The sequence below is a fragment of the Lontra canadensis genome, unplaced genomic scaffold (genome assembly GCF_010015895.1).
Source record: "Lontra canadensis isolate GAN:19392208 unplaced genomic scaffold, GSC_riverotter_1.0 scaffold2, whole genome shotgun sequence".
Taxonomy (NCBI): Eukaryota; Metazoa; Chordata; class Mammalia; order Carnivora; family Mustelidae; genus Lontra; species Lontra canadensis.
The window spans coordinates 7,712,514-7,777,346 of record NW_022630996.1 but is presented as its reverse complement, the minus strand read 5'-3'; the positions used below and the strand labels follow the sequence as shown (position 1 = coordinate 7,777,346).

General features: G+C 40.4%; 1 protein-coding gene across 4 annotated transcripts; it reads left to right on the top strand.

The window, feature by feature from the left end:
* The first annotated feature begins 19,013 nt into the window (after window positions 1-19,013).
* TTC26 (tetratricopeptide repeat domain 26) lies at window positions 19,014-64,316 on the top strand. 4 transcript variants are annotated; one of them, XM_032868196.1, is made up of 18 exons: window positions 19,014-19,103; window positions 19,597-19,734; window positions 23,113-23,205; window positions 25,623-25,737; window positions 27,603-27,652; window positions 33,843-33,988; window positions 34,929-35,100; window positions 39,848-39,922; window positions 44,389-44,491; window positions 45,747-45,802; window positions 46,930-46,983; window positions 47,932-47,995; window positions 49,473-49,561; window positions 50,186-50,269; window positions 51,534-51,603; window positions 52,425-52,531; window positions 59,773-59,906; window positions 63,012-64,316. In XM_032868196.1, exons 1-18 carry the CDS (start codon window positions 19,101-19,103, stop codon window positions 63,121-63,123), a joined length of 1,665 nt encoding a protein of 554 aa, XP_032724087.1. In that variant the 5' UTR covers window positions 19,014-19,100; the 3' UTR covers window positions 63,124-64,316. The 4 variants fall into 4 exon arrangements, with proteins under 4 accessions (XP_032724087.1, XP_032724105.1, XP_032724113.1 ...); XM_032868206.1 differs by lacking the exon at window positions 19,014-19,103 and adding an exon at window positions 19,434-19,490; XM_032868214.1 differs by lacking the exon at window positions 59,773-59,906.
* The last annotated feature ends 517 nt before the right edge of the window (window positions 64,317-64,833 follow it).

The window sequence follows — 64,833 nt, the reverse complement described above, 5'->3', positions numbered from 1 at the left end:
TTGGCTACGATCCTCGATCTGTACTTGGCTACGATCCTCGATCTGTATTTGGCTACGATCCTCGATCCTCGATCCTCGATCGTCGATCTGTACTTGGGGAAGTAACTTGAGCAAACACAGCCATCAGGGTGGAACCTGCAGGCTACCCGAGGTTCCCCATATCGGTCCCCCACACCCCAGATCATGGTCCACTCAGCCAGGACCGATGTGCTCTTTCTCCCCCAGCACCATGCCCTCTTAAAGAACAGCGACGAGTGCTCTTCCCCCCCACCTTTTTTTTTTTTTTTCCTTTTTAAAGGTTTTTTTTTTTTTAAAGACTTTTATTTATTTATTTGACAGAGAGTACAAGTAGGCAGAGAGACAGGCAGAGAGAGAGGAAGGGAAGCAGTCTCCCTGCTGAGCAGAGAGCCCGATGCAGGACTCAATCCCAAAACCCAGAGATCATGACCCGAGCGCAAGGCAGTGGTTTAACCCACTGAGCCACCCAGGCGCTCCTTCAAGGGCTTTTAGAAGAGACACTTCTTGATGTTTTCTTGCCTGCGGTCGATCGGTAACAGGGGTGCCGCAGGCACCGCTTAATTCCCAACAGCAAATGGTCACAGGCGTGCTTAGACGTACGCCAAGATCTCAGGTAGGTTCCTCTCTTCAGATATTTGGACAAGGCCTTATCCCTTGCGGAAACCTTCTTGGACCCCCAGGGTGGGTATAAAGATTATTTTAAAAAGAAAACATTCGAGCTACAGAAGACGCAAAAAGAAATTTTATCTGAAGTTCTCTTAATCTGAAAGCGGACCCTCCCGAAGATACAGCTACCATTAACCCCCTTCAAAGGGAGCTTCCTGCTAATTCAGCTACCCAGAAGAGACAGACTGACCCATTCCATTAGCATCAGAAAGCCCAATAGAACCTTCTATACTTTCCCATTGAAGCCCTAAAATAAACTCTTTTATTAAATTGAGGTATATAAACTTTGGCTATTCCAGGACTTTTCCATTACTGGGAGCTCCCCCCAGCTCCCAAAGTGAAAATAAACCTCGTCCTTTTCCTGTTGATCTATTGTTAGTTAATTTGCAGATCCCCAACCATGGTATCCAAGTTGGAAGAGGAAAAAGGTTTTCCTCCCAACACTCTCCCAGGTAAAATAAATGGGTCATTGATCAGGTAGTTGGTTTTTTTTTTTTTTAATGATACATTTGGTTGTCAACTTAGAAATTCTTCAAAATGTGAGTGCGGGGGCGCCTGGGTGGCTCAGTGGGTTACAGCCTCTGCCTTCGGCTCAGGTCATGATCCCAGGATCCTGGGATCGAGCCCCGCATCGGGCTCTCTGCTCCGCGGGGAGCCTGCTTCCTCCCGTCTCTCTCTCTGCTTGCCTCTCTGCCTACCTGTGATCTGTCTGTTAAATAAATAAATAAAATCTTTAAAAAAAAAAATGTGAGTGCGGGGCTGGCTCAGTTGGAGGAACATACGACTTTCTTTTCTTTTTTTCTTTTAAGATTTTATTTATTTATTTGAGACAGAGAGAGCACAAGTGGGGAGGAGGGTCAGAGGGAGACGGAAAAGCAGACTCCTCACTGAGTAGGGAGCCCAATGGGGCCTTGGATCTTGTCCTGGAATCATGACCCGAGCCAAAGACAGATGCTTAACCAACTGAGCCACCAAGGTACCCCAAGCATGCAATTCTTTTTTTTTTTTAAACATATAATGTATTATTTGCTTCAGGGGTACAGGTCTGTGACTCATCAGTCTTACACAATTCACAGCACTCACCATAGCAAATACCATCCCCAGTGTCCATAACCCAGTCCCCCTATCTCTCCCCGCCACCCCCAGCAATCCTCAGTTTGTTTCGTGAGATTAAGAGTCTCTTATGATTTGTCTCCCTCCTGATCCCATCTTGTTTCATTTTTCCATCCCTACCCCCACAACCTACCTGCTCTGCCTCTCAAATTCCTCATATGAGGGAGATCATATGATAATTGTTTTCTCTGATTGACTTATTTCACTTAGCATAACACCCTGTAGTTCCACCCATGTCATTGTAAATGGCAGGATTTCGGGTTTTTTATGGCTGCATAGTATTCCATTGTGTGATTGAGATAGATAGATAGATAGATAGATAGAATAAATATATATATATATATATATATATATATATCACCTCTTTATCCATTCATCTGTTGATGGACATCTAGGTTCTTTCCATAGTTTGGCTATTGTGGACACTGCTGCTATAAACATTCAGGTGCACATGCTCCTTGGGATCACCGCATTTTTATCTTTAGGATAAATACCCAGTAGTATGATTGCTGGGTCGTAGGGTAACTCTATTTTCAACTTTTTGAAGAACCTCCATACTGTTTTCCAGAGTGGCTGCACCAGCTTGCATTCCCACCAACAGTGTAGGAGGGTTCCTCTTTCTCCACATCCTTGCCAACAGCTGTCATTTCTTGACTTGTTAATTTTAGCCATTCTGACTGGTGTGAGGTGGTATCTCACTGTGGTTTTGATTTGTATTTCCCTGGTGCCAAGTGATGTGGAGGACTTTTTCATGTGTCTGTTGGCCATTTGGATGTCTTCTTTGCAGAAATGTCTGTTCATGTCTTCTGCCCATTTCTTGATTGGATTATTTGTTCTTTGGGTGTTGAGTTTGATAAGTTCTTTTTAGATTCTGGATACTAGCCTTTTATCTGATATGTCATTTGCAAATATCTTCTCCCATTCTGTCGGTTGTCTTTTGGTTTTGTTGACTGTTTCCTTTGATGTGAAAAGCTTTTGATCTTGATGAAGTCCCAACAGTTCATTTTTGCCCTTATTTCCCTTGCCTTTGGTGATGTTTCTAGGAAGAAGTTGCTGCACCTGAGGTCAAAGAGGTTGTGCTGCCTGTGTTCTCCTCAAGGATTTTGATGAATTCCTGTCTCACATTGAGGTCTTTCATCCATTTAGTGTCTATTTTTGTGTGTGATGTAAGGAAATGGTCCAGTTTCATTCTTCTGCAAAGGGCTGTCCAATTTTCCCAACACCATTTGTTGAAGAGACTGTCTTTTTTCCATTAGATATTCTTTCCAGCTTTGTCAAAGATTAGTTGACTGTAGAGTTGAGGGTCTATTTCTGGGCTCTCTACTCTGTTCCATTGATCCATGTGTCTGTTTTTGTGCCAGTACCACACTGTCTTGATGATTACAGCTTTGCAATAGAGCTTGAAGTCTGGAATTGTGATGCCGCCAACTTTGGTTTTCTTTTTCAACATTCCTCTGGCTATTCGGGGTCTTTTCTGGTTCCATATAAATTTTAGGATTATTTGTTGCATTTCTTTGAAAAAAATTGATGGTATTTTGATAGGGATTGCATTAAATGTGTAGATTGCTTAAGGTAGCATAGACATTTTCACAATATTTGTTCTTCCGATCCATGAGCATGGAACATTTTTCCATTTCTTTGTGACTTCCTCAATTTCTTTCATGAGTACTTTATAGTTTTCTGAGTACAGATTCTTTGCCTCTTTGGTTAGGTTTATTCCTAGGTATCTTATGGTTTTGGGTGCAACTGTAAATGAAACTGAAACTGTTCACTTCTCTTTCTTCTGTCTCGTTGTTGGTCTGTAGAAATGCAACTGATTTCTGTGCATTGATTTTATATCCTGACACTTTACTGAATTTCTATATGAGTTCTAGCAGTTTTGAAGTAGAGTCTTTTGGGTTTTCCACATAAACTCTCATATTATCTGCAAAGAGCCAAGCACACAACTCTTGATCTCTGGTGGTGAGTTTGATTCCCACAATGGGTATAAAGATTACATAAATAAATAAAGTCTTAAAAAGAAGAAATTCTTGAAAATGATCAACAGAAACTCCGCTTGGTAATTCATGGTAGATGAACAGTGTCTCTCAAGAATAGAATACTTTGACATGAAAGTCAGCCAAACATGGGGCCCTCACAGGATAATCTGACTTTTTGTTCCCTCTAGCTATTACTTCCATAATTGCCTTTAATCCACTTGGCCTTATTTGTGTTCTTTTTTTTTTAAGATTTTTATTTATTTATTTATTTGATAGAGAAATCACAAGTGGGCAGAGAAACAGGTAGAGAGAGAGGGAGAAGCAGGCTCCCTGATGAGCAGAGAGCCCAAATCAGGGCTCTATCCCAGGACCTGAGATCATGACTTGCGCTGAAGGCAGAGGCTTAGCCCACTGAGCCACCCAGGTGCCCCCCTTATTTGTGTTCTAACAGGTTCCCAGGCCTGGGCTTTCATTATCAAATAAGTTCAACATAGCATTTTCCATGCGGTCCCTACATTAGGTAGTCGCTCTGAACATGCAGAAGTTAAATTATATATATATATATATACATATATGTATATATGTATATATATATATAAACTTTTATTTGGGAAGATGTGAAAATAGTAAAACATAAGGGAATCAGTGGTTAAATGTTGCAGTGGGTATATAGGAGAATGGAGAAGGGAGATTTTGGAAGAATGGAGAAGGAAGGTTTGGCTCAAATGTTTGGGAAGAGAGGTCTAAAATTTTCCTGAATTTGAATCCATGAAAAACAATATAAGGAATCGTGGGAAGGGACAAGGGAGACTTCTGGGGAAATTTTAAAATGCGTGCTGTCACAGTTTGGGTTCCCCAGAAGCAAGATACTGATAAGAAATTAAGAGTACAGATGATCCCTGGGATGTAACACTGGAGAAAGTCAAGGGGAAAAGCAGAATTTGTCCCAGAGAGCGGTCAGCCAAGGATACGGACCTGACAAAGTTGGCCAGCCCGCCTGGGAGCAGGAGTCTAGCACTGGGCAGAGAAGCCTACAGCCTTGTACCACAACCCTGCTCAGTCATAGCCAGGGGCCACTGAAAAGTGCATGACTTGAGCTCAAACCCTGGAGCAGATCCTGAAGGAGCTAAAACTGGAGGCTTTCAGTTAAACACATCTTCTGGCAGTTGGGCAACAAGCCCTGACTTGACAGGGGCATTTGAGTGACACACCATGTCCACTCTAGTCTACCCTGTGCACTGCATGGATCTATTTCTCTGTCCGTATCAGGAAACATCTCTCTCAGGACTCTCAGAGGCCACCCTCCCTGTGAGGGAACTTAGAAGAGGGAATTTCATGGGATGAACTCTAGCCTCTGTCACTGCGGTTGGCTACAAGGCCACAACTCGTCCTCATCATAGCTCTCCACAACTATCCATTCTAATTCTCCTCATCCTTCGCTCCCACCTTAGATTCCCTGGGCGAGTACCCCAAGTCCCAGTGCCTAAGGGGTCCAAGCACCTTCTCAGGCCACAGTTATTATTTTTGTCCTCATTCACAGTCACGGGTGGGCCAACAAGTGCCAACTGACACCCAGAAAATTCATCAGAGTCCACACAAAGTCCTCTTTGTTCCCACTGTCTAATGGCTGCCCTAGCTCCTCCCTCATCATTGACCCCTGATGGGCTCAATGACTCTGATGAGGCAGGGATTCTTTGTCTGACCTGCTAGTCTCTGACCATTAGGAGGCCAAAGTGCTTGGTAGCAGCCATAACTTGTAGTCCAATAGGAACCTGCTGTGCCCCAGGTAAGAACGTGCCCCTTTTGGCGACCAAGTCCTCTAACTCTGCAGAACCCAGAGTTGTAGGGACAGAGAAGCCCTGTGTCATTGGAATGATGCTAACTGGGGCCACTCATGGATTCCATTTCTTGTTTCCCAACCTATGCATTCTTTCTGTTGAAGACACAGCAACATACTAAGTTGTCTGATGGCAGGCATACACCATGATGTCCTGGGGGAAACGTCATCATTGCAGCTGGATCTGCAACTACATCTTTAACTGGCCATTGCAATACTCTATCTATCCAGCAGCTTCTGGTTGGTAAGGCATGTAATATGACCAGTGGACCCCATGTACATGGGCCCACTCCCCAAACTCCTATGCCATGAAGAGTGTCCTCTGGTCAGATGCGAAGCTATGTGGGATTGCATGTGTGTAGATCAGGTGATATTTAAGCCCCCAGAGAATGTTGCCAGTGAGTGCCTGCAGCCAGGAAAGGCAACCACATACCTAGAATGAGTGTCTATTTCTGTGAGAGCTGGACCTTCCAGAAGAAAAGGGGCCCCATGTAGTCAGCCAGTCACCAACCACCCTCCTGGTCTCCTGAAAGAATACAGCTTTGCATTGGTTTTTACGCTGGCAGATTAAACATTCAATGGTAGCAGTAGCTATATTTTGGTAAATGACCATCCATCCTGTTAGGTTTTTGTATCATCTCCATCTCTGCCACCATGGTTTCTCTGTTCAGGGGCCAATATGCGACAGACAGTGGGGGTAGAGGGGCTCTGACAAAGGTGACCTAGATTAACTGGCCAAGTAATTTTGTCTAGTTGGCCCATCTTCTGTAATAGATACTTACCCGTGGGCCTCAACATGTGATACAAACAACTTCCCATTTGTGTCCACTCCTACATGTTCATCCACATACCTCTATCCCAGATTTTCTTGTCTCAGATTTTCCGATGTCTGGTTTTTTTTTAAGATTTTTTTTATTCATTTGACAGCAAGAGAGGAAACACAAGCAGGGGGAGTGGGAGAGGAAGAAGCAGACTGCCCGGGGAGCAGAGAGCCTGATGCGGGGCTCGATCCCAGGATCTTGAGATCATGACCCAAGCCGTACGCAGATGCTTAAGAACTGAGCCACCCAGGCACCCTTCCAACATCTTTCACTGTGATGTTCCACCTGCCAGCCAGGTCCCTGCTCATGACCACACACCTGTTCTAACCTTGGGCTATTTTCCTGCCACACAAAGTGAATGACTAGGCACACATCTCAAAGCTCCTCCCACTGGGGAGATTTTCCTTCACCGCTCTTTCTCAAGACTTCCCCCCAAGTGAGACTACACCACAGCCACCATTTCCAGCTTGTACTGAATCCTGAGATGATTCATTCATAACCCCCAACTTGGGCTTTTTCCCTCTTCCTTTAGCTGGTTATGTGGGACCTCCTCATGTAATCACAGGTGTAAGCTAGGAGTGGGGTGCCGGGACAGGCACAGTGAGCAACTGGACAGGAGGGCTATGAGGGCTATGGACTCATGCAGCTCGCCTGTGCCCTCTGGTCCTGCTTGAGCTCAGTCCCAGAGAGGCCAGCTTTCTCTGATGATGGCTTCAATGCTAGGCCTGCCTGACTTTATGACTCGTCGTGTCCATTAGGACCTAGCTGGTGACAATGCACTCTGAACCCATGATCATTTCTTATCTCTTCCAGGGCCCAGTGCCAAACTAGGAGCTGCTTTTCTGAAGGAGTGTAATTCTTCACCGCAGTTGGTATGAGCTTGTTCCATAACCTAAGGGCTCTACCTGGTGATTCTTCTACTGGGACTTACCTTAAATGCCACACTTACTCCATCATGGACCCCTCCAACATTACAGGCTATGCTAGATGATACAATTCAAATGGAAGAGATGTTTGTATCCCATCCTGGATCTACTGTGGGGCTTCTTCCTGCTCTGGGTCCACTCAAAGCCAATGGCTTTCCATGGAACCCAGCATGTGGGCGGCAAGAGTTTTCTTAGGTGTGGAATGTGTTTCCTCAAGAATTCAAACATTCCTAAGAGGCTTTGGGCTTCCTCCCTTCCAGGAAGGGATAGGAGAGGCAGAAACTTGTCTTTGACTTAGAAGGACATGTCCCAGCATGCTGCTGACCGTCAGGCTTCTAGAATCTTTGGGGAAGTGGCAGGTTACCAAATCTTGTAGGATCGTCCTGCCTGAGCAGCATGATATCATCCATGTAATCGGTCAACATGATGTTACATGGGAAGTCCAAATGCTCTAGTTCTCTTCAGACTGTATCACAACAGCAGACTGAAGAGTGAACGCAGCTCCATGGCAAACTGCAAATGCTTGTTAATCCATTCTGCGGGAACAGGAACTATTTTTTTTAAATATGTATATTATTTATTTATTTGAGTAAGAGAGAGAACGTACGTGAACAGGGGGACGGGCAGAAGGAGAGAGAATCTTCAAGCAGACTCCATGCAGAGTGCAGAGCCCCACAAGGGGCTCGATCTCACCACCCTGAGATCACAACCTGAGCCGAAACCAGGAGTTGGAAGCTTAACTGACTGAGCCACCCAAGGGTCCTGGGAACAGGAACTATTACTGATCCTCTCTCCTGAATGCGATGGAAAGAACACATTTGCCAATCAATGGCCACAAACCATGTACCTGAGGCTGCAAAGCTCTGCTCCAGTTAAGACCCCACACCTGGCACAGCTGGTATGGACTGGGATTTCTTCCTCCCAGTAGCCTGCAGTCATTCTCTGGGGTCCGTCTGGTTGCTGCAGGGTCAACACTGGGCAGCTAAACAGAGATAAGAGAGCAACAACATTTCTTCATCTTAGCAATATTTAAGAGTGGCCCTAATCTCTGCCACCCCCCACTCCTGGAATGCAGTGCTATTTTGCGGATACCATATTGGCCTGGTGTGGGAGAGGTGTTGAGCAAGGTGTGGTGTCAGCTGCTTCCTCTTCAACTTCCCTTCTGTGATAACTCTTAGGCTACGTGACAAGGAAGTAATGTGAGGGTTAGTCCAACTTCCAGGAATGTCAATCCCAACTACACATTTAGGGATGAGGGAAATGGCAACCAATGAGTCCAGGGGCCCAGAGGACTCATCATGAGTTGGTTCTTTTTAGGAATCCATTTGCTCCCATTCTAACAGGGGGGCCTTCACGTCTCCAGGTATCAGTCGACCTCTGATCTTGTACACAAAAGTCATCCTAGTGTCTGCTATGACCAGAGTGACTCTACCTTTGGCCTGTGATCTTAACTAGGCCAGTTCAATGGCCACTCCAGCACCCCTTGTTTCTGGCCCTCTACAGAATGATGTACATTATGTGATCACATCCTGCTGGAGAGCACTGGGAGATCTGTCACGGTCCCCAGCTCACTAACAGAGATACAAACTTCGATAACATAATTTCCCCCTCTTGAAGCACAGAAGATGCCAGGAGCATAATTACAGTGAGCAATTAATTGTATTCATGTATTCACTTTGATCTTACTGCTATGCTCTCCCTCACATCCTTTCTCTTTATAAAACCTGTGAATTAAATCTCAACTTTACAGAGAACAGCTGCTCAGCCTCGGATCCCCAGCAGCCCGACCCCTCGTCTGCAAGTTAGCCACATGCTACTCTGTGAACCATACAGGGGTTGCCTGCTTCATGTTTTGGTATTAAAGTTTGGAGGTCACTTCAGGGTTCCTCCATTCTTCACAGTCGCCCCCAGTGTTCTGTCACCCACATAAATGTTGAGATCTCTTTGGGGAAGGATTGGATTATAGTTCATTCTTGCCATAGTGTTTATAGGTGCTTCTCCCTGGGGATGGGGCCACGTCTTTAGTCACTGGCTCCTGTGAGTGAACACCATTCAGGGATGGAAACTGGGCAAGGAATTGTTACCTTTTATTGGGGTGACTGTCTTCCTCCCTGTCTTATTAATCCTTGTCATTTTTGGATTATACATGGGAAGCAGTATTTCACTGGCTACCCATCTAGTTTCCTCCTAGGGAAATTCCACTCTGTTCAAAGTCTCTGAATATCTCCACCAGTCAGGGCCACTGGCTGCCACTCTGAATTTATAAACCTTTGGCTTCTGCCACTAAAGGCCATCAAGTGGGGTATTTTACATCAAGGTCGTATCATCCCCATTACTATCAGTGAGCCAAGTCCTAGAACAGCCCCTCCTTCCAACACTCATGTCCTATGGGGAAAGCACCACTGAGCTTTTTAGTGACGTTAGTGTCCCTCTCACCAGTGCATTCCCAGTAGCCCTGATAAATGGGATTCCTCCACAATGTCCTCTGAGCCTAATCCTCTGCTGGGTCTTCTGCTGACCTAACACAATGGATCTATTCTGGCATGTCTATTTCTCTGAGTTTTTTTAAAGATTTTATTTAAAATAATCTTTACTTTTAAGTAATCTTTTATTTAACTAATCTTTACATCCAACGTGGGGCTCTAACTCACAACCCTGAGATCAAGAGTCGCATGGTTCACCAACCGAGCCAGCCAGGTGCCCCACTTTCCTGACTCTTTCAATCCTTTCATCTACTGTATGCCACAAAAATTTAGGCATGTCAACATCACTCTTCGTGGGCTATCACTTTCCTCCCCACAAGCTTGCAAGCGCATGCTTTCTCTCTCTAAAAAAAGAGAGACAAAGAGACAGAGACAGAGAGCTCATTTTATTAGTTGTTTAAAGATTTATTTATTTGCTTATTTATTTAGAGTGCAAGTGGGTGGAAGGGCAGAGGGAGAGAGAGAGAGAATCTCTGGCAGATCATGCTAAGTACAGAGCCCGTACAGGGCTTGATCCAACACCAGAGCAGAAACCAAGAGTTGGACGCTCTACCAACTGAGCCACCCAGGCACCCCTAGATAGCTCTTTTTAGAGGATTGACAGGAAAAGAAGAGAGAAGTTGTGAGGAGATGGGAGGTGGGGGGAAAAGGGGTGAGAAATCACTCAGGTAGCCAGAGAGAGAGATTTTTTGTCTGTTTACTTGTTTATTGCTGCTGTCTTCCTGGAAGATCTGGGTAGATGTGAACATTTCAAAGAACTAAATCTGGAGAGAGTGCAAATCTGCAGTTGCTGGGGCATATTAGCGTGATATCAGGCTACATGAAGCATTTGAACCACCAAGCAGAGAGGGAAGCAAAACATGCACCAGGCAGCGATGAGTCAGCTGTGCTAAGTCATAGAAATGAAAAGTGCATAAACATCAGAGGGCTGAGTCAGATGGAATGTCCAAAGTCCATGGCAAACAGATGTTCTCTAGGAGATGTAGGAAGTCAAGGGAGGCATTAGTCAGCCAGACAGGGGAGGGCAAAGGTATGGAGCAAGCAGAGGGGACTTCCCTAAACTGGGAAGGGATGGGGCTGTAGGTACAGGTGGACGGGTCAACCTGAGCTTGAGAAGGACCATTCTCCTCCATGAGGATCAATTTATAGAATTTACAGACTCTGCTTTGGTGGTATTCAAATGAAGATCTTCAGGCTGCAAACCTTCAGGCTGGCTGCAAACCAGAGTCAGACTGGTGATGCTAGTCTGAAAGCAGAGGCGACAGGCAGTGGTAATCCAGAGGTGGAGTGGATTTGGTCACAATGGCCTGCTGTGGTAGGCTGACTCCCAGTGAGTCTTGACTCCCGCATTTGCATCTGTATGTAGTCCCCTCCCACACTAAACAGGGCTGATCTGTGTAATCAAGATATTACAGAAATGACGGTCTGAGTTCCAAGGGTACACCATAAAAACATTATGACTTCCTCCTTGTTCACACTTCCCTCACTCCCTCTGGGGAAGCCAGTCGTGCTGTTGTGTGGACAATCAAGCAGCCCTTGGCAGAGGTCCATGTGGCGAGTAACAAGGCCTCCCACCAACAACCAAGCAGGAGGGTGAGCCACTTGGGATGGGACCTCTCGGCTCCTGTAAGGTGTCAGGTGACTACAGTCCCTGCTGACAGTCTAACTTCAACCTCAGGAAAAACTCTGAGCCACAACCACCCAGCTCAGCAGAAACCATGTGCGATAAGAATATTGATTATAGGTGGCTCAGTCCGCTGAGCATCTGATGCTTGGTTTTGGCTCAGGTCATGATCTCAGGGTCGTGAGATGGAGCCCCACATCAGGCTCTGCGCTCAGTGGGGAGTCTGCCTCTTTCCCTCTCCCTCTGCCCCTCCCCCTGCTCTCTCTCTCCCTCTCTAACATAAATAAATCAATCTTTAAAAAGAGAATAGTGATTGTAAAGCTGTTCAGTTTGGCAGTAAGTTGTTATGCAATAATGGATAATTAATATAATATACACAAACCCAGGCAGTAACAAAGATCTAAAACACAAAGTGATGTAGACTGCTTAAGGAAATCAGGTCCAGAGGAGGTCTGAAACAATGAAGTCACAAAAGAACAGATGAAAGGAACTGGGAACTAGAGCAGCTTACCAGGTTATGTGTGGCTGGAGAGAGAGAACAGGGAACCTGAGGTTTCTGAGACCCATGTACAGAAGTTCAAGGCAGGACTGTGCATGGCAGGCAAAGAGAGGCCCCGCACTAGGCTGTATGTGGGTACCTTTAATGGCCTGCCTTCTTCCTTGGGTACAAGTCCACCAGGGATGGAACATGATTGAGGCGGTGCCCTGAATCCCAAGGCACTGGGTGACAAGACCACCAGGTTCTAAGCCTTTACTATGTGTTATGTGCTTGAAATAATATGAAGGCTTAAACAAATGTGGCATGTCCATACAAAGGAATATTATTCAGCTGTCAGAAACAGTGAAGTACTACTACATGTTATAATATGGATGAGCCTTGAAAACATGCTACATGAAAGGGCGCCTGGCTGGCTCAGTTGCTAGAGCGTGCAGCTCTTGATCTTGGGGTCATGAGTTCAAGCCCCATGTTGGGTGCAGAGTTTAATTTAAAAGTTAAATTATTTATTAAAAAGTAAAAGGCGGGGGGCGCCTGGGTGGCTCAGTGGGTTGGGGCCTCTGCCTTCGGCTCAGGTCATGATCCCAGGGTTCTGGGATGGAGCCCCACATCGGGCTCTCTGCTCAGCGGGGAGCCTGCTTCCCTTCTTCTCTCTCTGCCTACTCGTGATCTCTGTCAAATAAATGAATAAAATCTTTAAAAAAATAAATTAAATTAAAAAAAAGTAAAAGGTAAAAACAGACTTTAAAAAAAAAGTGCTAAGTGAAAGAAGCTAAACAAAAAAACTCCGTGCTGCATGATTCCATTTATATGAAATGTCTAGAATAGGCAAATCCATAAAGACAGAAAATAGATTAATGGTTGCCAGGGGCTAGGGGGGAAAGGGGAATGGGGATTGACTGCTAATGGGTACAGGTTTCTTTTGGGGATGATGAGAATGTTCAAAAATTAGACAATGGTGACGCACAATTTTGTGAATATACTAAAAAAAACCCACTAAATTGTATACTTTAAAATAGTATCAGTGCACCCAAATTATACAATAAAAAAAAAGCAATATGAAGACTGAAGCACATATAATGGCATGGACAGTGCCCCTAGTACTAGCCTTTTTGTGGGGGAGGGGAGGGGCAGAGAGAGAATGCCAAGCAGGCTCCACACACTGGCACACCCAGAGTGGAGCCCGGTGTGGGGCTCAATCCCACAACCCTGAGATCATAACCTGAGCCCAAATGTCAGATGCTTTAACCAACTAAGCCACCCAGGTGCCCCCACCCAGCACTATTCTAAATGCTTTCACAACCAATGAACCTAGGAGGTAAGTATCACTATTATCATTTTCTTTTCACAAGTGAGAAATTGATGCCCAAAGACATTAAGTTACCTGCCCAGGTCACAAAGCTAAAGCAAGTGACAGAGCTAAAAACTGAACCCAGGCAGTCCGCAGCCTGAGGCTATGCACTTATCCACTAAATTCTACAGCGTTTTGCTTATTTTCTTTTACTTATTTGTTTGACAGAGAGATTGAGAGAGAGCACAAGTAGGCAGAGTGGCAAACAGAGGGAGAGGGAGGAAAGACTCCCTGCTGAGCAGGGAGCCCTATGTGGGCCTCGGACCTGAGTGGAAGGCAGAGGCTTAACCGACTGAGCCACCTAGGTGTCCCCTGCGTTTTGCTTATAAATTACCTCAAGTGAGTCTTAAGCAAATCCGTGAGGTGGATTTTATTTCTTTACAGAGGAACAAAAACACATAGCGGTTAAGTAACCTGCTCAAGGTCACAAAGACAGGAAGCAGGGGAGGCAGAGTTTATCACTAGGTTCTGCTGATTCAAAAGTGCACAATCCAAAAAAAAAAAAAAAAAGAAAAAGGAAAAGAAAAGAAAAAAAATCAAGCACACAATCCTATGTTACCTTCAACTCTTGTTTTTGGCTGCCTTTGGCACTGGCGGATGAACCGAAAGGGACCTTCCCAGGATCCCACACCTCAGGAACGGGTTGACACAGGGAGTCCCTTGTCTAGGGTTCACTAGATTGCAACCCCTGGTATTTTTCCCATTTACATTTTATTATGTTTATATTGTTCTCTAATTTACCAATTATCTCTCCACCAAATAAATAATTACACTAGCAATCAGAGGTTGAAAATTATTTTTCTCAGTATTCTCACATAGAAAACGGCACTTAGTTTTAGTGGGTATAAATGCACGTTACTTCGTATGTGGAAATAAATATGGACTCCCATATCTTTAACTCATACCAGTCAAAAATTTGGCCACCCAGAAGAATTCGGGAGTTTTCAAATAGATGTCTCTTAACATTTAGATCATGGGGGCACCTGGATGGCTCTGTCAGTTGTGTCTGAGCCCTGATGTTGGCTCAGGTCATGATTTCAAGGTTATGTGATGGAGCCCCACAGTGGGCTCTGCACTCAGTGCAGAGTCTACTTGCTCCTCTCCCTCGGCACCCCTTCCCCCACCTCCCCACGCACTCTCTCCCTCTCCTTCCCTCTCAAAATAAATAAAATCTTTTTTAAAAAATGAATAAAATTTAGATTATGGGAATTTTCTATATAAAAATGGAATGGTCAATGACATATACTCATCACTTAATTTCAACAATTATGATCCATAGATTTCCTATTACCTAGTTCTCCAATTTTTAGCAGTTCAGCCATGACTATAAAACCTGTTTGTGCTAGTTAAGTCACTTTTTTCTTTTTCTTTTTTTTGTAAGTAGGGTCTACCTCCAGCTCATGACCCCAAAATCAAGAGTCTCACATTCCACTGACTGAGCTAACCAAGCATCCCTACATCACTTTTTATTAAAAAGCAAAATGTTAAAAGGTGTCATTTCTTCGTTATGAGTATATAGATAATTTATTTTCTTAATTTTAATTCTCAATATGTTGCAAATTTTCCATGGTGAGTATGGAGTACTTTTGCAATAGGAAAAATGTTATTTTAAAATAATTGAAAAACTATTTCTTTAAAGACTGGATTTTCAAATGCATAATCCCAGAGTCCTCTTGCTCTTACTTAGAACAGTCAAAAAAGGTCCTTTCTCCATGAGCCCATCTAACCTAGGGGAAGGAGTGGAATAAAATTTGGGTTTCTTTTTTTTAAAGATTTTAAGTAATTTCTACACCCAACAGGTCACACTCACACTCACAACCCTGAGATCAAGAATCAGCATGCCCCGCTGACTGAGCCAGGCAGATGCCCCTAAAATTTGATTTTTTTTTAAAGATTTTTTATTTATTTGACAGACAGATCACAAGTGGGCAGAGAGGCAGGCAGAGAGAGGGGGGAGAAGCAGGCTCCCCGCTGAGCAGAGAGCCCGATGCGGGGCTCGATCCCAGGACCCTGGGATCATGACCTGAGCTGAAGGCAGAGGCTTTAACCCACTGAGCCACCCAGGCGCCCCTAAAATTTGATTTTTAAAATACACTTTTTGACGGTAAGGTAGACTATTTGTGAAACTGGTGAGCAGAAGAACAAAATTAATAGCACTCAGTAGAGCTGATGAATATTTAGAGTCTCTGCGGTTCTGTAACAAATGCTGAGGGTTCTTCTTTTTTACCATTTGATTTTTAATGATTTATCTCTTCAACTTTTTATTTTTTATTTATTTTTTTTTTTAAAGTGGGCTCCATGCCCAGTGTGGAGTCCAATGCAGGCCTCTCTCATTCTCTCTCCAAAATAAACTAATAAATCTTTTCTAAAAACCTATAGATCTAGCAAGGTGCAATTCACATATTATAAAATGCACCTGTTTTAAGTGTACAATTCATTGTTTTCTAGTAAATTTACATAGTCATACAACCATCACCGCAGTGTGGATTATTTTTTTATAGTCTCCAAAACTGCTGTTCTATTGCAACTGCAATAAAGTTGCCATTCCAATTCTGCCTCTTACCCGTGCAACCAGCTTTTGTGTGTTTATCTTATCTTAGGTTTCCTAACACCGATTCAATTGTAGTTGGGAATAGCTTCTTCTCAAGAACACTCAATATGCTATATTCTGCCCTTCGTAAATAGAGCTACGGTTCAAACAGCCTCCACGGGGATTTGGAGGTTTCAAGAAGTATCCCAAACTACTGGAAATCAGAGATCAATTCAATGGATTTAGCAATATCTACAAGTTTGTTTGCACCGTTACTGGCAATGCTGCCCTCAGCCCCTGGCGAGAGAAGTTCTGGGCTATGCGTTCTCTTTCCACACTGCCATCTCCAGCAAATCCATTGAGACAAAAAAATAGATTAGCGGTTGCCAGAGGCCAAAGGCAGGAGGGGGAAGATGAATGAGTGCTGATGGATGTGGGGTTTCTTTTATAGATGATGAATGTATTCCAGAATTTCACACTGGTGATGGACACTCAACTCTGAATACAGGTTCCACCACTATCTGAAAGCAGAGTGTTCCTAAGAAAACTTTCCTAAGCTAAAATGTCCTAAAGCAAAGAAGCAATTATCCTTGGGGCACCGGGGTGGTTTAGTCAGTTGAGCAACCAACTCTTGATTTTGGCTCAGGTCATGATCTCAGTGTCATAGGATCGAGCCCTGAATCAAGCTCCATGCTCAACACGGAATCTGCTTGTGTTCCCCTCCCTCTGCTCCTTCCCCTGCTTGTGCACTCTTTCTCTCCCTCTAAAATAAATAAATCTAAAAAATAAAAAAGCAATTACTATTAATTTATATGGGAAAATTATGAGTTCTGCCAGATCCAAATAATCACCTCTCTTAAGCTTTTCTGATATCTTGCTAACAGATGCACAGAATAAATCTAGATAAAGCACAGATGCTTAGAGACATAATTCAAAGCTCAGATGGCTTATTGCTGGGATGCTGAGTGTGGTTCCCAGGAAAGGAGCCTGACAGTGCCACTCTTCACTGCTCAAGTGTGAGCTGCCCCTCTAGATGCAAAATAAATGCTGCGTGCTATTTTCCCTTTTCTTTGTAAAAGTGAAAACCCTCTTCAGATTTCTTTCAGTTGGCAAAAGCAGGTACTAATGCAGCTTTTCCATAAAAGCAAAGGAGCCAAACTTCAACTTCCAAAAAGCAGGGGATACTTGTACTTAAAGTCAGGGAATTATGTGCTTTAAAAGGATGAGTTCAATATTTGAATGATAGTGGAATAAAGCAACTACAAAAATATGTAGACTTCTTTAAAGAAGAGCTTAAAAATAATTTTGCTTTAGGGGCACCTGGGTGGCTCAGTGAGTTAAAGCCTCTATCTTCCGCTCAGGTCATGATCCCAGGGTTCTAGGATCAAGCCCCACATCCGGCCCTCTGCTGGGCAGGGAGCCTGCTTCCCCCTCTCTCTCTGCCTGCCTCTCTGCCTATTTGTGATCTTTGTCTGTCAAATAAATAAATAAATTCTTTAAAAAAATAATTTAAAAAAATAATTTTGCTTTATATCAACCAAAAGTAGGCATATTTCTAACATTTGGAACCAAAAGAAATATAAGTATAGTGCTGGTGAATTTGTGCATTTCTTAAGTCTACGCATGTTCCTATCTCTGAATATAAGGATCTATACAAGAGTGTATGTATCAGTGAATTATGGCATGTAGTCATTTACTCATTCTCCAAGTGATGAGTGGTAGGAGACAAGGGCTGGAGCATGAGGAGGATGCAAAAAAATCTAGCAAACTCCATGTGACCTTCTAAAGCTTACAGTATACAGGAGTCTCTACAGGGCTAATTGTATAGAGTGGTCTGTGATGTAATTCAGCTATGCCACAACTACCTATACACTTGGGAGAATACTCCAGATGTTAGTTCCTTAGTCTGCTAATTCTCAGGGTGAAACTTGGGAGGCAAGCGCTGACAGACCCCACAGTTCAGACATATTGCTCCCAGCTGCCTCTGACTAGAGTCATATAGTCCTTAGTTACTGTTAAAGAAACCTGTAAAATTGCCTCAGGAAATAATGTAAAGTTGCCTCCCAAAAGGTCAGTGGGATACTGTTCTGCCTGAGATAACAAACATAATATGACATGTATGCACGAAGAAAAACAATAATTTGCAGCTTGGCCATGTTACGGGATGTAGAACTTGCGCCTTTGTACTCTAGAGATGACATCACCAATGCAATCTGCTCAGAATGTTTCGCAGTTCCAAGCCCCTGAAGCAGAACGACCACCTCGCTACAATCACACCGAAACCAGACTGGGAGACGCCAGAGGGATAAGATGATCAAGAAGGGAAATATTATAGCTGGCCTAACCCGTAATCAACCACCATGACCCAAGGCCCTGAGACCCTTACCCTGGATTCTCGCCCTTTAAAAAACCCCTGCTTGTAAGGCACTGTGGAGTTTGGGACTTCTGAGCATCAATTCCCTCCTTCTCCGGGGTGGCGCCCCATCAATACATTTCTTCACTTCTGCAGAAGCTCCGTGTCAGTTGTTACTGGCTTGCTGCCCGTCGGGTAGACGAGCTCTCGTTCGGTCGGGTTACAAGGTTTGGACTGCATGTCCTTTAAGATTCCTTCCAGCTCTAACATTCCACGATACGATGGTTTCAGCCTCCTGCAGCCTTATGAACTCGATTCAGGAATAAAGTCGATAAATTAAGTCGTCCAATCAACATATATTTACTACAGTTCCTTATTATGTTTACGTATGTAGATAAGGGATTGTATTTCGGTGAACTCCCGCCCATAAACGCCAACCCCTCGGTTCAGCGATTCTTTCTAAGCTTCCGGGAGTCCGTGGCCCAGGATCACTTGCCAGTCAGCGCCGGGTGTTGCTATGGAGCCCAACACGGTCCAAATCGGAAGTGGTCCTTCCAAAATGACTTTCCCCGGGAACTAGTATTTGAAAAAGAATGCCGATCGAATTCGTTTTTTCTTAATGTAAACCCGTAAGTAGAGAAACAAACTTTCACTCCCAGAACCCAGAACAACGCCTCTCCTCCTCAAAGAGAAGAACTTTCACTGCTTCAGCGACGGAGTCGAGCGGAACCAAATAGCCGCGTGCATCGGTTCTCCTGAGAGCGCTTCTCGTTGACGAACCAGACCCCACCCCCGCCGGGTTGCCGTGGAGACGAAGAGAGCTGTGTGCTTGCCAGGAGGCGTTGAGGCTGGGCCTCTCCTGTCTGTCGGTCCCGGAAAGGGGCTCACCGAACCAACGCCAAGATGGTTAGTGGCTCTGAACAGTGAGGGAGAACCTTGAGTGGAACCTAGGACCGGAGATCGGAGGTTCCCAGCACACTTCTGAGTGAAGTCTAGGAGTGTCAGCGGAGGATGCTTTCCCCGCCTTACCCCGGTTCTCACGGGAGACAGGGATGCAACTGTAAACACCTCGAAGCTTTCTTCCCTCTGCTTCTCCGTTTCTCCGCACGGGGGTGGCAGGCAGATCGAGGAAAGGCGGAGATGACAGAAGCTGCGCGAAAGCATCGCTTAGCCCGCTCGAATGAATTGATAAAGAAGATTAGGTGTGGTAGTCGTTGGGTTCAGCTCAAGTGCGGGGTGATGGCCCTTTCAGTAAAATACGTGATACCGAGAGCTTGAACGGGTTTCCCTGAGGTTCGTTGGTAAAAATTTGACTTGCAGATTCTGGAGCTGTGGCTCCACGTTTAAAACTGACAATCGGAGTTCGATGACACAGCTGTCTTTGTTGCTTCCTTCACAGATGCTATCAAGGGCCAAACCTGCTGTAGGCGGGGACCTACCGCACACCGACAAAAGAAAGAAGAAAGGTAGGAAGATTCCGAAACTAGAGGAGCTACTTTCGCAAAGAGATTTCACTGGAGCTATTACCCTACTGGAGGTAATGTGCAAAGAAGGTTGCTTCTTAAAGGGGATGAATGCAGGGGTGAACGCCGGCCGGTTGTTGTGCTCTTGGAACAGGTGGGCGCTTTGGCGGGGGGCGGGGGGCTTCCTGTGAATCTAGTCAGGCACAGACTGCTGATTCCGTGTTAACGATAGACCTGATTAAAGATGAGCTAAGAAGACAGACTTACTTCTTGAAGGACACTTTGGGTTACGTCTAGCCCCACTACGGTGAATTCAGCTAAAACTACGGAGGGACATTTAAAATAGCATCAGTTCACACAGTGTTTATCCCGAGCGCTGACCAATTTATGTTTATTCCTATTATATGTTATAAAGTCTGGATCATTTATATAATATCACCATGCTTCATGCTTATTGTGTAGCACACTGTATCTTCAGAAAATACTTCAAATCTCTATGGCAGTAGTTCTCAACTTCTGATACACATCAGGACCTTATTAATTATCAGGTGCTTATTAAAATGTATACTCCTGGACTCCTGCCTTAGGGATTCTGATTCTTTCCAAATCTGTCTGCGGTGGTGCTCAGGAACCTGCATTTTTGACAAGTGGCCCAAGTGCTTCTGATGTAGGTGGTCCAAGGATACTACGCTTTGAGAAGCTGCCTTGTGGGAATCACACGTAGGAGGATGAAGGGGCACACCAAACAATGAACAGAAGAAGAGTTTTGACAGCACAGTCTGGTTGTGTGGTGCCCATCATTTCTCCAAAGTACTACTCCGGCTATATGTAATCTATCAGTACTTATAATCTATCAATAATAATTGTTTTAATTAGTTTTATATATTTCCCAGTCTTCCATCTACAGTCTTCTGTTTCTCATTAGCTCTGCTATCAAGAACTTTGACTTTTTTGGTGTCAGCATTCTCATCTTCAAAGTGGGGACGTTGGGGGCGCCTGGGTGGCTCAGTCGGTTAAGTATCTGCCTTTGGCTCAGGTTATGATCTCAGGGTCATGCAATTGAGCCCCATGTCGGACTTCCTGCTTGACGGGGAGTCTTCTCCCTCTCCCTCTTTCCCCTCCTTTGCCCCCTCCCAACTCATGCTCACTCTCTCTCTCTCTCTCTCAAATAAATAAATAAAATCTTAAAGAAATAAATAAAGTGGGGAAGTTGACTTGGAAAGACCTTCTAGCTCTGTAAATCAGTGGACTAAGTGGTAGTTATATGTCTAATTTGTATCAGTCCCCTTTCTCTTCTCTCTTTTCTTTAAGACGATGATCACATTTTCCTTACTGTGTAATCCCACACTGCTTTTAAGTTATCAGGGAGGCTCTGTTCTATGCTTATTCTTAGGTGGGCGGTTAAAGTGCCATGGTGTATGGGAATAGGAATCGGTACTGCTGTGCTTTGGGGGAGGAGGGGCCTCATGAGCTTTCCTGTGGTTCCAGGCAATTCCTGAAGCAAATTCAGGGAGACTTCAAATAAGAATTTCTTCAGACTTAAGGCACTGTCCTCAGATCTACAGCATTTTGTGAAAGGAAGACTTGTAATGTTATGGTGTTAACTACAGGAGTAAGTTCTTATCCTAGACCAGGAAGTATTAATGGTTGTCTTCATCTTGTAACAGTCAAGGCACCAGTGTTCTGTAGGAATGATCTATAAATAGGTGTTCACTCCCTATTTAATTTTTTAAAAAGATTTTATTTATTTATTTGACAGAGAGAGACACAGCAAGAGAGGAATCACAAGCAGGGGGAGTGGGAGAGGGAGAAGCAGGCTTCCCACTGAGCAGGGAGCCCGATGTGGGGCTCGATCCCAGGACCCTGGGCTCATGACCTGAGCTGAAGGCAGATGCTTAACAACTGAGCCACCCAGGCACCCCCCCTACTTAAAACTGATACACAGTTTTTTGTGTATCAGCCTGTAGAATGGAAAACTCTCACCTTAATTCAAACTCCTCCTTCAAGACCTTATTGCTTTCCTCCAAAGCAGGACTTCTGTTGGCTGGGATATTTTTTCACAATGGACATAAATGAGGCCAGTCTTCTCAATATCCTTAATTCTTATAGGCTCTAGTAAGCCTATTTAAGAGTAACAGAATGATTTAATGGCTTATTCTCAGTGAAAGGTACCTATGAATAAATGTATGCATGCGCTAATGGGACAGGTTTGATGTGTGCGTTGGAAGGCAATAGAGCATGGAGGGTAAGAACACAGGTGATGGAGTCAGTGGACTGTGGTGGTACCTGCTACTGCCCTCCCTGGCTGTGGTGGTCTTGAGTTCATTGCTTAATCTCTCTAACCTTCAGGTGTTTGGCATCAGAAACTTTGTATGAATCTTGTGTTTCTTAATAGCCCCCGGAATTGTTATAGGGATAACTCTTAAATACTTTCTGGAATAAGATGTCCGTTAATCCAGGAAAACAAAGGTGAAATATTTGAAAATATATGTTTCTTTCAACTGGAAATATTAAGTGAACTAGATTTTTCATCTTGTGAATATCTAAGAAATAATCTGTCTGTGCTATAGTTTTCTTGAGTAATATATAAAGCAAATATTGAAATTCTTTTCATTCCTAACATTGGAAAGAATTGAGACCATCATACAGTTACACACATTGTTTCAACATAGCCTGTTTCAGTTGCTCTGCAGCATCCATTCTTCCAGCATTTGATGATGCTTCCTGGAATAAGTGGAATGTATATTCTGTTAGTTTTTGCAGCATTAAAAAAAAATAAACGTTTCTGTGACGATTAGAAGGAAATTGTGCTGGGGCGCCTGGATGGCTCAGTCAGTTAAGCGTCAGACTCGATCTCAGGCCAGGTCTTGATTGCAGGGTCATGAGTTCAAGCCCCATGAGTTCAAGTTGGGCTCCATACTGCGTATGGAGTCTACTGAAAAAAAAGTTGGGGGGGGGAGTAATTGTGCTGAGTTCCCTAGGTATAGGCTTAATTAAACAGTATTGTCTTACTTCTGTTACTTGCAATTTCCTTGCTGATTTGTTTATCGGTAGTTTAACATAGCAGTGTTGTTTGTTTTTAATTTTTTTAAAGATTTTATTTTTAAGTAATCTCTACACCCAGTGTGGGATGCAAACTCACAACTCCAAGATCAAGAGTCACACACTCCACTGACTGAGCCAACCAGGCGCCCCAACATAGCAGTTTTTTAAATAGATGATTTATTCAAAGTCTGTCTTTCTTTCCCTCCCTCCCTTCCTCCCTCCCTCCTTCTTTCTTTTATCCTTCCCTCCTTCTTTCTTTCTTTCTTCCTTTCCTCCCTCCCTCCCTCCCTTCCGCCCTCCCTTTCTACCTCTTCCTTCCTTTCTTTCTTTCTTTCTTTCTTTCTTTCTTTCTTTCTTTTATCCCCCCTCTCTCTCACTTTCTTTCTTTCTGAAATTTTAACCTGAAGTTCAAACGTCACGTTGGGGAACAAGAAGAGGATACTAATCTGTGGATTGGATACTGTGCTTTTCACCTGGGTGACTACAAGAGAGCTTTGGAGGTTAGTTTAAAAAAAAAAAATTGCAACACAAGGATTTTGAAAAAGTTATTAAGCTTTGTATTATAATAATATGTGCTCCTGGTAAAAATCAAACAATCCAGAAGGGAACAAAGTAAAAAGCAAAACATCACCTCTTTGCCTTCCACAATCCTATTTCTTTGTTAACAGAGGCAACCACTGGCTCTTGTTTGATGTATTGCTTCAGATATCTTCTATATAAGTTCAAATATATATATAGATATATACATATATATCTGTATCATATATATCTTGTTTACTCTTTGCTTTTAGATATATACTAATGAGATTGTCCAAAATATTAATATTAGCATTTCTTAGGGAAATTTTCAGAAATGAACCCTCTTGATAAAATTTCCATGATGCTTTTCTCAAAAGAAGTTCATTTTTATTTTGCTTGATTAATTTTAGGCATAGGAAATGTTATCTTTATATTTGTGCAAGTTGAGTTTTGAAAGTTGTTTTTCTTCATTGTTGTAAATAGCACCTAGGTAATGAGCAATCTATAGGAATATGAATCTAGATAAAATTATAGTTCACTTTTTTCAAACAGTTTTTAAAGCATAGATGAAGTTGTTTAAACATTTCCACATATCCTTACCCCCCCAACTGTATTCCAAGGATATTTATAGAACATGCATAACCAAAATGAAAGTGTCCAAGATCACGTAATGAGGAGGTATGACGAAGAACAAGAACAGCAAAATCAGTGAGGGCAAAGAGAAGATATGAGGACAGAATAGAAGCTGGTAGAATTTGTGAAAGATATAGAGGAGAGAGCCCCAATGTAGTAAGAAAAAGAAACAAAGCTATCTGGTATAGACTGGTAAATAATAAGAGTATATGGAAAACATAGTTGACAAAGGGAATCTCAGAAGGTGTTCTTGGCAGGAAGAAAATGTCTTTTTATTTTTATTTTATTTATTTTTTTAAGATTTTATTTATTTGTTTGACAGACAAAGATCACAAGTAGGCAGAGAGGCAGGCAGAGAGAGAGAGAGGAGGAAGCAAGCTCCCCACAGAGCAGAGAGCCCAATGTGGGGCTCGACCCCAGGACTCTGAGATCATGACCTGAGCCGAAGGCAGAGGCTTTAACCCACTGAGCCACTCAGGTGCCCCGAAAATGTCTTTTTAAAATGTAAAGCCAAATAAATAAAGCCAGAAAACAATTAGAATGAAGTGATATTTGTAGTATATTAAGGTTATTAGATTTTAAGTTAACTGAACCTATGCATTTCTTGTGAGGTATCTTGCTTTCCTTTTTTTCTTTAATTAAAAAAATTTTTTTTAAGATTTTGTTTATGGGGTGCCTGGGTGGCTCAGTCACTTAAGTGTCTGCCTTCAGCTCAGGTCATGGTCCCGGGGTCCTGGGATGGAGCCCTGCATGGGACTCCTGGCTCCATAGGGAGCCTGCTTCTCCCTCTTCCTCTACCTGCACACTCACTCTCTTTGTCAAATAAATAAATAAAATCTTTTAAAAACTTTAAGAAGTAAAGATTTTGTTTATTTATCTGAGAGAGAGAGAAATAGCGAGAGAGAGCACAAACAGGGAGGAAAGGGAGAAGGAAGCAGGCTCCCTGTGAGCAGGAAGCCCAACTTGGGGCTCGATCCTAGGATCCTGGGATCATGACCCCAGCCAAAGGCAGATGCTTAACGACTAAGCCACCAGGGCATCCCTCCCTTTTTTTTTTTTTTTAAGATTTTATTTATTTATTTGAGGGGATGGGGTGGAGAGGGAGAAGGAGAGAGAATCCAAAGCAGGCTCCATACTGAACTCAAAGCCAGATGCGGGGCTCCATCCCAAAACCAAAAATTGGAGGTTTAACTGGCTGAGCCACTCAGGCACCCCTTGCTTATCTTTTTAAGTTAGCAAAAATAAAATATTTCAGTTATTTTTCATTTCTGCAGTTTATTAGCCCATATCACTGTTAAAAGGAGGGGGTGGGGAACAAGTTTAACGTGGAAAACAGGTGCCTGGGTGGCGCAGTCAGTTAAGGGTCAGATTCTGTTTCAGGTCATGATCTCAGGGTTGGAGATCAAGCCCAGTGTCCAGCTCTGCACTCAGCTTGCTGTCTGCTTGATTCTCTTCTCCTTTTGCCCCTCCCCCTGGGTGTGCATTGCGCTCTCTCTCTCTCTCTTTCTCAAATAAATAAGTAAATCTTAAAAAAAAAAAAAAAAAAAAGGTTTTGTGGACAACAGCCCCACTCCCCCACCCACCATGAGTAGGATTGATTTGTAACTTTAGTATTTAACCTTGAAGGTACAGGATAGTGGAGCATATAGGATTCCCTAAATGTGAAGTTGCCCAATCTCAGTAAGAAATTCTGTTCCATTATAGAGGAATGGGTCATTGATTGCTTTACTGCTGAAGTGAGATCCCTGCTTAATATATATTTCAGGAATATGAAAATGCGACAAAGGAGGAAAATTGCAATCCTGAAGTCTGGGTGAACCTAGCCTGTACCTACTTTTTTCTTGGAATGTATAAACAAGCTGAAGCCGCTGGATTTAAAGGTAAAATGGCCTCTTTAATATCCAGTATTCATCACTAATGATATGAGTTATTTTGGAGATTTTAAAACATATTTAATTCCTTTTTTTTACTGAGGAAAAACCAAGTATAATTAGAAAACTAGAAAATAGGGACACCTGGCTGGCTCACTCGGTAGAGCATGTGACTATTGATCTTGGGGTTTGTAAGTTCAAGCCCCATGTTGGGTGTAGAAATTACTTTAAAATAAAATTAAAAAAAAAAACCTAAAAGATAGATTTAATCTTCAAAGAACATTGAATCTGAGCAATTTTATGTTTAAAGAGAGCGTTAATCTCTGTGCTGCTTTCTGTCCCCACCCCACCTTCCCAGAAGCTACAGCAGATAAGCAGAATGAAAGAAGCAAAAGAGCAAGTTCTCTTTCTTGGGCCCTCTCATGGTGTAGGATATTCATGCTGTTGTAGGAGTCGGAGGGAGCTGTCTAAGCCCTAGGGATGTGGATTTTATAGCTGTTTTCCCTGCTTCTGAATGAGAAACCAAGTAATTTCTGCTTGAAAAATCCAGACTAGTTGTCGTTTGGTTTACTTGTCCTGACAGCTGTCTAAGAACTGGACATCAACTTGCAAATAAGAACAGGGCAAAGAGAAACAGGGGAGGAAGGATTAAGAATAATGAGAGTATGCATCAAATTAAATTCAAAGAAATGTAGAGAAACTGGACAAGGGAATGTTTGTTAGGAAATTTGTTAGGGAAGAATATATTCCAGGATAGAATTCTTAGAGAATTAACAGATTCATACATATTTAGGAACTGTTCCAGTTCAAATTCAGGGATCACATGAAACTTGGACCCTTTCTTGATTTGTACCCAAACTGTGTCCTGTGTTCTGATATAGTTTTTCTTAATCTAGTTATATAGGCCTTAAGTTACTCATTTTTCTTATGTTTCTAGACTGTATCTGTGCCTAGAACAGTGTCAGACACACAGAAAGTGATCAGGGTAGCTACCTATCTTGCCATATAATTTTTTTTCTTTTTTATGCTTTGAAGTATGAGTTTTTTCTGTAAGAAAAAAGATAAATAAATGGGGGTGCCTGGGTGGCTCAGTGGGTTAATGCCTCTGCCTTCAGCTCAGGTCATGATCCCAGGGTCCTGGGATCAAGCCCCGTGTAGGGCTCTCTGCTCAGCGGGGGGGGCCTGTTTCCTCCTCTCTCTCTGCCTTCCTCTCTGCCTGCTTGTGATCTCTGTCTCTCAAATAAATAAATAAATAAATAAAATCTTTAGGAAAAAAATGTAGAGTTAGGCATCCAGAATTAGGAAAATTCTTCAGCAGTGCAAACGGGATTTGGAACTTGAAAAGTGTTAACCTTTTCACCTGGTTGAGTGTTTAAGTGTGGCCGATGATCATGCTCGAAGATCTGTGGAGTAGAGATTGAGCTAGTGTCTAAGGAAATATGGCTGTATAACTGTAGAAAAGGAGATTTCAGAAGGAGTTGACAAAGAATACTTGGAAGAACAGCTGAATGACAGGGATTTCTACATGAATTGGGATAAATATAACTTTATTTCCAGTGTTTGGTCAGTGTGTGAGCAGTGTGGTGGTGGGCCGCTATCAGAACTGTGTGTGTGGTGTCCTGTGCTGTGGGTCACCATGATAGAAGCTAGTAGAACAAGTGCTGGGGAAGAAGAGAACTTTTTTTTTTCCTGGTTCCTGATGCAGTTGTTGCTTCTGCAGGTAGAGACCAGATGAAAATAATATGTATTATAGTCGGGACATATCAGGGTAACATAGATAAGGATTTGGGAAGATTATCTGAGTCTCATGTTATTCTTGAGAAGGACTAAGTGCCATAGACAATTAATAAGCAGCTTGAACGTCTTTTTTACAGCTCCAAAAAGCCGACTTCAAAACCGCCTCCTTTTCCACTTGGCTCATAAGGTATTTATGTTCTCATATCACATTTTTTGTTTTAAAATATTTTTTCTTCTTATTAAAAACAATGGTGAAAGATAATGAACTAGAAATACTTATTAATGGTATTTCTAGAACAAGTAGAATATAGGTATTGATTTTATAGGATTTTCTTTTCTTAGTGTTCTTTACCAATAAGAGATGTTAGATTTTAGTTCTTTTTAAGTAGTAGTCATTTAAGATTAGTTTGTTTCAACTATCCTATTGTCTCTTGGAAGCAGACTCTAAGACACCTTATCTTAACTCCTAGAAACACACACTTTTCAGAATTGCCTTATAGCAGTAAGTTTTGTTTTGTTTTGTTTTTAAGAGAGAGAACACACTAGAGTAGGGTGGGGGAGTGAGAGAGAGCATCTCGAGCAGGCTCCATATCTAGTGTGGAGCCTGATGCGGGGCTCGATCTCACAATCTTGAGATCATGACCTGAGCTGAAATCAAGAGTCAGATGCTTAACTGACTGAGACACTCAGGTACCCCCTTTTTAAGTTTTTGTTTATTCATCTAAGTAAATCTCTATACCCAACAGGAGACTCGAATTCACAACCCTGAGATCAAGAGTCACAGGTTCTTCCAACTGAGTCAGTAAGGCACCCCAAATTTTCTTTTATTTTTTTATAGTAAGCTCTACACTCAATGGGGCTTGAACTCATGACCCCAAGATCAAAAGTCACATTCTGTACCTTCTGAACCAATCAGGCACCCCTGGCTTACAGCAGTAATTTTGGTCATCATCATAAAATGGTTTCTTAAAAATAATTTTCCATATTATAGAAGTTACACATTAATTCTATTAAATAAAGTATCTGTAAGCAAAAGTTGAAAGAGAAAATAAAATCTACACCCACTAAAAAGGAGAATTACAGGCCAATATCCCTAATGAACATAAATGCAAAAATTCTCAATAAAATACTAGCAAATTGAATTCAGTAGTACATTAAAAGAATTATTCACCACCATCCAGTGGGATTTATTCCTGGGCTACAAGGGTGGTTCAGTATTTGTAAATCAATCAGTGTGATATGATTTATTAATAAAAGGATAAAAACCGTATGATCCTGTCAATAGATGCAGAAAAAGCATTTGACAAAATATAGCATCCTTTCTTTTTTTTTTTTTTTTAAAGATTTTATTTATTTATTTGACAGACAGAGATCACAAGTAGATGGAGAGGCAGGCAGAGAGAGAGAGAGGGAAGCAGGCTCCCTGCTGAGCAGAGAGCCCAATGCGGGACTCGATCCCAGGACCCTGAGATCATGACCTGAGCCGAAGGCAGCGGCCTAACCCACTGAGCCACCCAGGCGCCCATAGCATCCTTTCTTGATTAAAAAAAAGACTCAACAAAGTAGGAATAGCTAGAACATACCTCAACATCGTAAAGGCCATATACAAAAGACCCACAGCTAATACTATCCTCAGTGGGGAAAAACTGAGAGCCTTTCCCCTATGGTCAGGAACAAGACAAGGATGTTCACTCTTATCATTACTAATTAACATAGTACTGGAAGTCTTAGTCTCAGCAGTCAAACAACAACAAAAAAAAATAAAAGACACCCACATTGGCAAGGGAGAAGTGAAACTTTCACTATTTGCAGATGACATGATACTCTACATAAAAGAAAACCTGAAAGATTCTGCCAAACAATTGCTAGAACTGATACATGAGTTCAGCAAAATCATAGGATATAAAGTCAGTGTGCAAAAATCTGTTGGCATTTCTATACACCAAAGAAATTAAGGAATCAATCCCATTTGCAATTGTGTCAAAAACAATAAGATACCTAGGAATAAATCTAACTACAGAAATAAAACATCTGTACTCTGGAAACTATAGAGCACTTATGAAAGAAATTGGAAGAGGGCACAAAGAAATGGAAAAGCATTCCATGCTCATGGATTGGAAGAACAAACATTGTTAAAGTGTCTGTACTACCCAAAGCCATCTACACATTTGATGCAATCCCCATCAAAATACCATCAGCATTTTTCACAGAGCTAGAATAGTCCTAAAATTTGTATGGAACCACAAAAGACCCTGAATAGCCAAAGCAATTCTGAAAAAGAAAAACAAAACTTGAAGGCATCATGATTCCAGATTTCAAGCTTTATTACAAAGCTGTGATGATCAAGACAGTATGGTACGGGAACAAAAACAGACGCATAGATCAGTGGAACAAAATAGAGAACCCAGAAATGGACCCATAACTGTATGGTCAACTAATATTTGACAAAGCAGGAAAGAATATCCAATGGAAAAAAGTCATTCTCTTCAAATGGTGTTGGAAAAACTGGACAGCATCATGCAGAAGCATGAAACTAGACCACTTTCTTTTTTTTATGTTTTTTTTTAAGATTTTTATTTATTTATTTGACAGACAGAGATCACAAGTAGGCAGAGAGGCAGGCAGAGAGAGAGGAGGAAGCAGGCTCCCCACTGAGCAGAGAGCCCGATGCAGGGCTCGATCCCAGGACCCTGGGATCATGTCCCGAGCCGAAGGCAGAGGCCTCTCAACCCACCCAGGCACCCCACTAGACCACTTTCTTACACCATACACAAAAATAAATTCAAAATGGGTGAAAGATCTTAATGTGAGACAGGAAATCATCGTGATCCTTGAGGAGAATATAGGCAGCAACCTTTTTTACCTCAGCCATAGCAACTTCTTGCTAGATTCCTCTCCTGAGGCAAGGAAAACAAAAGCCAAAGTGAACTATTGGGACTTCATCAAGATAAAAAAAGTTCTCTACAGCAAAGAAAACAGCCAACGAAACTGAAAGGCAGCCTATAGTATGGGAGAAAAAATTTGCAAAATCTACAAAGAGCTTAATCAAACTCCATACCCAAAAAATGAATAACCCAATTGAGAAATGGGCAGAAAACACGAATAGACACTTTTCCAGAAAAGATACCCAAATGGCTAACAGACACATGAAAAGATGCTCAGCATCACTCATCATCAAGGAAATATAAATCAAAACCATAATGAGATACCATCTCACATGTCAGGATGGCTAAAATTAACAACATAAGAAACAACAGGGGTTGGTGAGGATGCAAAGAAAGGGGAATTCTCTTGCACTGTTGATGGAAATGCAAACTGGTGCAACCACTCTGGAGAATGGCATGCTGGTTCCTCAAAATGTTACAAATTGAACTGCCCAGGGGCACCTGGGTGGCTCAGTTGCTTAGGCATCTGACTTTGGCTTAGGTCATGATCTCAGGGTCCTGGGATAGAACCTAGAGTCAGGCTCCTCCCTCAGTGGAGAGTCTGCTTTTCCCCCTCTCGCATCCACTCCCCCCACTAATGCTCTCTCTCTCTCTCCCTCTCAAATCAATACATAAAATCTTTTTAAAAATACAAATAGAACTACCCTATGATCCAGCAGTTGCACCACTAGATATTTACCCAAAGGATATAAAAATATAGATTCAAAGTAATATGTGCACCCCAGTGTTTATAGCAGCATTATCAAGAGTAGCCAAACTACGGAGAGAGCCCAAATGTCCATCGACTGATGCATGGATAAAGAACATGTGGTGTATATGTACAATGGGCTATAACTCAGCCATAAAAAAAGAATGAAATCTTGCCATTTGCAATGACATGGATGGAGCTAGAGTCTATTATGCTAAGTGAAATAGAGAAAGACAAATACCATATGATTGCACTCATGTGGAATTTAAGAAAGAAAACAGATGAACATATGGGAAGGGGGAAGAGGGGGAAAAAGGAGAGAGGGAAATAAGCCATAAGAAACTCTTAACGATAGTGAACAAACAGGGTTGATGGAAGGAGGTGGGTGGGGGATGGGCTAGATGGGTGATGGACATTAAAGGGGGCACTTGTTACAATGAGCACTGGGTGTTGTAAGTAAGTGATGAATCACTGAATTCTGCTTCAGAAACCAATATTGCACTGTATGTTAACTACCTAAAATTTAAATTAAAAAAATAAATAATAAAGGAAACTGCATTTCAGCCTTTTGTTATCTTATATCTACATTTAAAATAATTATTTTTAAGGGGTGCTTGGGTAGCTCCATTGGTTAAACATCTGCCTTCAGCTCAGGTCATGATTCTGGGGTCCTAGGATCGAGCCCCATATCAAGTTCTCTGTTCAGCAGGGAGTCTGCTTCTCCTTCTGCCTCTCCCCCTCCTTGTGCTCTCTCTCTCTCTCAAATAAATAAAGATAATAATTTTTTTAAAGATTTTATTTATTTATTTGACGGAGAGAGATCACAAGTAGACAGAGAGGCAGGCAGAGAGAGAGGGGGAAGCAGACACCCTGCTGAGCAGAGAGCCTGATGCGGGGCTTGATCCCAGGACCCTGAGATCGTGACCTGAGCCGAAGGCAGAGGCTTAACCCACTGAGCCACCCAGGCACCCCGAGATAATTATTTTTATACACATATTTATATTTTGTTCACTTTTCTGTTTTGAAGAATGAGCCTCATGCCAAATATATATTTTTGTATTCTGCCTTTTTTTTTTAAACTTACCTTTATACAATGAGCATATCCCCGAGTCACTAAATAGTCTTTAAGACTGTGACTTTTTCTTTTTTAGATTTTACTTATTTTTTTGACAGAGAAAGAGATCACAAGCAGGCAGAGAGGCAGGCAGAGGGGGAGTTGGAAGCAGGCTCCCTGCCGAGCAGAGAGCTCAATTCGGGGCTCAATCCCAGGACCCCGAGATCATGACCTGAGCTGACGGCAGAGGCTTTAACCCACTGAGCCACCCAGGTGCCCCAAGACTGTGACTTTTTAAAATGGCATTTATAGGGGCGCCTGGGTGGCTCAGTGGGTTAAGCCTCTGCTTTCGGCTCAGGTCATAATCCCAGGGTCCTGGGATCAAGGCCTGCATCGGGCTCTCTGCTCAGCAGGGAGCCTGCTTCCTCCTTTCTCTCTGCCTGCCTCTCTGACTACTTGTGATCTCTGTGTGTCTCTGTCAAATAAATAAACAAAATCTTAAAAAAAAAGATTTTGAAAAAAAAGTTCCACATGAGTGAAATCATATGGTATTTGACTTTCTCTAACTGATTTATTTCACTTGGCATCATACTCTCTAGATCCATCATTTTGTCCCAAATGGCAAGATTTCATTCTTTTTCATGGCTGAGTTATATTCCATATATATAACATACATGTATATATATCCGTATGTATATACACACATGTATACACATGCACAGATTCCCTCTCACTCTAAAATAAATAAATATTTTTAAATAAAGCTTTTAATTGATATTTCTAAATTATTTTATGGAAACTTTATCAAATCATCTGTAGGCAGTATATGAAAACGATTATTCTTAGTACATTTAAAAGTTTCATAGTGTAATTATCCGTCTCTGTTTAGTTCTTTCAGTTTTTGTATTACATGTTTTTCAGACTCTATCATTAAGTACATACAAATTTAGAATTGTTCTCTCCACCAGGGGATTGAAACATCATTGCGCAATGTCTCTATCTCTAAAAATTTCTCTTCACATAAAGTCTGCTTCGTCATGTTTGTATACCACCACTCTCTTTTGTTTGGTGTTTGTCTATTATATCTCCTTAGATACTTAAGATGAGACACCCTGGTGCCCTTCTCTTTACATACTTTTAAACTTTCTACCTTAATGTGTCTTTATTTTTTTTTTTAAGATTTTATTTATTTATTTATTTATTTGACAGAGAGAGACAGAGATCACAAGCAGGCAGAGAGGCAGGCAGAGGCAGAGAGAGAAGCAGGCTCCCCAGTGAGCAAGGAGCCCGATGCGGGGCTCGATCCCAGGACCCTGAGATCATGACCTGAGCCGAAGGCAGCGGCTTAACCCGCTGAGCCACCCAGGCGCCACTGTGTCTTTATATTTTAAAATGTGTCTCTTATAAACAGCATATAAGAATGATAAAAAGACATAGGGGAAAAAATAGAAAGGAAGGGGGGGGTCAAGTAATTAATATTAGCTGTGATTCAAAGGCTTTGCCTCCAGAGGCTGTTTTCATTCTTACTCTGAAGGAGAGACAGGAGAGAAGACAAGGAACTGAACGAAAATAGGGAGAACTGAGACACCAAATGGCTGAAAGAGAAGGAGTTAAAATCTCTGTACCATAGGTGGCGATTAACTGTACTTTCATGAATCTTTACATGTCTTTTTCCCTCTGACAATTTTAGTTTAATGATGAGAAGAAGTTGATGAACTTTCATCAGAATCTTCAGGATATCACAGAAGATCAACTCAGTTTGGCCTCAATCCACTATATGCGATCTCACTACCAAGAAGCTATTGATATTTATAAGCGAATACTGCTAGATAACAGGTCGGTGTCCTTTCCTGTCTACTCCAAATCTCATTTTGCTAGCTTTTTCTGTAACTGATTTGGCTGAGGACCTAGTGTTCTTTCAACCTATTATCACCCTGTGTTCAAATCTGTTTAGCTAATAATGTGGTCCGATTAAGAACTCCTTATTCTCCAGATCAGGATTTCTCCACTTTTATTTCATTACCACCCTTCCAAGGAGTCTTTTTGGTCTCCCCCACCCCACCCCATCACCTTCTCGTGAAATTTTAAAACCACAGATACACTGTATGTCCATGTATATACAGAATGTATATCTATGCTTTATACTTAAAATGAGTACAGTTTTCCACTTCTTCATAAGGATCTTTACCCCTTTAGGGATGATATGGCCCCTGTTGAAAATGCATGGTCTAAATTTATCATTTCAGCATTGTATTAGGTTGTAGGGAACTTGCCGACAAAATTAGAAATAAAACATTCTGAAGAACTAACATTCCAACTTGATCACTGACCACTGGGTATCTCTCCCACTTCCCAAAAATATCTCATCCACCTGCCTTCTCCCCTTTTGCTTACCTGCACCCCACCCATTCCCCTTCCCAGTCATTGAGTCTGCTTGCTTTGTGTGTCTGTCTTTTGTCCGATACATGCTTATTTACAGTTTAGCCCAGTTAGAGCATATGTAAGTTTGGTCTTTTTAACATGAACTGGTAGGAGTTGAATGCTTCCCTTTCTCCTTTAGTTGTCATCTCTCTGTCTACTTAAATCACAACATCCACATACTACAATACAAAAGAAAAATATTGTACTGATGATACCTTGCCTTCTTTATTCAAAAGGCAAGTTCATGTCCTCCTCACCTGGCTGTCAGTTTGAGCCATTAAAGAAGTCTTTGTAGTTTGACGACCTTACTATGAAGTAGACTTAAACTGTTAACCTTAATTCTTTCATCTAATAGGGAATACCTTGCCCTCAATGTATACGTGGCCCTATGTTACTACAAGTTGGATTACTATGATGTGTCTCAAGAAGTTCTGGCAGTTTACCTTCAGCAAATTCCTGATAGCACCATCGCACTCAATCTTAAGGCCTGTAATCATTTTCGCCTTTACAATGGCAAAGCAGCTGAGGTAGTGATGGAAATGTGTTTTTAATTTATTTAATTCCACTTTGAATAACCCTATACTTTTTGGGTTATTCATAAGACTCTATTATTTGTATCTCCTAATTAATATAATATCCCTTTGTTATTGCCAGGGTGATTCTGTAAGAACCAACTATATATAAATATTTATATTGATTAGATATTCTTAAAAAATGTTGATTTCTGAATTCTGTGTGTCTAATGTATTGTAGACGATCTTTACCTAGATGCTTTACATTACCTTAAATATGTCGAAAGTGGACAGTTGTTCTTTTTCCTCTAAAATAGGTTTGTGGCTCTGTGGTTCATTGTCACTGGCATGTAAATCCCATCACAAAGCTAAGATTTCCATCTGTCTTTTTCTTCAGTGCCCCATCTAAACATCTACCAGTTCCTATCAGTTCTGCATCTTAGCTATCTCTTCTCCTCTACCACTGCTCTAGTCTGGACACTCCTCATCTTTTATTTCGGTTCCTTAAATAATTTCCCTGCCCTGGCCTGTCCTCTCCCGTCTAGCCATTGATGTTATTCCACACACCATGCTTTCCTACTATCATGGCTTTGCGTATAACATTCTCATTTCCTGGAATGCCTCATTCTGCTTGGTATAATCCAGTATCTCTTTCAGGGTTATCCCATGAGGCAGTAGTGGTAAATGTTTTATAAATACTTAGAAATTAGCTAACTTCTAGGCATATGCAGAATGGTTTGTATCTATTATTTAGTTTCTCTGGCAATTCTGTGGATAAATTCTGCTACAGCTCTCTTTATATAGGAAACTGAGAGTGCATAGTAGGCCATACAAGGGACCCCCTTTTATTTAACGTTATACACACACACACACATACATAAACATATACAGAGAGAGGAAAAAAAAGAGGGCATATTCTATACTATACCTATTTATAGCTATTTATTTATGTGATAAACAGGTGATTTTTTAAAAGATTTTATTAAGTACTGTCTGCACCCGACATGGGGCTTAATCTTATAACCCCAAGATCAAGAGTCACCCACACCACCAACTGAGCCAACCAGGTGCCCCTATGTAGGCTATTTTTAGATTAACAGTGTGAGAGGGGCCGTGGAAATTACTTCCTCAACCATTATTTTAGTTGATGTCAGAAGCCATCAAAATTCGATGTAAAATTTGTGCATGTGTCAAAATTTTAAAATCCCACCCTTGTCCAAAAAACAGTTCCAACTGGTATCATGCCACTGGGGGAGAAGGGAAGGGAACTGAAACCAGCAAACTAACTCTATCAAAGCAAAATTCACTATGTAAATGCCATAGCAAGAGACATTATTTCCATATTTTAGCTGACAGCAGACTCAGCTCCTGAGTGAAACAGTGTTTAGTAATTGTGGGAGGGGTGGAATGGAAAGCATGTGCCCTTAGCATAGGCCCAGATTGACTTTTTGTGGCTTACGTTGATAAAAGTGATCTGTTGTGGCAATACAAATGCCCACAACTTCAATTGCTTAGTATGCAATCGAGCAGTCCATTTATATGGTATGTACAATACAATCTTGAGTGTACTCACTGCAACTACAAAGTCCCCCGGGTCTGCCTAATTGGCTAGTTTCCAGCTCCAGCAATTTCATGGTAAACTGGTAGAGTTTATGGCCTTTGGTAAGAACAAATAAAAGAAATATATTCTTGCCTTTCTATCCTGAGTTAATCTTGGGAGTTTTTCCAAATTTTTTCCAGTCTATTAAATGTTTACATTTTGTCTGCACATGTTCTTTCCAAAGTCTGATATGGGTAGCATGGTTAGCCAATATTCTGGTGGTCTAGCATGATGCAAGTCAGGGCACCAAACTGTATTTCCTGTCGCCCAAAAGACATGCTTTTTCATTTGAAATGGTGTCTGTGCAGGTTACATATTAATTTTATAATGTATTCCAGCAGTCAACAACAATGTTAAATGTACCCTGATAAACTTTTTTTGGTAGGGGAGGGTCTTAGCAATAGAATATAGTTTGTGTTTGCCCATATTTTTATTAAGCCACTTAAAAATCAGGCATTCCTCCAGGAATTTGTATAATACACCCAACATTCTATGGCTCATTCTCTCCACAAACACCAGTAGCATTCTGCCCTTCTGTAGTAAGCATGACATAATGTGTAATGATTCACTTAATTCTTGAGGTAATTTAAATAACTTGCTTGAAGCTTTACAACTAACAAGTGACAAATTCAGATCTCAAACCCTTGTCTATGTGACCCTAAAGTCTACAGACTTGACTGCAAATTTAGGGCTACTGTCTTCTTTTCTCTTATATGTGATTATATATAAATAGATAGATGAATGGATAGATACATATAGGTATATTTATAGATATATATAGGTATATATACATACATAAAATAGCATGCGTACTATTTGATAGTTGCCTAATTATCTTTCATCTAGATAAGCTCATTGAGTGTTGAAACTGTGTCTTTTGACATGTGTGTCCTGGGACCTGGCACAGTGCACACACAAAGCTCTCATTCTTTTCACAGATATGTGTGATCACCAGCTCGGTTTTAGAGCATTTGCATTACCTCAAAAAGAAACCCCATGCTCCTTAAGAACTCCATCAACCCCTGGCCCCCCATCCCCCCATCCCAAGCAATTACATATCTGCTTTCTGACTCTAGATTTGCCAATTCTGGATATTTCATATAAAAGTGATACACAATGTGTGAACTTTTATGACTGTCTTCTTTTACTTAGCATGTTTATAAATTTCGTCATATTGTAGCCTATATAGTACTTCATTCATTTTTATGACCAAATAATATTCTATTATGCGGATATAGTACATTTTATTTTTCCATTCGTCAGCTGATGGACACTTGGGTCATTTTCACTTTTGGCCTATTATGAATAATGCTGTTATAAGTGTTTGTGTACATGTTCTTGGGCATGTGTTGGACATGTTTCCATTTCTCTTGGTCTTATGCCTAGGAGTGGAATCGGTGAGTTATATAGAGTTCTATATTTAATTGAGGAACTGCCAGGCTGTTTCACAGAGTAGCTACACCAGTTTACATTCCCACCAGCGGTGTGTAAGAGTTTCGATTTCTCTACATCCTTGCCAGCAGTTATTATCTGACCTTTTTATTGTGGCCATCCCGTTGGATGTGCAGTGCAATTCATTGTGGTTTTGATTTGCATTTCTCTGATGACTAATGATGTTGAACATCTTTTCATGTACAGTGAGTGCTGCTTTCAGTTCTGTGCCCTAGGCGTCTCACTTGGCCAGCCCTAGTTCCGGCTGGCCCTGCCTTAAATAAGAATTGTCCTTATGATATAAAAGATTTTGCCTTTTTGCTTTCCTTTGCTCAAGTGTGCAGTGAAGCTTTCCAGAGACAGCAGATTTCAAAATACATCAAATGCAGATAGAGACATGCTAATCTAGCTGTCCTCTTTTAAGCCAGACATTAAAGAGATTTGCAAAAATATAAAACAGTACTATTCTTCTCACTAAGTTTTTGTTCCATAAATGCAGTTTTCTTAAATGAAAAATATTTGTGTTAATGTGTAGTGGGCTTCTTCTTATGTTTGATTAATTGAATACTTTAAAATTTCTTTTTTAATTTCTAATACAATATATATTGTACTATGGACTATTTATGTGGGCTATAGCCCATGTAAACAAAAGCTCTTTGGGATCCATAACAATTTTTAAGATTGTAAAGATATCCTGAGATCAAAAAGCTTGCAAACTGCTGATCTAGCCTAATGTTACCAAACACTTTGGAATTGCTGCTGTGGACAAGAGAAGGGATTAATAAAAATTTTTCTGAGGGGGCGCCTGGGTGGCTCAGTGGGTTAAGCCTCTGCCTTCAGCTCAGTTCATGATCTCAGGGTCCTGGGATCGAGCCCCACATCAGGCTCTCTGCTCAGCGGGGAGCCTACTTCCCCCTCCCCTGCCTGCCTCTACCTACTTTTGATCTCTCTCTCTGTCAAATAAATAAATAAAATCTTAAAAAAAAAAGAAATTAAAAAAAAGTTTGCTGAGGTAGATGTTCAATTCCATATGCGATCAAAGAGAACACGTTTGTAGTATAGTGGTTAGTGAGAACAATCAAGAATTTAATTATTTTATCCTGAGAAGCTTAGCTACCTAACTGATGGAAATAGAAAAAGGAGGAAAGGAAGATAACTCAAAATTATAGATTGGCAAGGTAGGAATAACAAAAAGCTGAGGGAGGATAGATGAATCTAGGGTATTAGCGAAGATTCTGGAAATGGCTGGCCATTTGTTCTATAGGGAGTGAAGGGGGTGAGAGAATACAGAAAGAGCTGATAGGTCTGATAAATAATAGAAGGTATTTTAATTGTGTTGTATAACAGTGCAGCTGAAAGGAGGTACTAAGAGAATTTGGGATATAGGTAGAATGGTCAGATTGAAGAGTCAACCCCAGTTTTTGAGTTTAGCTCCTTAATCACCTTTGACTCTGCAAGAAGAGATTAAGTAGGAGTCTTCAGACATGAGCTCACCGGTTTCAAACTTGCTGCTTAGTGTAAGTTTCAAGTCATTTATTGTTTCTAAGCCTCAACGTTCTCTCTGTAAAATGAGGTTAACAATCACACTGACTCTTCGAGTCCTGAGAAACAAACAAAATATGAATGAAATGGCATGTTAAATTCTGTGTAAACTGTAAAACATTGTGCAAATATGTGGTATAAGAACTATACACTTGTCGTTTTCCTAAGCCTTTCCTTTTTTAATTTCAGGCAGAACTCAAAAGCTTGATGGACAACGCTTCTTCTTCCTTTGAGTTTGCTAAAGAACTCATCAGGCACAATCTGGTGAATAGCAGTTTCCTGTCTTGACTGTATCAAGTCTTATAGCCTATTTTGGTATATCTCAGCAGTTAGAAGGGGGAATGAAGGGAGATATTGCAAGAAATACTTCTCTACTCCAAGTGAACTCTTGCTATGGAGGAAAGAAAAATAAGTTTCAGATATCAGGTTCTTACTTCAAGGAAACCCTTACTGGGAGGGCAGTAACACATGCATAACGTTTAGAAAGAAGTGCAAGGCAGTGTAGGGCCCAAGTGTTCATTTTGTTGGCAAAGACCAAGAAACATGTATCCTTGTGGGTTACAATAAATGGGAAGGATTTTTCTGGTGAAAGTCCAACTTGGGTTCATCTTTGAAGGATGGCTAAGATTTAGAGGGTTCACGGAAGGCAAGGATAGGGAATTAGAACAAAAATTACATAAATGAAAAGTCATGAGCGGCTAAGTTTACTAGAACAGAACGTGTGCCTGCAGCATAGTGAAAAGGAAAGTCTTAGTGGAGAAGTAAAGAGGCAGTCAGGTTGAAGGCTGGACTGTGATGACCATTGATTTAAAAAAAAAGTATTCATATTCAGGTTCAGTGTAATTGATCATGCAATATTGTGGATACGGAGCCCCTTCTTTCAACTCGGACACCTGGGGACACTGGGAAAATTCCATGATAGTGCTGAGTTTCAGATCCCTCATCTGAGAATGGCATCAATAATAGCCACACCCGCTCCTTCTGATTTCTCTATTCCTTTTTTTAGCACCAATTCTGCTTTAGGCTCTCTCCTCCCCTTTCCCTCTGATTTCTGCTTGGTCACTTAATCCTATTGATTCTTTCTTGGCAAAGTCTTATATTTATTCCATTCCTTCTCTAATTCAGGCCTCCATCACAGATATAATTTTTTCTGGATAGTTTCTATTATGAGCTTCTGCCTCTTTTCACTTCTCATCTAGTTTATCAACTTAAATTTTTGTGGAGAATGATGTGTTAGAGATAGTAGTCTGGAAATCAAGCTTGGAGAGAGATCAAGACTGGAGAGCAGATTTAGGAGTTTTATAAGAGAAATGATAGCTACTGTCCTGACAACTAAACATGGAAGAAAGAGAGTAAGTTGACTAGTGTGCTGGGAGTAGGAGTTAAGCAGTGAGAGAATAATAAGGTTGAAGCAGTAAGCCACACAGTTTTGAAGTGTGGCATTAAAAGGAAGGAGAAAATAGGGCACTCTCCAGGGGGAACAGTGACACCAAGAGAAAGATTTTTCAAGAAAGCAAAAACCCTTGTGTATGTTTAAAGCTGAGAAGTAGGACCAGGACTAATGAAGATAGAATAATTAATAGAGAAACAAGGTCCAGATTGAGTTAAAAGTTATGAGATCCATGGGCTGGGAGAACAAACATTGTCAAAACATTTGTATTACCCAAAGCAATTGGGCAGTACAAACCCAATACCCAATTAATTAATTAATCAACCCAATTAATACCCAATTAAATCCCTATTTGGGATTTAATGCAATCTCTATAAAAATACCAACAGCACTTTTCACAGAACTAGAGCAAACATTCCTAAATTTGTATGGAACTATAAGAGACCCCGGATCTCCAAAGCAATTTTGAAAAAGAAAAAAGAACAAAACTGGAGATAGCACAATCCCAGATTTCAAGATACACTACAGAGCTATAGTAAGCAAAATACTGTGGTACTGGCATAAGACAGAACAGAATAGAGAACCCAGAAATAAACACACAATTATATGGTCAATTAGGAAGCAAGAATATGCAATGGGGAAAATTCTCTTCAACAAATTGTGTTGGGCGGACTAGACAACAACATACAGAAGAATGAAACTGAAACACTTTCTTATAACATACACAAAAATAAATACCAAATGGGTTAAGAACCTAAATGTGAGACCTGAACCATAAACATCCTAGAAGAAAGCACAGGCAGTAATCTTTCTGACATCAGCCATGAAACATTTTTCTAGATACATCTTCTGAGTCAAGCACAACAAAAGCAAAAATAATATTGGGACTACATCAAAATTAAAAACTTCTGCACAGCCAATGAAACAATCAACAAAACAAAAAGACAACCTGTTGAGTGGGAGAAGATATTTGCTATTGACACATCCCATAAGTGGTTAGTATCCAAAATGTATAAAGAATTCGGGGTGCCTGGGTGGCTCAGCTGGTTAAGTGTCTGGCTCTTGATCTCAGTTCAGGTCTGGATCTCAGAATCATGAGTTCAATCCCTGCCCTGCGCTCTACACTGGGTGTGGAGAAAAAAAAAGGAAAAAAAGAACTTCTACAACTCAACACCAAAACTCCCGAATAATCTAATTTAAAAATGATCAGAAGACATGAACGTTCTCCGAAGACAGACATACAGATAGCCAACAGACACATGTAAAAATGCACAACATCACTGATCATCAGGGAAATGCAAATCAAAACCACAATGAGGTATACCTCACACCTGTCAGAATGGCTAAAATCAAAAACACAAGAAACAACAAGTGTTGGCAAGGATGTGGAAATAAAGGAACCCTTGTGCACGATTGGTGGGAACGTAAACTGGTGCAGCCATTCTGGGAAACAGTAAGGAGGTTCCTCAGAAAATTAAAAATTGAATTACCATGTGATATACTAATTCCACTACTGGGTAATTACCTGAAGAACTTGAAAACACTAATGCAAAAAAATACATTCACCCTTGTGTTTTTTGCAGCATTATTTACAATAGCCAAATATGGAAGCAACCCAGTGTCCATCAATAAATGAACAGATAAAGAAGAATGGATACAATAGAGTCCAATGGCTACCATGGAATACTATTCACCCATAAAAATGAATGAAATTTTGCCATTTGGGAAAGCATGGATGGATCTAGAGAGTATAATGCCAAGTGAAATAAGTCAGTTAGACAAAGACAAATACCATATGATTTCACTCATACGTGGAACTTAAGAAACAAAATTAAAAAAGACAAACCAAGAAACAGACTCTTAACTATAGAGAACAAGCTGGTGATTAGCAGAAGGGAGGTGGATGGGGGAAGGGGGGAAATAGGTAATGGGGATGAAGATTACACTTATCATGATGAGCGCTGAGTAATGGATAGGATTGTTGAATTACTATATTGTACATCTGAAATTAATATAACACTATGTTAATTTATACTGGAATTAATTTTTTTTTAAATCTGGAGATCAAGAAGACAAAAAAAATTAACCTTAGCAAAAGAAGGGAACATCTCAGACAAAGAAGAATCAAGAAAGCTGACCAAGTGGATATTTTTTAATTAGGAGAGATTAGGTAGTTCATATCTGATGGCCTTGATTTCTGTATATTTATTTGTGAAAAAACTTGCTATGTGCTAGACACTGTCCTAGGTTCTGGGTATACAAGAGCACACAAACCTGCTTTACTGAATGGTATTTTGTTTTAGCTTTTCTCTATAGCATTTACTGTCAAATGAAGTAATACTTATGTGTTTGCTGTTTGAGGCTGTCTCCCCACTTGAGTGTAGCCTATGTAGTGACGGGAGTGATTATTCCTTCTGTAACCCCAGTGCTTACTACAATCCCATGCATACAGTAGGTGCTAATGAGTGTTTACTGTGTTAATTAAATATTACCTACTATGTACGACACATTTAGCCCACTTTAACTCATTCAACCCTCATAATAATCCTGATAGGTAGGCATTATTAATGCCATTTAGAGATGAGGAAACAGGCTCAAAAAGGTTATATAAATTCCTTCATAGAGTTTGTTCATTTGTCTTTAGAAAAAGAGACAGAGAGCAGGGAGCGCCAGAGGGAGAGAGAGAATCCCACTTGGACTGCATGTGAGGCGGAGCCCGACGTGGGGCTTGATCCTACAACCCTGAAATCATGACCTGAGGCAAAATCAAGAGTTAGATACATGGAGAGCCTGGGTGGTTCTGTTGGTTAAGCATCTGCCTTTGGCTCAGGTCATGATCTAAAGGTGCTAGAATCAGGCTCTCTGCTCAGCAGGGAATCTGCTTCTGCCTCTTCTTCCTCTGCCTCTAACCCTGCTTGTGCATGCACGTGCACACTCTCTCTCTCAGATAAATAAAGCCATTTTAAAAAAAGAAGAATTAGATGTTTGACTGAGCCACCCAGGTGCCCCATTCTTGGAGCTTTTGATACAAAATATCTGTCTAGGAAAATGTTTTATTAATTTTGGGGTACTTTAAAGAGTTTTCTGCAGTTCTTATGAAGAGAAAAGGAAATGTATACAGTAGGCTTATGCCTTTATTCTGTTTCTTACACTTACTATAATTAAGATAATAGCCTGCTTTCAATGGGGTCAAGGTGGTGTGTGTATACTGAGAGCTTCAAAAATGTATTGAAAGAATAACTGAGTACCCAGTTATAAGTGGCAACTCCTTAATTAAACATTTCCACCAATAAATATATTCATACTTATTGCCATAATAACTGACTTTCTCTATCTTTAGGTTGTTTTCCGAGGAGGTGAAGGGGCTTTGCAGGTTTTGCCTCCCCTGGTTGATGTCATTCCCGAAGCTCGGTTAAACTTAGTGATTTATTACCTTCGTCAAGGTACGAAAATTTGTCTTGGTCTTGCTTATAATGAGATATTTTAGAGCATTTAACCTCTAACTGAACTACTTGCTTAACTTTTAAAATCCATAATACTTCCAAAAATATATTTGCAACAGGTTCATAGGAGAGAACAAATTTATTGGTGCTTATTTGTTGTGCCTTTTCTCTTTATCCTCTCTTTCCTCTTCTTTTGCTTCCAACCTTCTCTCTCATTGTTTTTCTTTCTTCCTCTTCTTTTTCTGTCCTTTGTTCTCTACCCATTCTATTTCAGTTTTTCTACTGTTTTTCCTTCCCCTTCCTTGTGGTTCTTTTTCTATGTATAATGCACATCCACATTTTCTTGAGTTTGTTTGTTTTTTTTTTTAACGGTGTTTGCTCTAGTTGTCTGCCTTTCTGTTTCTTTGTACCTCTGGCTTCTTATGAGAAATACTCTGATTCAAAGAGACTGGGATATTTACTCCTCCCAAGTAAGGTTAAAATTGTTAGACATGCGCCTAAGCAGTCTTGGATCTAACAGTGTTGAGTACAGGATAGGAGCTACCATGCATTGGTGGTGGCACTGTGTTGTGGGCCCTGGACTAGCAGTGTGGGCCTTTTTAGGTGCATGATAGAAACCAACCAGACAACATATTCCTCATTGAGGAAAATGTAAGTGTATATTAAAATAACATGAACTTGCAAAGAGTTCTATCTAATACGTAAGCACAAAGAAATAGGCTTTTGGACCAGAGTTAAATATCTTATATATTTCAGAAATTAATTATTATAAAATTTTTCAAACTAAGCAAAATAATATGAACACACAAAATAAATCATTCCAGATTCAGCAGTCTTCAAAATATTGCCGTTCTTTCATCCATCCTGCCTGTCCCTTTTTACTGCTGAAACGTCTTAAAGCAAATCCCAAACTTCATGTCATTTCACTTCTACATTCTTAATATATATTGTGTTTTTTAAAAATCAGTTGTTTTACTTATATAGCTACAACACCATTGCTTTATAATACTCAGTCCATATTCTTAGCTTGAACATTTTTTTAGGTGCTTCATGACTTACAGGTTTCCTAAGATACTTGGTTATCTTTAGGATAATTATTCCACATTGAACTTGATGGAGAGTTAGAGGACAGATAAAACAAATCATACCTCCCATGAATGTTTGAATGCTGAAGGATCTTACCTTTTTGGGACTGTTTCAGAAGGGTTTGCTGTGGAATACAGACTAGTATAGCTACTTATTTCTTGCATTTCAGATGATGTACAAGAAGCTTATAACTTAATTAAGGATCTGGAACCTACTACTCCTCAGGTAATTGAAAATGTGTTACCATTTTGCTAACCAACTTCTGTTGAAAGTAGAATTTCAGAAGGGTATCAGGAAGGCATGTTAGAGAAGATTCTGACTTGTAGAATCTCAGGAAAGACCATATATGTTGATTTAGGAATGTCCTGTGAGACTTTCGATATGAGAATGAACATTCTGGACTTTTTCATGTTTTTAAACTCCCTTATATGTGGTCATTTCCCCTGAAGGGTTGAGGTTTGAAAAAACTGAAACCTAAAATGCTGATGGAACCAACAAGATATCAAAGCTGATCTCACTGGTATAATTGCAGCTTCTCTTTCTCCCCTACTACATTGTTAGCTCTTTGCAGTCAGGGCCTGTGTCTGTTTGTATTTCCAACACTGTGTACACTAAGCATGTAACAGACATTGCACTTACTGAATGAAAGACTGAAAATTTTCCAGACCCCATGAAATCTAAACAGATATATTTCTCAAGTGTATTAAAAGATTAAAAGTTTCAGCATCTTTTGTACTGCTTTTTTTATGAAACCTCTTAAATAAAATAGTACCTACATAAAAAATTTATAAAGCTGCTAAGGAAGGTGTCTGTTAAAGAATAGAGCCAAGTCTGAAAGCAATAAAGGTGAGACTCCAGGGCTCCAAAAGAGATAATATCTTACAAATGGAGATCAGAGGATACTTTTTTCTTTAGGAAAAGGATTATTAGCAAATAAAAGTTATTATATGATTAGAAATGGAAAATGATATATATGATGTGGTTATAAAGAATGGCAGTGGCTAATAAAGTGATAAAAATTATTACATAAATGTTTTATTGTTAATTTTTTCCATTGAGTTGAAATAAAACTTAACTTCTCGAGGTTTCCACTGAGTTTTTCTGCTTAAGACTTTACAAATTTACCAATATGGTGAATTTACAAATATGGCAAATTCCGTTATATGGACACTTTCCTGAAAACCAAATGAAATTCTCCTAATTCTTTCATTCAAGCCAGGGATGGAACAGAGAAAAGTGACTCTGGGTAACTTTTGGTAATATATGTAAAGCAACAAGTTGAAATTTATTTGAAAAAGATTTCATAGCTACACATTCTTTGGGAATTAATTAGTGTTATTCTTTGTTGCCAGGAGTATATCCTCAAAGGAGTGGTCAATGCGGCCCTTGGCCAGGAAATGGGTTCGGTGAGTATGAAATCACTGGTAATCTATAGTTGCAGTTATAATGTATGGAAAATATCAAGATGAATGTTAAAGTTTAATCAGCAGTGAGCTTACAAATAGGCTTATCTGAAGTTCCTTTCCTTTCTCCATATTCCCCAACCTAGGTTCCATTATAAAAAGAATTCTGTTATTTAAAGACAAAAAAAAAAAAGAGAGAGAGAGAGAGAAAGCTTTAACCCTAAGAATTACTGCTTCATCTTTTAAAAGCCCAAATTTTAAGCAGCATTTATATCTAATAATAATTGAAAATCTTTGCATAGCTTCATTCTTATTTTTAGTGAGTTTCGTTAACCCTGCAAACCCCTGAGCTATAATTTTGGCATCTGTAAAATGGAGATAATTGTTTCTTTGGCAAATACTTTTATAAATACCAAAACACTGTTTAAAATTAAGTTCTTATTCATCTGACTATGGCACATTAAGTCCTTTTGGGAAACAAAGTAGATATAAATAAATATTTTTATGTCTTGCTCACTCTGCAGTGCCTCATATAATGGATAGGCAGTAAATAGTTATTAAATAAGTGAATGAGTGTATTGAATTAATAGTCCTTGTTACAATCATGGCTCCTACCACAAGATCTGATGTATGATAAAAGAGCAGTAAGTATCTGTTGAATGTGTGAATGAATGACTAAATGACTGAGTCCTTTAATGAAGTTACTTTTTAGGATAGAGTTTGGGGATCAGATTTTTTTCTCTTCTTTTTTTTAATCTGACCCAGGGTAGGTTTTAATTTAGTTTCAGGTTATGATTCTCTAGTGCTTATGCTAATAAGAGTTTGTTTGGGAGAGGATGTAAGACAAGGATGTATCTTAAATCCTGGCACATATTTTAAAACTATAATGTGTGATACAAATAAAACATTTTCAGTTTCTGTCAGCTATCTCAGCTCTGCTTTGTTTTTCAGAGGGACCATATGAAAATTGCCCAGCAGTTCTTCCAGCTGGTGGGAGGGTCAGCGAGTGAGTGTGGTATGTCTGAAATCAATACTCATTCACATGATTCGTAATTGGAGTTGGTCATATATTGACTGGTGAAGTCTGAGTCTCTGTTCAGGGTTACATGTGTCAGCCTTGAAAGCAAAGTATCAAAGTATCAAGTAGGAAGTTCTGTGGGAGAGACAGAAGAGAGAATATTGGGTTAGATCTTCTCAACATCTCAGCTCAAGTGTGATGAGAGATTACATAAATAGAAGAGAAAAAGTGTAATCTTTAGTTCATGCGGGTTTTTAAAATTTGATTCTGTTTTTTATTTGAAATGTTAACTTTTATTGATTTTTCAAGAGCTCTTTATATATTCAACTTTCATCATGTCATGAATATTTTTTCGTGGGTCATTTGCCTTTTAATTTTGCCTATGCTATCTTTTCAGATGTAAAATATTTAAATCTTATTGAAGCTTATCTTTTTAAAATGATATTTTACATGGGTATCTAGCTTAGAAAGTGCTTTCATGCCCCCACAGTTATATAATATTCACTTATATTTTCCATCAGTAGTTTGTTGCTTTATTTTATTATTAAAGTATTGATTTAATCGGTCAAGATTGAGTGTAAGATTTCAGAAAAGGCTATTAAAAGGGCTGATAGTTAGCCAGTATGGACTGGTATGACTGTTTGTACCAGTTGTCTAGAGCCAGCATGAACAGTATTTGTGGTGAACTAGTTGTGAAACATTTTTATCACCCCCGGATATTCATTTTCTTTCAGATGTTTCACCAAAACCATTTATTGAATAATACTTCCTTTCTTCATTTGACTCATTCATACAACAAAAATTTATTGAAGTGTTGGGAATATAGTAAACAAAATAAGTCTTCCATCCTTGTAGAGCATACAGTCCAGTTGGACAGACAATAAACACAATAAAGAAAGTAGTTATATAGTATATCTGACTGTGATAAGTGCTACGGGGGAAAAATTGAACAGAGCAAGAATGAATAGGAGTGCCAGTGCCAAGGGTGAGGGGTTATACTCATTCTCTACTATCTGAAACAGGAATCTAATAACAGACAGAAAGTTGGACCAGATGGTTCCATGACAAATGATTTCTCCATTTGAGACTAGAAGTGCTAGGTTGTCTTAGATGAGTGATGATGGAGACGAAGACATGATAGTTGAATGTGCATGTGTCAGAGTGGGTGAGAGACTCAAAGCCTTGGAAGAACATCTGATGAATACTGTATCCTGCATGGTGTGTGTTCATTCTGGAGTCTGTGAGTTAGCCCTGTGAGAGATTATTGGCTACTCTCAAGCACAGTAACCTCCATTATACTGAGGTTTTGTCCCCTAAATAGAATCTGTAATTTCAGAATCTGGAAAGATGTCTTGTAGTACATTCCTATCTCTAAATTATAAAGTAACCAAATTTTCAGCCAAAGAGAACTTTCAGTTTCATGAATATACCTGAATAAGTTTAATAATAAGTTTCTTTTCCCATTCCATTTCAGATACAATACCTGGGAGGCAGTGCATGGCTTCCTGTTTCTTTCTGCTTAAGCAATTTGATGATGTCTTGATTTACCTCAACTCATTTAAGGTCAGTGTAGAATTTTCTAGATGAGTTTGTCTACAAAATACTATATATAATGTGTCAGAAGTAAGATATTTTTAGAGGGACGCCTGGGTGATTCAGCTGGTTAAGAGTCTGCTTTCGGCTCAGGTCATGATCAGTCCTGGGATCAAGTCCCACATTTGGGATCCTTGCTTAGCTGGGAGCCTACTTCTCCCTCTGCCTGCTGCTCCCCCTGCTTTGTGTTCTCTCTCTCCCTCTGATAAATAAATAAAATCTTAAAAAAAAAATAAATAGGGGCACCTGGGTGGCTCAGTGGGTTAAAGCCTCTGCCTTCGGCTCAGGTCATGGTCTCAGGGTCCTGGGATGGAGCCCCACATCGGGCTCTCTGCTCAGCGGGGAGCCTGCTTCCCTTCCTCTCTCTCTGCCTGCCTCTCTGCCTACTTGTGATCTTTGTCAAATAAATAAATAAAATCTTTAAAATAAATAAATAAATAAAATCTTAAACTTTTAGAGATGGCCCTTTTACTACAGTGGCATCGATGGTGTCAGCTAATTCCTTAAAATTATTTTTGAGTTTATCTAGTATAACTGATATGTTATATTGGTATGTTAATATTCAATGTGACCTATTCTTGGGATGTTTTTCAGAGTTACTTCTACAACGATGACATCTTTAACTTTAATTATGCCCAAGCCAAAGCTGCCACAGGCAATACAAGTGAGGGCGAAGAGGTGGGTACATGCTTTTGATGAATTCAAATGTTTCTATTTAAAAACATGATTATCTTTTAACTTTTTGAGGAATTCCCATACTGTTTTCCAGAGTGAAACAAAATAGATGGACATAGAGGAAAGAAGAAAAAAGAGAGGCAAACCATAAAACAGTCTTAACAATAAAGAACAAACTCTGGGGGTTACTGGAGGGGAAGGGTGAGGGATGGGCTAAATGGGTGATGGGAATTACGGAGTGCACTTGTGCTGAGCACTGAGTGTTGTAAAGTGTTGAATCCCTGAATTCTACAACTGAAAGTAATATTACACTGCATATTAAAACTGGAATTTAAATAAAAACTTGAAAAAATATAACAACATTTTTATCTCTTTCTCACTGAAATAAAATGTTCAGGGGCAAAGGATTATGAAAAGTTCCTTTGTCCTTAGGTTACATTAAGAAGTACAGTGTGAAGGGACATATAGATTTTTTAACCATATTACTATTTTCCTTTTTCTGCTCTATTTTATAAAAGCATAACATACATTGAGAAAAGTATCCAAATCAAAGTATACAGCTTGATGAATTTTTAAAGTGAACATACCCAAATAATCCGTCCTTAGATCATGAAACAGTATTACCTTAACCCTATAAAAACCCTGTCATCTCATTGTTTGAGTCCGTCCCTTTCTCCCAAGGCTAACCACTATGACTTCTAACTCCCTGAATTGATTTTCCTGAATCATTCAAAGCAATTCAGTTGAATTACTCAATTAGATTTTGTTATTATTGAGCAAGATGTTCCACTTATTATTTCAAATTCTTATTATTTTTCCTTCCATTATGTCTTCTCTGTGAGTTATTTTAAAACGTGTGTCATAATTTTCAAATGTGTCCCAGACTATTTCATTTTGATTTATGACTTAATCATATTGTGGTCATCCACTGTGCTCTGTATTACACCAGTCCTTCAAAATTTGTTGAGACTTGCTTTACTGCCCAGTAACATGATTATGTATCCTTGAACAAAATAGGTGTTATGTGGTTGTTAATTATTCCTTTCAAATCTTCTATATCCTTACCAAATTTCTTCGGCCAGCTTGTGAGATCAGTAACTGAGAGGAGTGTATCAACATCACCACAGTATTGTCCTTTCCTTAGCGTGTAGAGAATTTGACCATCTGGAAGGCGACACTGTGTATTAACCTAAGGCAAGCCGATAAGGTATTTTTACGACAAAAATATCTTCATATTTATTTCTTTTTTTTCTTCTTCTTCTTGCAGGTTTTCCTTTTAATCCAAAGTGAGAAGATGAAAAATGATTACATTTACCTCAGTTGGTTGGCTCGGTGCTGTGAGTCTTCTTTTAAATGTTATAGAGGAATCCTCTTTTTCTTCTCTGTTGCATAATCTTCTGGATGGAAATCACAGTGAAGATTTCTAATTTTGTTTTGTAGAATGAGTAAACACTGAAATTGAGCATCATTAATGCTGCTCTGTGAGGGTGGTCCTGTTCATGTATTATGTACGTTTACCTTGTGATTAGTTCTACCATAACGATGTTGAGCTAGCATGAACAGTCGTGAAAGATGCCAAGTTTTTCTATCAGCCCTGTTAAAGTTTCCAGAATGTCAGCTTACAGGGTTCTTTGTTAAGTGATACTGTTTTGCTAATTTTACCTTTTCATTATGAAGCAGGCCTGAGAAGTGACAAAATGTCAAAAACATAATATTTTGTATATTATGTAACCTACAATCTCTTTCCCTCTCCCTTCATTATCTTTTCTTGCTTCTTTTTTTCCCCCTGCATTTCAAATGTTCACAGAGTGTTTAAAATCAGGAGAAAGCAGCAATCGGTGTTCTAAATGAGGCTGAAACTATATAAGTAGGGTTGAATGAATGATACATGACGTTTAAGCAGATGAGCAAAGGGACCAACTGGAAATCAACCCAGTCTAGAAAGATATAATCATGTGAATCCTAACTTAAGTATTGTACATATGGTAGAGTTCTGATGGAGAATCAGCTTAATGCTAACATTGCAAACTTTCTACATGAGTGATGTTTACCAATTCTTTGTCTGTTTGGAAACTAGAACCAAAACCAAAGAATAGCAAGATGCAGAATTGTATTTCCTATACATTTAAGAGGCAAAAATCTTTCTTTCCTTTTGTAGATATCATGAACAAGAAACCAAGACTAGCCTGGGAACTTTATCTTAAGATGGAAACCTCTGGCGAGTCGTTTAGCCTCTTACAGCTCATTGCTAATGACTGCTACAAGGTGAGTCTGAGTGAGAGCTAAAGGGAAAACTGAAGATTAGTCTCACGTGCTACACTAATTAATTATTAGGGAGAAGTGTCCTAGAGATGAAATGGTCATTGGTAAGAGGATTCACATAGAACTACCAGAAATGTCATCCCTGGGCTCCCAGCTGGCTCAGTTGGAAGAACATGGGACTCTTGATCTCAGGGTTGTGACTTCAAGCCCCACATTGGGTGTAGAGATTACTTAAAAATAAAATCTTTGGGGGTGGTTCAGTGGTTCAGTGGGTTAAAGTCTCTGTCTTCAGCTCAGGTCATGATCCCTGGGTCCTGGGATCGAGCCCCGCATCAGGGTCTCTGCTCAGCAGGGATCCTGCTTCCCCCCAACCCAGCCCCACCGCCTGCCTGCCTCTCTGCCTACTTGTGATCTCTGTCTGTCAAATAAATAAATACAATCTTTAAAATAAAGTATTAAAAAATAATAAAATCTTTAGGGGCACCTGGGTGGTTCAGTTGGTTTGGTGGCTGACTCATGATCTCAGCTCAGGTCATAATCTCGTCACGAGTTCAGGCCCGTGTTGGGCTCCATGTTGGGAGCTTAAATAAATAAATAAAATTTTTAAAAAAGAAAATGGAATGTCATCCCTTTTATGAACAAAATGAGCTCAGAGATAGCATTTCAGGGTTTTACATGTATATCAAGTATGTATACATAAAAATGAAATATGAAACAATATATATGAAACAATGATTTAGAGAGGTGGTTTTAGATTTCTAAAGGTCGTATGTGAGTCTTTAGATACCATCCAAGTAGAGATATTCATCTGGTAGTTGGAAACTTGGTTCTGAAGCTCAAGAAAGATGTCTTCCGACATCTAGAGACATAGATTTGGAGAACTCATCAGCATTTCAATAGTAATTAAAGCCCTGGAAAAATGATTACCCAGGTAGGGAAGAAAAGTGAGAAGACTAAGAGTTGCAAACCAAACCTTGGGGAATACTTAAGTGCAAATTGTAGGCAGGAGAGACAAAGGAACTAGAAAAAGAGAATAAAAAAGCAATCAGATTTAGTAAAGGACTGGGACTCTATGTGTGTATGCGGGAGTGGGTCTGTGTATGTGTGTGTGGCGGTGGGGGTGGAGTTGGAAAGGAAGGGAGAAGGAGGGAGGACTTTTGGGTCCTATCCTATAGATAAAAAGCTTTTTGACAAATTAGCCTCAAATTCTGGAAATTCCTTTTTTTGGAATATTTCTTTCTGTCCAAAGACAGACAGATGTTACGTAAATAGAGTCTAGTGTTAAATTAATTAATAATAGCTCATTTTGAAGTGAATCATTACTAAAATAAAGCAAATCACCATCACTGGAAAAGGTTTTAAAACATAGGAAACTTAAAAATGCTTAACATGACTTAGTAGATGCAAATGACATTCAGTGAGTTAGAGGAGGCAGAGGGAAAGAAAACATTCAGAGAGGTTTACCTTTTTACCTTTAGTTCAGTTGTAAATATATTAAATCTGAAGTGTGTTTGTGGCTCTGGGGAGAGATAGTACATGTGGGAAATTATCAGGGTGAGCCTGGAGCTCAGGTGTTCATGTGAAAGGTCAGGATTAGAAATGTAGTTTTAGAAGTTAATAGGGGCACCTGGATTGCTCAGTCAGTTAAGCATCCAATTCTTGATTTTGGCACAGGTCATGATCCCGGGGTCGTGAAATTGGCTCCGCGTGCTGGGCATGGATCCTGCTTAGGATTCTCTCTCTCCTCTCCTCCCTCCTCTCTGCCCCTCCCCTTTACCCACCTATGTGTATGCTCTCTCTCTTAAAAAAAAAAAAAAAAAAAGACAGAGATAGAGAGAGAAAGAGAGAAGGAAAAAAAGTTAGCAGTAGTTAATGGTGGTGGTGGTGATAGTATTAGGAGTAATAGGAGTAGCAGAAGCAGCAGAGGATGGGAGAGAATTGAGGTTAACCAGTGAATGGGATGAGGAACCACATGGACACCAGTGCTTAAAGGATAGGTAGAGTGACAGAGACAGAGGGAGAAGATGGACATAAAAGAAAGAAAAGAACCAGGAGGGGGAGAAAAGTACTCTTCATTCCTGTTTTTCTTGTTCCTGTTATATCAAAAGCCAGGAAAAGAGGATGTCAAATATGCAACCTGATGGAGCTGTATGAGATTTGAGAAAACAGTAGTGGGTAGAGAAGAGAATGAGATTAGAAAGCAGACTCAGTGAGTGTAGACCACAGTAAGGGAGAAATGTGTTGCTAACTTAAAAGGGAAAACAAGGTTATGGATTTGGGGTTGGGAAGTATTTTTGCAGGTGGAGGGAGAGTTTTTTTCTTTTAGAATAGAAGTTAAGAGTGTATCTTTACACAGAGGAGCTGTTGAACAGTGAGTTTAAAGATCCAAGAAAGTAGGAACATTTCTGATGGAGGAAGACCCTAAAAGAGATGAGAGGAAGATGAGGTAAAGATCAAAGGAAGATAACAACCTTGAAAAACAATTTAGCATAACCTACTGTCTCAGTGGTCCCATGGCCACCCACTGCTTTGGTGAGTCACTGGAAGGGTTCACATGACTCAGAGTTACACTTGTGGCTAAGACTTATTATAATACAGAAAAGGCAAGAAAAAGACATGTATAGCAGAAGACTGGAGAGGTGAAGCCTAGACTTTTTTGCCCTCCCTCTCTGCTAATTGCACAATCACATCTTTCTCCAGCTGCAAACTACAGAGACATGTGCAAGATATCCAGGAAAAACAGAAAAAGCAAATAGGAAAAAAAAAATGGCAAAATTAAGTCCTAACATGGCAATAATTGCATTAAATGTAAATGGTCTAAATATACCAATTAAAAGACAGACATTGACTTTTTTTTTTTTTAAGATTTGTATTTATTTGACAGACAGATCACAAGTAGGCAGAGAGGCAGGCAGAGAGAGAGAGGAGGAGGAGGCAGGCTTCCTGCTGAGCCAAGAGCCCGATGTGAGGCTCGATCCCAGGACTCTGGGATCATGACCTGAGCCGAAGGCAGAGGCTTTAACCACTGAGCCACCCAGGCGCCCCCAGACATTGACTTTTATGGATAAAAAAGTGGATAAAAAACCATAACTAAACTATGTGCTTTTTACCAGAAACTCAATTCAAATACAATGACATAAGTAGGTTGAAAGTAAAAAGATGAAAAAGATAATATACTGTGAAATAGGCAGTTTTGTTAACAAACAAACATATGCTTAACATATGATCCAGCAATCACTTTCCTGGGCATTTATCCCAAAGAAATGAAACCTTGTGTCTACACAAATACCTATTCCCAATGTCAACAGCAGTTCTATTTGTAATAACCAAAAACTGGAAGTAATCCAAGTGTCCTATAGTAGTGAATGGTTAAACAAACTGGTTTGGCATGGACTACTATTCATTAATAAACAGGAATGGTGATGATAAGCCTGACTCCATTTCTCGATGTTTGACTGTTGACAGCTTTTAAGCCTCACCCTTTCCTCTTCCCCTTATGCCCCACATCTGGACAAAGTGATAAGAAGTGCTAGTCCCTTCTCTGATGCCATCAAGTGGTTCAAACCACACAAGCCCCTGTTCCTGCTTGGGAACCTCATCCCAACCCCACCCCCAACCACAATAAAAACCCAGCCAGTCTTCTTGCTTGCTCTCTCAGGCCATTTTGAACCTGCTTGAGAGGCCTGGCCTACTTCCCACGGACCTCAATTATATAAGTAATAAATCTTTCCATGCTCTCTGGGTGTGGCAATATCGCTCTTGACATACAAACCAAACTTTGGGTGGAGGTCCCACCTGCTTTTTCAGAGTTATATAATAGGAGCAAACTATTGGTACACACAGTAACTCGGATTTATATTTTTTTTATTTATTTTTTATTTTTTTATTTTTTTTAAAGATTTTATTTATTTATTTGACAGAGATCACAAGTAGATGGAGAGGCAGGCTGAGAGAGAGAGAGAGAGAGAGAGGGAAGCAGGCTCCCCGCTGAGCAGAGAGCCCGATGCGGGACTCGATCCCAGGACCCTGAGATCATGACCTGAGCTGAAGGCAGAGGCTCAACCCACAGAGCCACCCAGGTGCCCCACTTCAGATTTATTTTTTAAAGATTTTATTTATTTCTTTGAGAGAGAGAGCACCAGTCGGGGAGCAGCAGAGGGAGATGGAGAAACAGACTCCCCACTGAGCAGGGAGCCCAATGCGGGGCTTGATCCCAGGACTCCGGGACCATGACCTGACCCGAAGGCAGACACTTAACCAACTGAGCCACCAAGGCAACCCTAACTATCTTTTTTTTTTTTTTTTAACTTTATTTGTCAGAGAGAGAGAGAGCGCATGCAGGGGAAACAGCGCGTGGAGGGAAAGCAGGCTCCCTGCTGAGCAAGGAGCCTTATGTTGGACTCTATCCCAGGGCCCTGGGATCATGACCTTAGCTGAAAGTAGACACTTAACTGACTGAGCCACCCAGGCATTCCATAACTCAGATTTTTTTTAACTGAAGTATAGTTATACACAATATCACATTAGTTTCAGGTGTACAGCATAGTGATTCAACAATGCTATGCTCACAAGTATAGCTACTATCTGTCACCATACACTATTATAAACCATTGACTATATTTCCTATGCTGTACCAAAATAACTTGGATTAACAAGGAATAACAAGGACATTATGCTGAGTGAAAAAGCCAATCTCAAAGGGTCCTGTACTGCTTGATTTCATATATATACGTATATATGACATTTGTGAAATTACAGAATTGTAGAGATGTAGAACAAATTGGTGATTGCCGGGGGTTAGGGCTGGTGAGCAGGGAGGGGAGCACACATGACTGACTATTTACAGGTAGCACAGCCTTGTGGTGATGGAATAGTTCTGTATCTTGATAGCAATGCTAGTTACGTGAGTCTACACATTTGATAAAATGACAGAACTATACGCACGCACTGTAGCAATGTCAACTTCCTGGTTTCGATCCTGTGATATTGCACTAAGGTAAGCTGTAACTGTGGGAATTGGGTGAAAGGAACATGGGACTTCTTTGTACTATCTTCATAATTTCCTGTAAATCTAGGATTATTTCAAAATAAAATGTTCTAAGAAATGAACCAACCAGAGTTATATCCAGCAATATAGATGCATCTTAACATATGTAAGACAAAAAAGAATATTTATGGTATTCATAGAGATAAAATTTTGAGAGGCAAAATTTAATTATATTGTCTAAAGGTATATACATAAAACTGTAAAAGAAAAAGCCAAAGATTTTGACAGTCAAAAACTGATGACCATGGGGTGCCTGGGTGGCTCAGTGGGTTAAAGCCTCTGCCTTCGGCTCAGGTCATGATCCCAGGGTCCTGGGATCGAGCCCCACATCGGGCTCTCTGCTCAGTAGGGAGCCTGCTTCCTCTTTTCTCTCTGCCTGCCTCTCTGCCTACTTGTGATCTCTGTCAAATAAATAAATAAAATCTTTAAAAAAAAAAAAACAAAAAACTGATGACCAAAAAAGTTGGAATAGTAGTTGCTTCTGGAAGGAAGGAGAAGGTTGTGGTCTGGAAGGGAAACACAGAGCTTCTGTTTTGCTGTCAAAGTCTTGTTTCTTGGGACGCCTGGGTGGCTCAGTTGGTTGGGCGGCTGCCTTCGGCTCAGGTCATGATCCCAGCGTCCTGGGATCGAGTCCCACATCAGGCTCCTTGCTCGGCAGGGAGCCTGCTTCTCCCTCTGCCTCTGTATGCCTGTGCTCGCTCTCTCTCCCTCTGTCTCTGACAAATAAATAAATAAAATCTTTAAAAAAAAAAAAAAAAAGTCTTGTTTCTTGACCTAGGTGATGGTTACATTTGCATTCAGGTAATAGGCATTAAACTGTACATTTGTGTTTCACTGTTCACATTGTTATTTCACCAAAAGTAATTTGAATAGATCATAGGAAGAAGGATTAACCTTGAAAAGTAATAGGAACACTTCTTCCTGTGAAATGGGCAGAAATGAGGGAAGGATCAATGAGAATACAAATTAATTTGAACTGGAGGGAGGAAAGTTGTGTTTTCCCTGAAAGACAGAAAAACGCTAAGAGTGCAATAGAGATTTTCAGGAAATTGGCAAAGGTTTAGAACAACAGTTTACAGGAATGGAGAGGTAATTCAACCACCCTGAACAAGAGGGATGGCCCAGTAGTTTGAAGCCTTCAGCGAAATGGCAACACTACATTTATAATGGCCGGTCAACAAAACTCATCTAGGGGCACCTGGGTGGCTCAGTCGATTAAGCATCTGCCTTCGGCTCAGGTCGTGATCCCAGAGTGATCCCAGAAACCTAGGATTGAACCCCGCATCAGGCTCCCTGCTCAGCGGGGAGTCTGCTTCTCCCTCTCCCTCTGCCTGTCACTCCCCTTGCTTGTGCTCTCTCAATCTCTGTCAAATAAATAAATGAAATCTTTTTTAAAAAAGAAAGAAATGGGGCACCTGGGTGGCTCAGTGGGTTAAAGCCTCTGCCTTCGGCTCAGGTCATGATCCCAGGGTCCTGGGATCGAGCCCCACATCGGGATCTCTGCTCAGTGGGCAGCCTGCTTCCTCCTCTCTCTCTGTGTGCCTCTCTGCCTACTTGTGATCTCTGTCAAATAAATAAATAAAGAAAAAAAAATACTCGTCTAAAGAGAATTTAGTGGTATTAGACATGCACTATGAGGCCAAGGAAATGTGTCATATATTTGGGAAAGAGGTCTGTCAAAATGAATTAAACATTTAGAAGATTTGGTGTTTAGTAGTATCCATCTAGGCATTTTGAGAATTTAGGAACAAGGTCAGGGAAAATAATGTTCTCTTGGGTTGAACTTGATCAGATTAGCATAAAATGAACGATAGTAGTCATCTACAGAATGTATGAAGGAAACCAGAAAGATACCCTGCTCAAATCACAATCATCAGTTTATCAAGATCATACTATAATTAGAAGAAATGATAAATGTGTTGATTATAGCATAATTTGACTGTATGTAGAAAAAAATGTTATATTGTTGAAAACTGGATGAAGGTAAGTTGATGTAAATCGAACCATGTCTCAAATTGTGAGTTTCCTTTTTGTTTTAATAAGAAATTGAAATTCTATCTAGTTTGCTAACCGATAATGTTATCACTAACCATACACTTTTTTATACTGTTCTTTTTAACAGTATCTTTACATTTAGTTTCATTCTGTGCAATCTTTTTTGAATATAAGTATTATCACAATATTTTCTTTTAATCAGATGGGCCAGTTCTACTATTCAGCCAAAGCTTTTGATGTCCTAGAGAGGCTGGATCCCAACCCTGAATATTGGGAAGGCAAGAGGGGTGCCTGTGTGGGCATTTTCCAGATGATCTTAGCTGGAAGAGAACCCAAGTAAGTAATCAGACAAGAGACACTACCTCTGTTCTTTTGCAGGTTTGTGAGGGAAAAGAATTGCTTTCTTGGATGCCATCTTCTAAAAACCCAAAACTGTAATGATGTTTTCTGATGAATAGAAGATTAAGATGTTTCATATTTCTATATGACCTTTTTGCTCCAGAAATTTTTTCATGTTGTAAAATCAGGTCATTCTAAATCATATGTACTAGGGACATTGAGCATACTATAGCTCTCAAATATAAAAGCAATATCTATATTTGGATCCAAATGAATTGTCATTTTCATAGAAGTCTTTTTCAATCTCTTCTATTCGTTCCTTTGCCTATTGGCTTTTTCATGTCTTATAATTTAGGCTTCAAAGAATTAGGAATGGAGTGGATATGGTTGATAATTCTTTTTATTTTTTTCACCTTCCCATATTCCAGGAAGTACCAAGACAGTAGATTATATAAAATTAAATAGCATACAGCTCCACTTGTAACAAAAATGAAAATACTTGAAACTAAATTTGGTTGACTTTTTTTTTAAGATTTCACTTATTTATTTGACAGACAGAGATCACAAGTAGGCAGAGACGCAGGCAGAGAGAGATGGGGGAGAAGCAGGCTTCCTGCTGAGCAGAGTCCCAACTCCGCGCTCAATCACAGGACCCTGAGATCATAACCTGAGCTGAGGGCAGAGACTTAACCCACTGAGCCACCCAGGCACCCTAAATTTGGTTTTCCAAAAATAACTTTGTGGAATCTATTTGTTACTGGTAAATGAATAGGAGATGTGATTATTTTTTGTACATAAATAATCTGTCAAAAATTACTTCCCGAGGTTGCCTGGGTGGCTCAGTGGGTTAAATAAAGCCTCTGCCTTCGGCTCAGGTCATGATCTCAGGGTCCTGGGATCCAGCCCCGCATCGAGCTCTCTGCTTGGTAGGGAGCCTGCTTCTCTATATCTTTCTCTCTCTCTCTCTCTGCCTGCCTCTCTGCCTATTTGTGATCTCTGTCTGTCAAATAAATAAATAAATAAATAAATAAATAAATATTTTAAAAAATTACTTCCTGCCTTGTATTTACTTCCAATCCTAAATACAAATTTAAAGAATTTGATTAGGTGAAAGAAGATGCTTGAGGGAAAAAAGAAATAGAAAATACGAATATACTCTTAGGGAAGAGGATCAACAGGCAGTCACCTGTACATTTGGCAACAGGGAAGTTTTAGTTTGCATTACTTAAAACATGAGCTTTAATTTTAATTAAATTTAAATTACTTAAAATATAAATATTGGGCAGGGGCTTCTGGGTGATTCGGTCAGTTAAGCATCCGATTCTTTTTTTTTATTTTAAAATTTTATTTATTTGAGAGACAGAGTGATCGAGCTAGAGAGAGAGAGTACAAGCTGGGGAAGGGACAGAGCGAGAAAGAAAAGCAGATTCCCTCTGAGCAGGGAGCTCCATGCTGGCTCAATCCCAAGACCCTGGGATCATGACTTGAGCCAAAGGCAGACGCCTAACTGACTGAGCCACCAGGAGCCCCAAGCATCTGAGTCTTCTTTTTTTTTTTTTTCCCAAGCATCCGATTCTTGATCTCAGCTCAGATCTTGAGCTCCGTGTCATGAGTTAAGGTCCCACATTGGGCACCATGCTGAGCTTAAACAAACAAAACCCATAAATACTGGGTATTTGCCCAATCTTGCCCGGAACATTCCTGTCTTCCATATGTATTAATAAATTAATTTTCTTAAAGAAATCATCCATTCCTCTGGCTTTGTAAAATTTTGCAAATATGACTGTGACACCCAATTTATGGTGATTACCATCTTAAACAAAGGAGCACTCGGACTCAGAGAAGTAACTTGTTAGTACCGAGCTAGAATTTGAAACCAACTCTTTGAAGCCAGCTCCTTGATATACCCTCTTTCTACTTGGTTATACAGAATAGACATAGAAATAGAAATACTTATGTCATATTAGGACAGAAAAATTAATAGCATGTATATAGATAGTATAAGTAAATAAGGAAGACTTAGTTTAGTGAAAAGGATTTCATAGAATTTCCATTTTATGGAATATTACTCAGCCATCAGAAAGGATGAATACTGGGGCGCCTGGGTGGCTCAGTGGGTTAAAGCTTCTGCCTTCGGCTCAGGTCATGATCCCAGGGTCCTGGGATCAACCCCCCAAGTCGGGCTCTCTGCTCAGCAGGGAGCCTGCTTCCCTTCCTGTCTCTCTGCCTGCATCTCTGCCTACTTGTGATCTCTGTCTGTCAAATAAATAAATAAAATCTTTAAAAAAAAAAAAAAAGAAAGGATGAGTACTTAACCATTTACATTGACATGGATGGAACTAGAGGGGATTATGCTGGGCAAAACTAGTCAATCAGAGAAAGCGATTATCATATGGGTTCACTCATATGTGGAATATAAGAAACAACACAGAGGATTAGGGGAAAGGAAGGAAAACTGAATGGGAAGTCAACAGAGAGACACAAAAACCATGAGAGACTTTTAACTCTAGGAAACAAACTGAGGGTTGCTGGAGAGGAGGTGGGTGGGAGATGGGGTAACCGGATGATGGGCATTAAGGAGGGCACGTAATGGGATGAGCATTGGATATTAAATGCAACTGATACATTATTGAACACTACATCTGAAACATGAGGTACTAGATGTTGGCTAATTGAATTTAAATTAAAGAAAGAATTCCTGGGGCGCCTGAGTGGCTCAGTGGGTTAAGCCTCTGCCTTCGGCTCAGGTCATGATCTCAGGGTCCTGGGATCAAGTCCCACATCAGGCTCTCTGTTCAGCGGGGAGCCTGCTTCCCCCTCTATCTCTGCCTGCTGCTCTGCCTACTTGTGATCTCTCACTCTCTCTCTCTGTCAAATAAATAAATAAATAAAATCTTTAAAAAAGAAAGAAAGAATTCCTGTTTTACTATGCCACCATAAAAATGGCTTGGAAGTTCATAACTGGCTTGTGAATATGTAGTGACATAGTCTATCACCAAAGACATCCTGCTGGAAGTATGTGAGGAACAAGTACGAGTTCATTTTTCCTCTTAGTTCACACGCTGTATTGACACACTTTGTCCTTTCAAATCTTTTCCTCAGAGAGACCCTTCGAGAAGTGCTCCATTTACTGAGAAGCACGGGTAACACCCAGGTGGAGTATATCATCCGGATCATGAAGAAATGGGCCAAAGAGAACAGAGTGCCTGTCTAAAATAGCTCCAGAGTCCAAGGGAACCAGTCACCACTTGGATGTGTAAATGGAAAGCATTTTCCTCAAGTTTAATATGAAACGCAGGGCTCTGTTCTTTGACATTTCCTTCCTTGCCCCTCGACCCTCAAGATGAGTGACTGACTTGCTTAGAACTAGCCTCCTGGCTGAACTCAGTGCCACGGTCTGCCCTGTGGCCTTTGTATGATCGACTAGCAATAAGACTTTGGACTTGTCTGGTGCCTTTCTTCCAAAAATACTCAGAGAACTCTTACATAATTAACTGACTTTAAGGAGAATGGCATAATTTTTTTAAATATTGGCATTCTGGCATTATCCTCTGGCTGCAATGACAAATGCCTTTAATGCTCAAGAGTCACCATCATTCTGTCATCTTCATCTTAGCCGTCTGTACATTATCCCATTTTACTGGAGAATTCCATAAAGAATTTCATAATGCATTTTTGGATTGGGAGAGCAAAGGTTATAAATAGCGCTATGTTCTAAGAGGGCCAGTAAGATCCTTTATCAAACTCGTTAATAGATAATGGATTCTGGGGATGACTCTTGCAGTAATTCTGATGATAAGTAACATGTTACAGTGGTAACAGGAGTAGTGGAGTTTTTTAAAAGGTGAGTACTATGAAAGCAATTTCTGTGGTACATTGAAAGGTATTCAAGAAATAGTATACAAATTGCATTAGTCACTTCTCCGTTATATTTTAGGGAACAAAATAGGTTAGGGTTTTTTTTCATATATCGTGCTGAATAAAAATCAATTTTGAAAGGAGGGCTACAAAGATTATATATATGCAGTGTGGCTATTTATTAATGTAATGATAACAAAGCGAGAACTATGCAGAGCCCTTTGAGGAACGTCCTGACAGCCGGACTCTGTCCTAAGTCATGGCATATTCCAGCCCCATGTTTCTGAGCTCTCGCAACATATACCTATTATACAACTGAGCAGTTTTAGACTCACAACTGATTTTTCAGAAAATAGACATACATGTTTTTCTGTACCAGATTACCTTTGTTTCTTCTACACCATGTATTTTGTTCCTATGAGTTTAAGGTCCACAGCGTTACAGGTGTACCAAGTGTAGAGCCATCCCTATCCACCATGAGAGCTGAAAGTCCGTCCTAGTTCCTGGAGCACAACAGACAGCTTCGAGACCTCACGTAAGCACTGCTTCGGTGGTCGCACCCGTGTTGCTGGCATGCGCTGTGGCAGAGCTGTACGGAATGGGGCCAGGGCCAGGGCCAGGGGCGGCGCAGGAGAGATCAGTGACTGCAGGTAGCCTCTGCCTTCTGGACAGTTGCAAGGGGTCCTTTCAGTTCCTGTCTTTTATCTTAGATCCAGTTCTAATCAGTTCAGAGCACAAGTCAAAACAAACTGGCGTGAATAACTGAATTTTAGAAAACAAAATTACATCATTTTTTGTATGCCAAAGCTTCTACTTTCTCATTAATGTTGTTCCTACTTTTTCAGTAGTTGGTTCTCGGCATCTAAGGTACTTGGTGGATCCAAGCTGGGCAGAACCTGCTCTAATTTTCGAATTATCTTGTGATTCTTATTAACGCTCACTTAAAATATTAGTAAACATAGTAGTGGAAAAAGAACACCTCTGTGGCTTTTGGCAATGAAATTTGTCTTCCAGTTAATTGCGATTATTTTCAAATCTCCTATACTTGATAAGCTTTTCTACTGAT

Bases quoted from the DNA above. Each gene is read 5' to 3' on its own strand.
- TTC26 (XM_032868196.1), top strand. The intron at 45,803-46,929 runs GTAATTGAAAAT...CTTTGTTGCCAG, and splicing joins TGGAACCTACTACTCCTCAG to GAGTATATCCTCAAAGGAGT. The intron at 51,604-52,424 runs GTGAGTCTTCTT...TTCCTTTTGTAG, and splicing joins CAGTTGGTTGGCTCGGTGCT to ATATCATGAACAAGAAACCA.